Here is a 72,089-nt window from a genome sequence, read left to right on the forward strand (position 1 = left end):
TACCCACGGCTAAATTCTTACGGGTACGCCGTACCCACCCGTACCCGCCCACTTGCACCACTGGTTATTAGCCTTGTATGTAAGTAAAAGAATTTTATATTGAATAAGGTAAAATACCGGTAACCAATGGAGTGGATACACAGACTAAGGCATACTGGTAATAGCATCTGGACTATTTGCTTGTATTTGTCCCCAAGCCAATAGCTGCCTTACTGCTACTCATATCTATGGGGAATATTCAATTATGAGCTCAATTTTGAAAAACCCTGCAGCTGCAGGATTTTTACTATTAAACTGAAGGACAAAAATGAGCCAAGGAGTTAAGGCCCCCATTCACTAGTGAGACATATCTGAACTGAAAGTTGGATCGGATTTTCCCCCGACAGCTTCCCAGGTGTCCTGCAATTACGATTTGCAACTTTAGTGGTTTTTCTTACATCTGATGAATCACATCCGATTGTGTCATACTTGCCGACTTTTTGGCTGCTCTCTCCGGGAGAGAGCAGCCAGGTCAGCTCAGCAGGGGGGCGGGCTGAGACGTGCCATGCAGAGGGGGCGGGCCAGAGGTGGAACGAGGGCGTGGTGGAGGCAGAACAGGGTCGTGGCTCCGGGGATCGCGTCATGTAAGCCACGCCTACCGGCATTATACAGCAGGGGGCGTGGCTATGATGACGCAATTCAACAAGAATTGCGTCATCACCTGCCCGAACTGCCCACTTTACTCGCTAAGTGGGCGGTCGGGCACGGGGGGACCCCTGAAATCGGGAGACTTGCCTGCTCTTCTGGGGGGGCCAGGAGGGTCACCTGATTTTCGGGAGCCTCCCGGCCATTCCGGGAGAGTAGGCAAGTATGCATTCCGATGTGCACCTTCTCCTCCGATTGTGATAAATATTCATGGCAGCCATGCCGATCCGCGGCTCCAATCCGAGGAGCATGGGAACGCGCCTCGGATTGGAGTCAGAGGAAAATGACATGCGATGTGACACTTTTCATCTGATTCATCAAACAGAGAGCTCGAAATCAGATGAAAATTGGTCATATCGCACTATTGGATCGGGGCCTAAAGTCTGATTTTTCCTAAAATTATTTTTTAAGGACAAATCAGCGGGAATTCCTTTGGCACTGGAACATCTCCTCCATTCCCGGTCCCCAGTGATCCGCCATTACCTTCCTAACTCCATACATACATACATACAGCCTGCCAGCCTTCCTTCCCCGATCTACAAAGCTATGCAAGGGCACTGCGGTAGGTTTGTGCGGTCACGGTGATGCAAATTTCTGCTGGAAAAGATACAATCGGCCCCGGTGTGTGACGCTATCAGCAGAAAAAGGATGAATGATCTACGTGACTCGGCGATTGTTTGCTTGAGTCTGGCTGCGGCAGTCTGAACGGCGGATCTTGCTACCCACAGTGCATTGCGAGACAGCTATGGCCGGTGTACTGAAAAAGGTGAGAGAGTGGAGGTCATAGCGCTGGCTCCGGGTGCCGCTGTGTACCCGCAGTGTCTGCAGGCTGTGGGTGATAGGTCTCCGCTCACCTACAGCGCCTCCTAATGCCCCGACAACCTTGCGGCTCCTGTTCCGAGCTGAGACAGCATCATTATCATCACATACACACTCATGAGTTACACAGGATCTGTGGCTGACGTAATTCAAGCCTGCATTTCACTTTGTCTTAATCAGCCATAGAACCTGTGGCATTCATGAGTGTCCTGGCTTAATGGTATACTGTGGTAAGATAGATATATATATATATATATATATATATATATATATATATATATATAAAATCCTGCATATACATACATACATACATACATACATACACTTGGATTGCAGGTGCTCACCTACGACACTAAGGCGATAATACTGTAGCTATTGGGCTCTGAAATCTATAGACTTCATAAACTGAAACAAAAGGTACTTAATGCACATTATGATCAACTTGCCTGTTAAAATTAGTAATTGCATATCTATTCATGTGTGTCACACGTACCACGCATGGTGCATGCCTTGGCTCCCATTGTATATGCTTGCACGGTAGGTGTAATGTACGTGTGCCGCAGCAGCAATAACACCTCCAACCACATCTGATTTAGGCCCTTTCTGCTCTCTTTCTGTAGCTCATTGAATTGGTAACTGTGTCCTGTTTAAAATTTAGTCAAATTAAGTTTTGGGGGTAAATGTAATGGCCTACAAGCTGCAGGCATCGGCTGGTTCCATACAAGTCTGCCTGATGTTTTAAAGTAGCAATTATTAAAAAGACAAAACCAGGTTGGATGACAAGCTATTACATCTATCCCATGGTTGGTTAAATACTAAGGTTTTGGATAAACCTGAATGTTGGCAATACATTAATTGAACCAGTGCATCCTTATCCCTCCCCTTTAGAATGTTGGCTTTCATGAGCAGGGCCCTCTTCCTTCATGTGCTTTTAAATGTCTCTAACTCCCTTTGACGGCACCAAATCCCTCGGGTTTCTGCCACCCTGATACTTATGTCAGTGTTGTCTGCTGATGCAGCTGTGTTTATATACCCTGTACTTGTCCTATATTGTATTGAACTGTAAGTCACTGTTTTCATGTTTTGCTTATTTGTTTACTCTGTAATTGGGTGCTGCTGATCCCATGTGGCGCCATATAAATAAAGGTTAATAATATGCTACATTTCCCAGCTATACAAACTTACATATTTAGTGTAGTAGCTTCAAAGTCATTTCTGCAGTTTAAAGAACGTTATTTTTGTTTTGTTTTTTTCAGACCACTGGATTGGTTGGATTAGCTGTAGCTCAAAATCCCCATGAGGTATGTTAAAAATATTTCCTTTTTAGATACAAATCCACACTGCATATCAAATGAGTATTTCTTTGTGATCTATTTGTGTTTCCTGAAAAACTTCAATTGTACACTTTCTCACCTCTCTGTGTTTCAGCGTTTGAGGATATTATATACAAAAATTCTCGCTACACTGCAGACCATTCCAAATGATGCGGCATACCGGAAATACACCGAGCAGATTGTGAATGAGCGATTAAATGCTGTAAAGGCTGTAAGTAGTTTCTTAGAATGTTTTCAAATAATAATAATGATACATGATGAATAGCGCTTATACAGATGTTTTTATTATTTAATATTTATATGTTTACAAAATATAACTGTCCAATTTAGTACAATGCTATAATGGAGTTCTCTTCCTATGGCTCTTAGTTCACCTACTAGTTTTGTCCTCCTGCTATATTCAGTATATTGGAGATTCTTCCTGGTCAGTGACTTTATTATGTCATCCCTGTCAATCCAGAAATGTCTTTAGGTTGGTTGTCTTAGGGTTTATAGTTCTCCCTACCACAGCTTGCATAATACGCCCTCTATTTTGTAACAGCTGTTTATGTGCAGACACCAGGTCTGGGCAGCTTGGAATTATAATACTGATATAAAGTATGTGAAGGTTAACCCTTCCTTGTTGTCGAAATCAGTAGGATTTGTTATCGGTAGGAATTGTATAAGAAAAACCAAATATATCCAAGAACATTGCACAGTTTGTTTTGGCTCTAATTGTAGCTGACATATTAGCCCAATGAACAATCGTGGTATAAAATTAGAAATATAGAATCAGGTGTCACTAAAGGTCTAGTCTGGCCTACATGTGGTCCATCTAAGAAAATTAAATGTAAAATTCAAATCCGGATTTATAACTGATGATCAGCCTGATATAACTGTCAATAAGGTGCACACGTTGTCATTAATCTAATTACCCTTAATCCCCCCCCCCTAAAAAAAAAATCCCCCAAACCACGTCTTCATTCCCGCATGAGCCAATCTTTTCCCAAAATGTTTACAGATACGATTCCCTTACCAATACATGTCCTCAGACACACACCCCTGATAAAATGTACCCAATTGTATTGTCCCTTGCGATGCATGCTCCCGTCTAGTCCATATCTCAAGGCAAAATAGTATGTGCAGGCAGGTATTTTTGTACTACAGCACACACAGGCCCTCATTTAGAGTTGTTCGCTCAGCCATGCAAACGCTAAGCCGCTGCCCTCTGGGAGTGTATTTTAGCTTAGCAGAAGTGCGAACGAAAGGATCGCAGATCGACAACAAAATAATTTTGTGATGCTTCAGAGTAGCTCCAGACCTACTCTTAGCTTGCGATCACTTCAGACTATTCAGTTCCTGTTTTGACGTCACGAACACTCCCTGCCAGCCACACCTACGTTTCACCAGCCAAGTCTGCGTTTTTATCTGGCACGCCTGCGTTTTTCCACTCACTCCCTGAAAACGGTGAGTTGACACCAAGAAACACCCATTTCCTGTCATTCACTCTGCGGTCAGCAGTGCGACTGAAAAGCTTTGCTAGACCTTGTGTGAAACTACGTAGTTCGTTGTAAGAGTACGATGCGCATTGCGCCGCATGCGCAGAACTGCCGTTTTTTTGCCTGATCGCTGCGCTGCGAACGAAATCAGCTAGCGAACAACTCGGAGTGACCCCCATAGTACATTGTAGTGTATTCAAAATCGGATGTAGTTCAAATAGCATTCCCCACTTAGTCCAAATCGCATAGCACAGATTGTATAGGCTTAAATCGCACCTAGCACAAATAGCACAGTGTGTGGGCCCCATTAGGAGCCGATTGGCTGGTACTTTGGGGGTCATTCCGACCCGTTCGCACGCTGTGATTCATCGCAGCAGTGCGGACGGGTCGTAACTGCGCCTGCGCGGCGGCCGTTTTGCGCAGGCGCGCCGTTGCTCGGCGACGGCCGTCGCCGGGCAGCGATGATGCGTACGAAGAAATCGGTCGCAGCGGCGACCGCAAGAAGATTGACAGGAGGAAGGCGTTCTGGGGCGTCAACTCGACGTTTTCCGGGCTCGGAGGGCGGATGTCTGACGTCCATTCCGGGACCTTCATCGATGGTTCCATCGACCAGGGCTAGTCTTGTTTTCTCTATCGTCCTAGTGGATGCTGGGGTTCCTGAAAGGACCATGGGGAATAGCGGCTCCGCAGGAGACAGGGCACAAAAAGTAAAGCTTTAGGATCAGGTGGTGTGCACTGGCTCCTCCCCCTATGACCCCCCTCCAAGCCAGTTAGATTTTGTGCCCGGCCGAGAAGGGTGCAATCTAGGTGGCTCTCCTAAAGAGCTGCTTAGGAAAGTTTAGCTTAGGTTTTTTATTTTACAGTGAGTCCTGCTGGCAACAGGATCACTGCAACGAGGGACTTAGGGGAGAAGAAGTGAACTCACCTGCGTGCAGGATGGATTGGCTTCTTGGCTACTGGACATCAGCTCCAGAGGGACGATCACAGGTACAGCCTGGATGGTCACCGGAGCCTTGCCGCCGGCCCCCTTGCAGATGCTGAAGTAAGAAGAGGTCCAGAATCGTCGGCAGAAGACTCCTCAGTCTTCTAAAGGTAGCGCACAGCACTGCAGCTGTGCGCCATTTTCCTCTCAGCACACTTCACACGGCAGTCACTGAGGGTGCAGGGCGCTGGGAGGGGGGCGCCCTGGGAGGCAAATGAATACCTATTTTGGCTAAAAATACCTCACATATAGCCTCCGGAGGCTATATGGAGATATTTAACCCCTGCCAGAATCCGTTAAGAGCGGGAGACGAGGCCGCCGAAAAAGGGGCGGGGCCTATCTCCTCAGCACACAGCGCCATTTTCCCTCACAGAAAGGCTGGAGGGAAGGCTCCCAGGCTCTCCCCTGCACTGCACTACAGAAACAGGGTTAAAACAGAGAGGGGGGGCACTAATTTGGCGATATGCTTATATATATATTAAGATGCTATAAGGGAAAACACTTATATAAGGTTGTCCCTATATAATTATAGCGTTTTTAGTGTGTGCTGGCAAACTCTCCCTCTGTCTCTCCAAAGGGCTAGTGGGTCCTGTCCTCTATCAGAGCATTCCCTGTGTGTGTGCTGTGTGTCGGTACGTGTGTGTCGACAGGTAGGAGGACGATGTTGGTGAGGAGGCGGAGCAATTGCCTGTAATGGTGATGTCACTCTCTAGGGAGTCGACACCGGAATGGATGGCTTATTTAGGAAATTACGTGATAATGTCAACACGCTGCAAGGTCGGTTGACGACATGAGACGGCCGACAAACAATTAGTACGGTCCAGACGTCTCAAAAACACCGTCAAGGGTTTTAAAACGCCCGTTTACTTTAGTCGGTCGACACAGACACAGACAGGGACACTGAATCCAGTGTCGACGGTGAATAAACAAACGTATTCCTTATTAGGGCCACACGTTAAAGGCAATGAAGGAGGTGTTACGTATTTCTGATACTACAAGTACCACAAAAGAGGGTATTATGTGGGATGTGAAAAAACTACCATAGTTTTTCCTGAATCAGATAAATTAAATAAAGTGTGTGATGATGCGTGGGTTCCCCCCGATAGAAAATTATGGGCGGTATACCCTTTCCCGCCAGAAGTTAGGGCGCGTTGGGAAACACCCCTTAAGGTGGATAAGGCGCTCACACGCTTATCAAAACAAGTGGCGGTACCGTCTATAGATAGGGCCGTCCTCAAGGACCAGCTGACAAGGCTGGAAAATATAATAAAAAGTATATACACACATACTGGTGTTATACTGCGGCCAGCGATCGCCTCAGCCTGGATGTGCAGAGCTAGGGTGGCTTGGTCGGATTCCCTGACTAAAAATATTGATACCCTTGACAGGGACAGTATTTTATTGACTATAGAGCATTTCTATATATGCGAGATGCACAGAGGGATATTTGCACTCTGGCATCATGAATAAACGCGATGTCCATAACTGCCAGAAGATGTTATGGACACGACAGTGGTCAGGTGATGCAGATTCCAAACGGCACAGAATGGCCGTATAAAGGAACAGGACTTGTTTGGGGTCGGTCCATCGGACCTGGTGGTCACGGCAACTGCTGGAAAATCCACCGTTTTTTACCCTAAGTCACATCTCTGCAGAAAAAGACACCGTCTTTTCAGCCTCAGTCCTCTCGTCCCTATAAGATCATATCTGCCCAGGGATAGAGGAAAGGGAAGAAGACTGCAACAGGCAGCCTATTCCCAGGAACAGAAGCGTTCCACCGCGTCTGACAAGTTCTCAGCATGGCGCTGAGACCGTACAGGACCCCTGGATCCTACAAGTAGTATCCCGGGGGTACAGATGGGAATGTCGAGACGTTTCCCCTTCGCAGGCTCCTGAAGTCTGCTTTACCAAGTCTCCCTCCGACAAGGAGGTAGTATGGGAAAAAATTCACAAGCTGTGTTCCCAGCAGGTGACAATTAAATTACCCCTCCTACTACAGAAAAGGGGTATTATTCCACACTATATTGTGGTACTGAAGCCAGAAGGCTAGGTGAGACTTATTCTAAAAAAAAAAAAAAAAAAAAAATTTTTTTGAACACTTACAAAGGTTCAAATTAAGATGAAGTCACTCAGAGCAGTGATAACGAACCAGGAAGAAGGGGACTATATAGTGTCCCGGGACATCAGGGATGCTTACCTCTATGTCCCAAATTTGCCCTTCTCACTAAGGGTACCTCAGGTTCGTGGTGCAGAACTGTCACTATCAGTTTCAGACGCTGCCGTTTGGATTGTCCACGGCACCCCGGGGTCTTTACCAAGGTAATGGCCGAATTGATGATTCTTCTTCGAAGAAAAGGCGTCTTAATTATCCCTTACTTGGACGATCTCCTGATAGGGGCATAGTCCAGGGAACAGTTGGAGGTCGGAGTAGCACTATCTCGGATACTGCTACAATCAGCACGGGTGGATTCTAAATATTCCAAAATCGCAGCTGATCCCGACGACACGTCTGCTGTGCCTAGGGATGATTCTGGACACAGTCCAGAAAAAGGTGTTTCTCCCGGAAGAGAAAGCCAGGGAGTTATCCGAGCAAGTCAGGAACCTCCTAAAAACAGTGCATCATTGCACAAGGGTCCTGGTAAAAATGGTGGCTTCCTACGAAGCAATTCCATTCGGCAGATTTCACGTAAGAACTTTTCAGTGGGATCTGCTGGACAAATGGTCCGGATCGCATCTTCAGATGCATCAGCGGATAACCCAATATCCAAGGACAAGGGTGTCTCTCCTGTGGTGGTTATAGAGTGCTCATCTTCTAGAGGGCCGCAGATTCGGCATTCAGGATTGGATGCTGGTAACCACGGAGCCCAGCCTGAGAGGCTGGGGAGCAGTCACACAAGGGAAAAATTTCCAGGGAGTGTGATCAAGTATGGAGACTTTTCTCCACATAAATATACTGGAGCTAAGGGTAAATTTATAATGCTCTAAGCTTAGCAAGACCTCTGCTTCAAGGTCAGCCGGTATTGATCCAGTGGGAAAAACATCACGGCAGTCGCCCACGTAAACAGACAGGGCGACACAAGAAGCAGGAGGGCAATGGCAGAAACTGCAAGGACTTTTCGCTGGGCGGAAAATCATGTGATAACACTGTCAGCAGTTTTTCATCCCGGGAATGGAAACTGGGAAGCAGACTTCCTCAGCACGACCTCCACCCGGGAGAGTGGAAACTTCATTGAGAAGTTTTTTCCACATGATTGTAAACCGTTGGGAAATACCAAAGGTGGACATGATGGCGTCCCGTCTGAACAAAAAACGGGACAGGTATTGCGCCAGGTCAAGGGACCCTCAGGCAATAGATGTGGACGTTCTGGTAACACCGTGGGTGTACCAGTCGGTGTATGTGTTCCCTCCTCTGCTTCTCATACCTAAGGTGCTGAGAATTATAAGACGTAGAGGAGTAAGAACTATACTCATGGCTCCGGATTGGCCAAGAAGGACTTGGTACCCGGAACTTCAAGAGATGCTTACAGCGGTCTTATGGCCTCTGCCGCTAAGAAGGGACTTGCTTCAGCAAGTACCATGTCTGTTCCAAGACTTACCGCAGCTGCGTTTGTCGGCATGGCGATGGAAAGCCGGATCCTAAGGGAAAAAAGGCATTCCGGAAGAGGTCATTCCTACCCTGGTCAAAGCCAGAAAGGAGGTGACCGCACAACATTATCACCACGTGTGGCGAAAATTTGTTGCGTGGTGTGAGGCCAGGAAGGCCCCACAAAGAAATTTCAACTCGGTCGTTTCCTGCATTTCCTGCAAACAGGAGTGTCTATGGGCCTCAAATTGGGGTCCATTAAGGTTCAAATTCGGCCCTGTAAATTTTCTTCCAGAAAGAATTGGCTTCAGTTCCTGAAGTCCAGAAGTTTGTCAAGGGAGTATTGCATATACAAACCCCTTTTTTGTGCCTCCAGTGGCACTGTGGGATCTCAACGTAGTTCTGGGATTTCTCAAATCACATTGGTTTAAAACCAGTCAAATATGTGGATTTGCAGCATCTCACATAAAAAGTGACCATGCTCTTGGCCCTGGCCTGGACCAGGCGAGTGTCAAATTGGTGGTTTTTTCTCAATAAAGCCCATATCTGTTTGTCCATTCGGACAGGGCAGAGTTGCGGACTCGTCCCCAGTTCTCTCCCTAAGGTGGTGTCAGTGTTTCACCTGAACCAGCTTATTGTGGTGCCTTGCACCTACTAGGGACTTGGAGGACTCCAAGTTGCTAGAAGTTGTCAGGGCCCTGAAAATATATTCCAGGACAGCTGGAGTCAGAAAATCTGACTCGCTGTTTATACTGTATGCACCCAACAAGTTGGGTGCGCCTGCTTCTAAGCAGTCGATTGCTCGTTGGATTTGTAACACAATTCAACTTGCACATTCTGAGGCAGGCCTGCCACAGTCTAAATCGGTTAAGGCCCATTCCACAAGGAAGGTGGGCTCATCTTGGGCGGCTGCCCGAGAGGTCTCGGCATTACAACTCTGCCGAGCAGCTACGTGGTCAGGGGAGAACACGTTTGTAAAATTCTACAAATTTGATATCCTGGCAAAAGAGGACCTGGAGTTCTCTCATTCGGTGCTGCAGAGTCATCCGCACTCTCCCGCCCGTTTGGGAGCTTTGGTATAATCCCCATGGTCCTTTCAGGAACCCCAGCATCCACTAGGACGATAGAGAAAATAAGAATTTACTTACCGATAATTCTATTTCTCGGAGTCCGTAGTGGATGCTGGGCGCCCATCCCAAGTGCGGATTATCTGCAATACTTGTACATAGTTACAAAAATCGGGTTATTATTGTTGTGAGCCATCTTTTCAGAGGCTCCGCTGTTATCATACTGTTAACTGGGTTTAGATCACAAGTTGTACGGTGTGATTGGTGTGGCTGGTATGAGTCTTACCCGGGATTCAAAATTCCTCCCTTATTGTGTACGCTCGTCCGGGCACAGTACCTAACTGGCTTGGAGGGGGGTCATAGGGGGAGGAGCCAGTGCACACCACCTGATCCTAAAGCTTTACTTTTTGTGCCCTGTCTCCTGCGGAGCCGCTATTCCCCATGGTCCTTTCAGGAACCCCAGCATCCACTACGGACTCCGAGAAATAGAATTATCGGTAAGTAAATTCTTATTTTACACACAACTTTTTTAGCATAGCAGGGCTGCACAAGCGTTTGCAGCCCTGCTATGCTAAAATACACACCCCCATAGGCGGCGTCTAGTTGATCGCATGAGCAGCAAAAAGTTGCTACGTGCGATCAACTTGGAATGACCCCCTTTATCTCCAGCGACTTTATCTCCATCCAAGGCTTCGTAAATAGACCCTAATAAATGTTCTACATGACCTTGCATTGTATGGAGGAAGTTTTATAATGCAGAAGTTGTCTTCAGTTTGATTCTGTCCATAGCCTATATGTACTGAGTGCAAGGACTAACCACAGCAGACGTAAAGCAGAAAATAAATCATAGTGGGTGCATACAGCTTGAAGGACCTTGGAGTCATAGCAGTATGTATGTACATGTGTTTGTACATATGATATTAAGAAATGTTTATCACTCAAGTAGAGTATAGATGCGCGCTCAAATATTGCTCAATTTTATTTTGAACAATGCTTTAATTAACCAACCTAAACATATATGTAATTATACAATCTAATAATTAACCTGTAATATCAGTGGGTATCCATCATATTCATATGGATTCCTTAAATATGGAGAAAAAAAACAATTATTCAAAACAAACTAAAGCATATAAATGTACTCCCAAACATATCCTGAGAATAAAATCTGAAAACAGCATTAATCCGTGAATTCAATCGTAGAGATAAATTCTGTTCCCATGAGGGGTGTGGGGGTGAGATATCAGCAAACTTGTAAGATTATTTTTGTTATTTTTTATTCTTAATTTTGTTATTTTTGTTTCCTCATTCTAGGAACCTATTGTTGTGAATTTGGAGGAAAAGTTTAACTGTGGTCAAATAGAAGAAGTTATTTCACAGGTGAAAAACGAACAGTTGTTTTTTGAAAATGCTTTTTTATTTTTAAAACAAATACTTATGTATTTACAAAAGTTAACTTATTGAAAAAAAGTATGTAAAATGGACTCTATTATATGTGCTTTGCTCATCAGCGAGTTACACACCTATTTTACTGTAAAGTTAGGATGAAATACTGGGGAGGTTGGGGTAGAGGGGCAGGCAGAAGATGTTAAGAGTGTCTGAAAAATAGCAGGCCGTAGTTGTCTGTTAGGTGTCCCATGGCCTTTGGAGCCTTTTGGTGGATCTCTGCTCAAATAGCTTGTCATTTCTTATCCCACAGATGCTTGATTTAATATTTGATTTTTCAGGAGGCCATTTTCCTAGGTTTGTAGCAAAGATAGTTATTTTGTTGAAAAATCCCATTAGCAAGTGAATACACTGCTGAGGTCCTATTGTGACCCATAGGGTGTAGACTAATAAACTCTTCAGACAGCCTTCTCTTTGGACACATTGTACAACACCTCCTCGTGTCCTCTTTGTCCCTTGCACCTTTGTAGGCCAAGTATTACACCCCACCCTTCCAATATGCTTTTATTGTTCCTGACAGTCCTATTTCCTTCCAGCCATAGCAACTGTAATGGACACCCTTACTGCTGCATTAATATGTTTGTAGTTTATTAAAAATTCTCTTGTATGCTGCATGTTTACTTTTCTTGTTTTACTAAACTCTTTGATTTAAAATAAAAAAAAAAACATCCCCCAAAATTTAGTTTTTGGAACATATTAACAGATTGTACACCAGAACAAGATCAACAACTTCCACACAACCTTTGAGAATTTAGGAAGTGCAATGTTATGTTATATCAAACCAGAGGAGACCCATGTGTGTGTACAAACCCTGCCCAACTACTTTAGACCTATTAGATTCAATAGTTGGATTATTTAGTATTTATTTGTTTTGGGGTTTTTTCTCTGACGTCCTAGTGGATGCTGGGAACTCCGTAAGGACCATGGGGAATAGCGGGCTCCGAAGGAGGCTGGGCACTCTAGAAAGATCTTAGACTACCTGGTGTGCACTGGCTCCTCCCACTATGACCCTCCTCCAAGCCTCAGTTAGATTTCGTGCCTGGCCGAGGTTGGATGCACACTAGGGGCTCTCCTGAGCTCTTGGAAAGAAATAAACTTAGGTTTTTTTTATTTTCAGTGAGACCTGCTGGCAACAGGCTCACTGCAGCGAGGGACTAAGGGGAGAAGAAGCGAACTCGCCTGCTTGCAGCCGGATTGGGCTTCTTAGGCTACTGGACACCATTAGCTCCAGAGGGATCGACCGCAGGCCCAGTCCTTGGTGTTCGGTCCCGGAGCCGCGCCGCCGTCCCCCTTACAGAGCCAGAAGCAAGAAGATGGTCCGGAAAATCGGCGGCATGAAGACTCAGTCTTCACCAAGGTAGCGCACAGCACTGCAGCTGTGCGCCATTGCTCCTCTCACACACTTCACACTCCGGTCACTGAGGGTGCAGGGCGCTGGGGGGGGGCGCCCTGAGGCAGCAATAAAAACACCTTGGCTGGCAAAAATACCTCAATATATAGCCCCAGGGGCTATATATGAGGTAAATACCCCTGCCAGATTCCATAAAAAAGCGGGAGAATAGGCCGCGGAAAAGGGGCGGAGCTATCTCCCTCAAGCACACTGGCGCCATTTTCCCTCACAGCTCCGATGGAGGGAAGCTCCCTAGCTCTCCCCTGCAGTTTACAACACAGAAAAGGGTTAAAAAAGAGAGGGGGGGCATTTAATTTAGGCGCAGTATACATATATAAAAAAAGCAGCTATAGGGGACATAACTCAGTTAGTCCCTGCATTATATAGCGCTCTGGTGTGTGCTGGCATACTCTCACTCTGTCCCCCCAAAGGGCTTTTGTGGGTCCTGTCCTCGTTTAGAGCATTCCCTGTGTGTCTGCGGTGTGTCGGTACGGCTGTGTCGACATGTTGAATGAGGAGGCTTATATGGTGACGGAGCAGAGGCCGATATATGTGATGTAGCCCCCTGTGGGGCCGACACCAGAGTGGATGGATAGGTGAAAGGTATTAACCGACAGTGTCAACTCCTTACATAAAAGGGTGGATGACGTAACAGCTGTGGGACAGCCGGCTTCTCAGCCCGCGCCTGCCCAGGCGTCTCAAAGGCCATCAGGGGCTCAAAAACGCCCACTCTCTCAGATGGCAGACACAGATGTCGACACGGAGTCTGACTCCAGTGTCGACAAGGTTGAGACATATACACAATCCACTAGGAACATCCGTGACTTGATCCCGGCAATAAAAAATGTGTTACACATTTCTGACATTAACCCAAGCACCTCTAAAAATCGGTTCTTAGGTTTGGGGAGAAAAAACAGGCAGTGTTTTGTTCCCCCCATCAGATGAATAAATGAAGTGTGTGAAAAGCGTGGGTTCCCCCGTTTAGAAACTGGTAATTTCTAAAAAGTTACTGATGGCGTACCCTTTCCCGCCAGGAGGATAAGTTACGCTGGGAGATATACCCTAGGGTGGATAAGGCGCTCACACGGTTGTCAAAAAAAGGTGGCACTGCCGTTTTAGGAACGGCCACTTTGAAGGTACCTGTTGATAAAAGACAGGAGGATATCCTGAAGTCTGTATTTACACACTCAGGTACTAGACGGAGACCTGCAGATCGTGCTGCTGCAGCGTGGTCGGTGACCCTGTCAAACATGAGAACATATTAAAGACGTCGTCTTATATATGAGGGATGCACAGAGGGATATTTTGCCGGCTGGCATCCAAAATGAATGTAATGTCCATTCTGTCAGGAGGGTATTAGAGACCTGTCACGGGACAGGTGATGCTGACTTTAAAAAGATTCTGCCTTATAAGGGTGAGGAATTATTTGGGGATGGTCTCTGGGACCTCGTATCCACAGCCACAACTGGGAAGAAATATTTTTACCTCAGGTTTCCTCACAGACTAAGAAAGCACTGTATCGGGTACAGTCCTTTCGGCTTCAGAAAAGCAAGCGGGTCAAAGGTGTTTCCCTTCTGTACAGAGACAAGGGAAGAGGGAAAAAGCTGCACCAGTCAGCCTGCTCCCAGATTCAAAATTCTTCTCTCGCTTCCTCTGAGCCCACAGCATGACGCGGGGGCTCCACAGGTGTAGCCAGGTACGGTGGGGGGCCGTCTAAAAAAATTTTCAGCGATAAGTGGGCTCGCTCACAGGTGGATCCCTGTTTCTTTCAAGAAGTATGTCAGGGATACAAGCTGGAATTCGAGATATCTCCCCCCAGCCGTTTCCTAGATTATGGCTTGCCGACAACTCCCTCAGGCAGGGAGGCTGTACTAAAGGCAATTAATAAGCAGTATTCCCAACAGGTAATACTCAAGTGCCCCTACTTCAACAAGGACGGGGTTACTATTCTACACGGGTGGGGGTACCGAAACCGCATGGTTCGGTGTGACCCATTTATATTAAAATCCTTGAACACATACATTAAAAAAAAAAAAAAAAATCAAGTTCAAGATGGAATCGCTCGGGGCGGTTATTGCAAGCCTGGACGAGTGGGATTACATGGTATCCCAGGACATCAAGGATGCTTACCTGCATGTCCCCATTTACCATCCTCGCCAGAAGTACCTCAGATTTGTGGTACAGGATTACCATTACCAAGTCCAGACAGGACTGTACAAGGCACCGAGGGTGTTTACCGGGGTAATGGCCGAAATGATGATACTCCTTCGAAAAAAGGGAGTTTTTAATTATCCCGTACTTGGACAATCTCCTTATAAGGGCGAGGTCCAAGGAGCAGTTGCTAGTCGGGGTAGCACTATTTTGGAAAGTGCTACAACAGGAGAGTTGGATTCTAAACAGTCCAAAGTCACAGCTGGTTCCTATGACACGTCTACTGTTCCTGGGGGTGGTTCTGGACACAGACCAGAAATAAGTGTTTCTCCGGGAGGAGAAAGCCAAGGAGCTGTCATCTCTAGTCAGAGACCTCCTGAAGCCAAAACAGGTATCGGTGCATCATTGCACGCAAATCCTGGGCAAAAGGGTAGCTTCCTACGAAGCAATCCCATTCGGCAGGTTCCATGCAAGAACTTTTCAGTGGGACCTGTTGGACAAGTGGTCCGGATCGCATCTTCAAATGCATCGGCTGATAACCCTGTCTCCAAGGACCAGGGTATCTCTAAAATGGTGGCTGCAGAGTGCCCATCTTAAGGAGGGCCGCAGGTTCGACATACTGGACTAGGTCCTAGTGACCATGGAGGCCAGCCTTTGAGGCTGGGGGCAGTCACACAGGGAAGAAAATTCCAAGGACTTTGGTCAAGTCAGGTGACTTCTCTACACAGGCAAGGCCTCTGCTTCAAAACCAGCCGGTACTGATCCAATCAGACAACATCACGGCGGTCGCCCATGTAAACCGACAGGGCGACACAAGAAGCAGGATGGTGATGGCAAAAGCCACAAGGATTCTCCGATGGACGGAAAATCATGTGTTAGCACTGTCAACAGTGTTCATTCCCGGAGTGGACAACTGGGAAGCTGATCTTCTCAGCAGACACGACCTCCACCCGGGAGAGTGGGGACTTCATCCAGAAGTCTTCCAAAGGATTGTACACCTTTGGGAAAGGCCACAGGTGGACATGATGGCGTCCCGCCTCAACAAAAAGCTATAAAAGATATTGCGCCAGGTCAAGGGACCCTCAGGCGATAGTTGTGGACGCTCTGGTAACACCGTGGGTGTACCAGTCGTTTTATGTGTTCCCTCCTCTGCCCCTCATACCAAAGGTATTGAGAATAATAATAAGAAGGCGAGGAGTAAGAACGATACTCGTGGTTCCGGATTGGCCAAGAAGAGCTTGGTACCCAGAACTTCAAAAAAATTATATCAGAGGACCCATGGCCTCTGCCGCTCAGACAGGACCTGCGGCAGCAGGGGCCCTGTCTGTTCCAAAACTTACCGCGGCTGCGTTTGACGGCATGGCGGTTGAACGCCGGATCCTGAAGGAAGAGGGAATTCCGGAGGAAGTCATTCCTACGCTTATTAAAGCTAGGAAAGAGGTTACAGCAAATCATTATCACCGCATATGGCGGAAGTATGTTGCATGGTGTGAGGCCGAAAAGGCCCCAACAGAGGAATTTCAACTAGGTCGATTTCTGCATTTCCTGCAAGCAGGAGTGAATATGGGCCTAAAACTGGGCTCCATTAAGGTACAGATCTCGGCTCTGTCGATTTTCTTTCAAAAAGAACTAGCTTCAGTACCTGAAGTTCAGACTTTTGTAAAGGGAGTGCTGCATATTCAGCCCCCGTTTGTGCCCCCTGTGGCACCTTGGGATCTCAACGTGGTGTTGAGTTTCTTAAAATCACATTGGTTTGTACCACTAAAAACCGTGGATCTGAAATATCTCACGTGGAAGGTGGTCATGTTATTGGCCTTGGCTTCGGCCAGGCGAGTATCAAAATTGGCGGCTTTGTCCTGTAAAAGCCCTTATCTTATTTTCCATATGGATAGGGCAGAATTGAGGACTCGTCCCCAGTTTCTCCCTAAGGTGGTGTCAGCGTTTCACCTGAACCAGCCTATTGTGGTGCCTGCGGCTACTAGGGACTTGGAGGACTCCAAGTTGTTAGACGTGGTCAGGGCCCTGAAAATATATGTTTCCAGGACGGCTGGAGTCAGAAAATCTGACTCGCTGTTTATCCTATATGCACCCAACAAGCTGGGTGCTCCTGCTTCTAAGCAGACTATTGCTCGTTGGATTTGTAGTACAATTCAGCTTGCACATTCTGTGGCAGGCCTGCCACAGCCAAAATCTGTCAATGCCCATTCCACGAGGAAGGTGGGCTCATCTTGGGCGGCTGCCCGAGGGGTCTCGGCTTTACAGCTTTGCCGAGCTGCTACTTGGTCAGGGGCAAACACGTTTGCAAAATTCTATAAATTTGATACCCTGGCTGAGGAGGACCTGGAGTTCTCTCATTCGGTGTTGCAGAGTCATCCGCACTCTCCCACCCGTTTGGGAACTTTGGTATAATCCCCATGGTCCTTACGGAGTTCCCAGCATCCACTAGGACGTCAGAGAAAATAAGAATTTACTCACCGGTAATTCTATTTCTCGTAGTCCGTAGTGGATGCTGGGCGCCCGTCCCAAGTGCGGTGTATCTGCAATACTTGTACGTAGTTATTGTTAACTAAATCGGGTTATTGTTGAGCCATCTGTTGAGAGGCTCGGTTGTTTCATACTGTTAACTGGGTTTCATATCACGAGTTATACGGTGTGATTGGTGTGGCTGGTATGAGTCTCACCCGGGATTCAAAATCCTTCCTTATTGTGTACGCTCGTCCGGGCACGGTGTCCTAACTGAGGCTTGGAGGAGGGTCATAGTGGGAGGAGCCAGTGCACACCAGGTAGTCTAAGATCTTTCTAGAGTGCCCAGCCTCCTTCGGAGCCCGCTATTCCCCATGGTCCTTACGGAGTTCCCAGCATCCACTACGGACTACGAGAAATAGAATTACCAGTGAGTAAATTCTTATTTTTTGATAATGGGAAAACTGTAAGGAATTGTTTGGTGATGTGGATTTACTGGTTATAGAAATGGAGAATTTGTTTAAAAACATTGATAGCTTATCAAACAAAAAATGTCTATAGGAAAATGCTAAGGCAATAGTTTGCTTAAACGTGGCCTGAAAATCAGCCAGTGCAGGTATATGAAGTTCCCAGACCTCTAATATCTAATACACGTAGTTAAAAAAAAAAAAAAAAAATCCTGTTCCCTTCACAAAGCCTCTCGCAAAGAGTCTTCAGACATTTCTCAGATTCCGCATTTGTGCGCTATGGCATGTATTTTACACAAGAATTGAAATGATGGGGGGGGGACATTTCTAGGTCTCTCAGGATGGACTTGGACAAATCAGTAGCGATGTTCTGTATTGGCAATCACTGTCATGCTTCACATCCAGCAGAGGAAGGGGAAGAGACTGCAAAGAGTGTGCTCGCCCACCCTCACCTCACCTCACCCTCTGCTCCTTCCTAGCAGTCTTCCTGACTGATCACACAGGGGAGTGCTGTGCTTGACAGTTACTTACAGCCCCTGCTTGGAGACGTATGGGAGGGAATGTAATCGAGTGTGAGAACCAGGAAGTATGGGCCTTCAAGTGCTCACGTATTTTTAAAGCGGCAACCAGTTACATGGCAAACAAGGTTAGTTGTGCTGTATAAATTATTGCCGCTTTTAAAACACGTGAGAACTTGGACGAAGTCCTGCACTTTCTGGTTTTCACACCTTATCCCAGACTAGTGTGCTCTATGGGAAAATGATGGAGAGACATTTCACCAATGGATACAGCAGTCCCTCTGTCCTAGTAATACTGCAAGTGTTCTAAACTGCTGCATTATATATAGTCAGCGCCAGCTAGATAGCTATATACCTGCCACAGAAAAGACAGATTTCTAAGTCACCTTTAGCCCTAGCAAGTGCTGCACTCCTAATGCATTAATCATAACCAAAGGAATCGGCATACTGGTAAAAGTGATTTTAGTTCATCTGTATTTTATCCTCTTGGTGCACCTGAGAACATATAGAAATACAGTTAATAACATAACAGAACGATGTTCCAGAAGAGGGCAATATGGAATGGTCACTAAACATAACTCCTCTCTTTTACTATAGTTTCCATAAAATATGGAATAAAATATTTATTATAAGTTGACCTTCAGATACAGTATATCAGCATAGCGAAATATTAAAACCTTGCATGTACTTTACTTATTCTGTAGTTTAATTTTAAGATTATACTCTGTTTACATATTGAACTCTAAATATTTAAAATCAGATTGAATAAAAACCAAAATACACAGAAAACCTGGCGCCACTGTTGACCCAGTATGTCAGCAGCAAGTCCTAAGGGCTGGGTTTTTATGACCCTAAAAAAAAATCCACATAAAAACAAGAAAATACAGGACTGTGCTCTCATCCAGGTATGGACATTTATCGCACAATTTAGCATATATTAAGAACACTTAGACACCGGCCGGTATCACATAAAATAAAACATAACAAACACAATTATAATTAATTAACAACAGACCTGACTGTTAAGACTCGCATATATACCCAATAAAATACTCCTTAATCTTGATATTAACAAGCAACCTCCAGTATATATCGCATGCATATTAGTATGAAAGGCCAACCATATATATGAATGCAATGGTTAATCAATTTGTTAGTCTACGGGTAAGGCTTATAATACTCTCCTCCGGACTTCATGCATTGTCCGACTGCCAGCTTTTTAAAACATGCAGGCGTTCCTGCAATACACAGCAAGCTCTATACAAAAGGTCCTTCTGTTGTTAGTATATTAGAAACGGCACAATGGTAATGGAGCACACTCCTTATTCCCCCTTAGCACTGGGGTCCAGTGCTAACAGCCTTCTCTTTCCCCTTTCTAGGTGTTTGCAGTGGGGTAGTCAGGCAGATTATTTGGCTGGCCGGCTAATCACTCGCGTAACGGAGGCTATGCACTCCTCTTAATTCGACTTCCACAGACGCATTTCCCCGCTTGTATTAGTTGTCAGTGGCTTCCTTAGTGTGTATATGAGGAAGCTGACTACGACTAATACAAGCAGTGATTTCATCAGGGGCTTATCAGGATCCTTATTCAACTTCGTCGACAGCTACAGAAACTCTGCTGTGGATCTCCCAAGTTGATATTCCCTCTCCTGCAGTTCTGTCTGTTGCTGGATTGACATTCCTAATGGAGGCGGAGTGCAGACTACTCCTGGGGATTGACTAGTGTTCTCCATGTAAACCAGTCAGGGAGCTGGGAGTGGGTCAGAAGAAAACAGTGACCAACACCTTAAAGTACAATATTGTGGCCGGTCTGGTGCAGACCAGCCACTGGCAAATGTACATAGTAGAGCTGGCAACAGTTAACGAGGACTAGCAATTCTCTACAAAAACCCCAATCCTAACCCAAACCCTTCTCCATCTGGGCCCCTTAGCAGACCTCTCAGTTCCCGTTAAAACCCTGTCTTTATCTAGATTTTGGGCACTGATTCAACAATATAGATAGATCCATTATTTTTCTTTTCATTTGCCCAAAAGAACCCTTGGTTATTCTGTCTGATGTTTCCCTATCTATTCAGTATTGTAAGCTTTATATTCTGAGGTATTTGTTGATTGTAGCCTTAGGCCTAATTCCAAAACGGCAGAAATTGGTTTACTCCCTTCTCTGTAGCCGATTGTCTTTGGAGCATAATAGAAATAGAGGTGATGGTGCTGAGTCATAGCACCACCGAAATATCCGATAACTTTCCATTGGTGGGAAACACTTACTCCTTCTTCTTTTGAGCAGATTTTTATTTTTATTTATTTATTTTTTTTATAAAGAATTCTGCTAATTGTAGTAATGGATAAATGGGGTTCTTTTGTATAATTTCTCCTTTTTCATTCCCCATTATGACCTGGTTTGGGCTTTGATTGTAATTACCGTATATACTCGAGTATAAGCCGACTTTTTCAGCACTTTTTTTTGTGCTGAAAAAGCCACCTCGGCTTATACTCGAGTCAGTGACAGGCAGAGGCAGAGCAGTGTGAAGGAGGGACACGAAGCGCACAGCGCGCGGCTCTCCTGTGTCCCTCCTGCATCTCCGGCGGCAGCAGCGGCGGTTCTATTACAGGAAGTACCCGTTCGTGACCTCTGATCACGAACCGGCACTTCCTTTAATAGACCCGCCGCGGCCGCCGAAGATGCAGGAGGGACACAGGAGAGGCGCGTGCTGTGCGCTTCGTGTCCCTCCAGAAGACAGCGCGGGATCGACGGAGGGGTAAGTAACAACACTGTGGGGCATACCTGGCACTTGGGGAGGGAGCATATCTGGCAGCATGAGGGGGTATATGTGGCAGCATGAGGGGACGTATCTGGCAGCATGAGGGGACATATCTGGCAGCATGAGGGGGCATATGTGGCATCATGAGGGGACATATCTGGCAGCATGAGGGGACATATCTGGCAGCATGAGGGGACATATCTGGCAGCATGAGGGGGCTTATCTGGCAGCATGAGGGGGTATATCTGGCAGCATGAGGGGCCATATGTGGCAGCATGAGGGGCCATATGTGGCAGCATGAGGGGCCATATGTGGCAGCATGAGGGGCCATATGTGGCAGCATGAGGGGGCATATCTGGCAGCATGAGGGGGCATATCTGGCAGCATGAGGGGACGTATCTGGCAGCATGAGGGGACGTATCTGGCAGCATGAGGGGACGTATCTGGCAGCATGAGGGGGCATATGTGGCAGCATGAGGGGGCATATGTGGCAGCATGAGGGGGCATATGTGGCAGCATGAGGGGCATATGTGGCAGCATGAGGGACATATGTGGCAGCATGAGGGCATATCTGGCACATCAGGCACTGTGGGGCATATCAGGCACTGTGGGGGCATATCAGGCACTGTGGGGGCATATCTGGCACTGTGGGGGCATATCTGGCACTGTGGGGGCATATCTGGCAGTATGAGGGCATATCTGGCAGTATGAGGGCATATCTGGCACTGAGGGCTGTGTACGGCTAGAGCTGCATTTCCCACCCTAGGCTTATACTCGAGTCAATAAGTTTTCCCAGGTTTTTGTGGTAGAATTAGGTGCCTCGGCTTATATTCGGGTCGACTTATACTCGAGTATATACGGTATATTCTCATATTTTATCAATTTATATTTCTATACTCCTAATCAAAAACAAGTAACTATTGTATGTCTCCTGAGGTACAAAATGCTATTTTCCAGGCCCAAGCATGTTTTTAAAATTTGAAATATGTTTCATTGATATTGAACCTCTGGGATTTTATTTTAAAGTATAACTCGTATGTGAATGGACTCTTAGCGCGGTATTCAAATGATATATCACACCCAATCTCCTTTTCTAAAGTGATCCCCATTATCTCGCATATCACACCCATAGTAATCAGGTTTAGCTGCGTTATGGGTTGGGTGCCCTCGCTACCGCAGGGGTGTAGCGAGCTGAAATTATTATACCTAAAATACATGTCTCCGCCTGAGGTGACCCTTCATGTTTCACCTGAGCTTGGCTTGTCGGCAGTATATTTCTGTAGGTGCTGTTGCTGTCAAAGAGGTGAGGTGTCCAAATCCCTGAAAGAGATCTTGCTGTAGCCAGTCAGGGACTGCTCCCAACATCCATGTGGCAATATGCATTACCCAGATTTTAGCTTATGTAATTCAAACCCATTTGTCCTAATATTTTTGTATTTAGATAGGAATACAAATTATTAACGGTTATAATCTTCATTTTATAATATTTTTAACAGGCTGAAAATGAATTAAGTCTGGCAAGGAAAATGGTGCAATGGAAACCTTGGGAACCGCTAATTGAAGAACCACCTGCTAATCAATGGAAGTGGCCAATATAGACTTTGTTAGCTGTAAATAATTTATAAAGTCAAAAGGGCCATATATTCATGTATTGTCTTCCCAATTTAAATTAATAAAACCAATACTGCTTGTTTTTGCTTTTTTATTTATTTTGTTTATATTGTGAATGTATTAGTTAGCCTTTTCATTTTCCAAATATTTATTTTAACACTTTTAAGCCTATTCATTGCCAACATGAAAGAATCTGTAAAACATGTGGGAATTGTACTTTTCAAGTGTTTTTCACATTTTTAAGTAACAGGCCCATTCAGTAAAGTTGCAATGCAGGATCCTTTGCATCCTTCGGCCCTCACTGTGCTCGTGTGACCTAAGGTCACACATGCACAGTAACACTGCTCAGTAATGGCAAGCCTCTGCCGCTAGTAAATGGCAATTAAGGGAATTGTTTGGGTAGAATTGTAACTGCTATCACAGATCACAGCCAGTTAGATACTTAATTATGTGGGAACATTAGAAATATTAGTTTAAAAGCTGTTCCACTAGTTATTACTTTAGTCACGCAGCATTTAGCAATGTTCAGTGTCACTATAGATAAATGGACTCTAGTAACCTATTTGGCTATAAATGGCAAATGCAGTATACATAAAGAGGTTGTTTTCCTGAAAGTCATTGCTTGCTTATCTCCTAAATTTCTTTTTAGGACAGCGCTAGTGAGAAACAATGTTTTTCATTCATTGTGCAAAATTAGGATGCCTAGACAAATATTGTTTAAAATAGAAACAAATCTTGTGGTTTAAAATTGTTCTATTATCTAAATTCTTGCTAAACTATAGTGTTACTATGCCTTCTAGTGGCAATCGCATGCATCTACAGTGAAGTAAAATGTGAATTGCCTGTTTGAGTTGGAGATTTGTATTGTGCTTTGTAAAGAGACTTAAGTGGTCACAATGTAAAATAACAAATGATCCAATATGAAAAGGCATGTAACATTTATTCATTTATGTGGAAACATAGTGTGATTATAATCACAAAACAAGTGCACACTATTAGGAACAACCATGTAAATAGTAAAACAGACTGGGCGGTAAATTGCCATGGGTAATTGTCTTGCTGGGGGCTATCCTATTAGCCCCAATAAGCCGGCGCAAGCCGCGGCTTCTCTAGGATTTTCTTTCACTCGCCTCAAGTAAGCAAAACCAAATCTCTGGAAACAGACCCATTTTCATCCAGCGCACGGGACGTCAAATTATTAAGAGGTACCAACCAGGTAGTGTGCTTTTCATTTTTACTTTATCCACAACTGACCAATAAGGCTCTGTCCTTTGGATGAAAGCAATGGCTTTGTAATTCCCTTGTGCATCAGCAGAGGGTGAAATAAAATCATTGTACAAAACTGCACATGTGAAGACACATTGGCTCAAGGTGGTGGAGTTCATATTGAAATGGCTGAGCAAACACAGACTTCACTTCACAATTACTAATCCCAAACAAACATTTCACCCTTGCTCCCGTGATTCCTTCTTTCACCTTTGATCTGTATATTCCTAAAATTGTCATTATTTTCACTTGTGTTCATTGAACTGCAAATTCTTGTCACTCCTACAAAATGTCAGGAATGTTGTAAACCAGAGAAGCACAAAAAAGTTTGTACATAAGTGTAAAGCGCAGCGGAAAATGCTGGCGCTATATAAGTAATTGTTAATGTAAATAGAAGACTCGTACTTCATTTGGGGAAAGGCTGCAAACATGTTTTTATGCTTGCAGTGAACCTATAGCCAAGGCTTGACAAAATGTAGGACCAGCTGTAAAAGGAGTGTTGTGTGCTGTTCAAAAAAATAAGATTTTACTTACCGGTAAATCTATTTCTCGTAGTCCGTAGAGGATGCTGGGGACTCCGTAAGGACCATGGGGAGAGACTGGCTCCGCAGGAGACATGGGCACTTTAAGAAAGAATTTAGTTCCTGGTGTGCACTGGCTCCTCCCTCTATGCCCCTCCTCCAGACCTCAGTTAGAGAACTGTGCCCAGAGGAGATGGACAGTACGAGGAAAGGATTTTTGTTAATCCAAGAGCAAGATTCATACCAGCCACACCAATCACACCGTATAACTTGTGATAACAATCTAGTAAACAGTATGACAATAACATAGCATCAGTTCACGCCCGATGCAACAATAACGTAACCCTTATTGAAGCAATAACTATATACAAGTATTGCAGAAGAAGTCCGCACTTGGGACGGGCGCCCAGCATCCTCTACGGACTACGAGAAATAGATTTACCGGTAAGTAAAATCTTATTTCTCTGGCTGGGTCCACAGGATTATCCACAGGATAACATTGGGATATTGTCGAGCGACAGCGAAAATGGCACCAACACGGTCACGAGCTTTCTGGCCTCCCAGGATGCATTGGGGCCTCCACTATATAGTCCCGCCCACTGATTCAGTCAGATCAGTTTTTTGCTTGGTGCGGCAGGAAGCCGCATGGTCACAGGGCTGCTGTGAAAGCAGCCTCAAGTTTTCATTACTTTATTTTTATAGACTTACTGTTTTTGTTTGAGCGACTTCTCTTACAGCGTCTTAAACGTGTATTAGAAAGAGTCGTTCCAACAACTCCCCACCGGGTCGCAACAACGCTTACCTTCGCGGTACAGTGCTGTCTCGACGGGCGTCTGTGTCGGATGTTCTAGCAGGTCCAGCAGACGTTACCAGGCTGTGGCCGGAGCATGGGGAGACAGTGAGTATATGGACTTCCTCTTACTAGAGGGGTCAGGACACAGCTACGCTGATTTGGTGGAGACTACAAACAGCGTGTTGATGCGCCGAACATCTCGTGTGTGACAGCGCTATGCTCCGGGGATCATAGGCGCCAGGACTAGGTGAGGCCGCGATCCTGGGAGTTTAAGTCAACAGGGGGTTTCAGATTCTCTCCTGGCCGTCCCTACTCCGAGTTCATGGCCAGTTCCCGCGGGTCTCTCGTTTCATGAACTGAATAACCTCACTTCCGGCTCAGACGCTACCACGAGGGTACTCGGTCGCAGCTTAGACGCTGCGGTTGTGTACACTGGATATAAACCCGCCCAGACCGAGTCGCAGGCCTTTAGTGTCTGCATGCACGTGGAGTCGCTCAGCGTCCGTGTCCGTTGGTGAGCGTCCGTTATCAGTTACCAAGAGCGGCAGTGTACACCAGTAGCGTCTGAATCCACTCAGCGTCTTTCGAGCGTCTTTGCTTGGATATGGAAGTGTGGTGAGTCTCACTGTATCCCGCTCCCTGGAGGCAGGGTATACAGTACTAAAAATTCCTTCTACTTCTTAGTGTGCACTGTTAATTTTTAGTACCTATTGCATATGAGACCTGTATATTACTGTGTTTTCTGCATGTTATGTTGAAAAAGAACCAGTTAAACAGAAGTACAAATTTCCTACTTATGTATAAGTTATTATGGAGGTTGTATTCTCATATGACAATTTCTAATGCTTTAACATGTGACTGACTGCTAGTATGTGTGCTGACTTTTCTGTGTAATGTCAGTCCTGTTCTGACCCTCAAATCAGGTGCACTGTGGTCAGATTGATTTCACCTCTATATACTGATTATAGGGTGTGGTTCAGTCACAAAATTGTGTAGTCAATATCAGAAAAAATGTCTGTGAGCGGCAAAAGTGATGAGGAGAATTTGTCAAGCACTCCTACAGCCCTAACATGCTTATCTTGTAAGTCAGGGGTAATTGATATGATTCAATTGGTCACTTATGAGGGTTTGTGTGCAAACTGTTTCGCTTTTCAGCGAAGTAAAAAATAGGAGTTAGTTCAACCTCCAGTAGAGCTACCATGGAATATGTTCGCAAAGACTCTGTCTTCAATAGCGGACAGGTTAGCTCCAGTAGCACCACCTCAGGGGTTAGGTTACACTATGAACCCATACATGCAGCTCCCTTCCTATGGTTTGGTTCCAGTAGCCTCTACAAGCAACCAAGGGGTAGGTAAGACTAAGACAGATACGTCTGTATGGCAGACTACACAAGAGGATACATCGGATGATGATGCGGAAACAATAGATTCAACTCCGTATGATGATCAGTCGCAGAGCTTTAGTTCAGATGATGTAGCTGAACTCATTAATGCAGTAAAGGCTGTGCTTTCTCTGGAAGAACCAGCCAAGACAGCGTTAAAAGCAAAAGCACCTGTATTCAAACGAACAAAGTCAGTGAAAGCTGAATTTCCAGCGTCAGAGGAGTTGACGGAAATGATGGATGAGTCTTGGGCAGCGCCCGGTAAAAAGTATAAGATTCCTAGGAGATGGGATTCTTATTATCCATTTCCTGCTGGAGATTGTTCGAAGAGAGAAGTTCCTCCAAAAGTAGATGCACATGTTCTGCGACTCGTGCACAAATCTGCTTTGCCACTGTCATCTACCTCTTTGAATGATGTCACAGACAGGAGGGTAGAGAGCCTATTGAAAAATATTTTTTCTCTTGTGGGTGCAGTGGTAAGACCTGCTATGGCTTCGGCCTGGGTAGCAAAGGCAATGGGCGAATGGATAGAGGAACTAGAGAATGACATCCCCTCTCCTACTAGGGAGCAAGAGGATCGTCTTTGCCGTTTAAGACAATCTGCCCAGTATTTAGAAGAAGCAGCCATTGATGTAGGCACTGTTGCTTCTAAAGCTTCAGCCCTGGCAGTAGTCGCTCGCAGAGCAGTCTGGCTACGGACCTGGAAGGCAGATGCGGAGTCCAAGAAGGAATTGGAAGCATTGCCTTTCATGGGTAATATATTATTTGGAAAACCTTTATCGGATATCCTAGAGTCAGAGGCTGAATCGAAGAAGGTCAGATTTCCGGCTACCTACAACCCTAAGTCCAAGGGTTTAAAATTTCGCTCATTTCGCTGGCAAAGCAAAGCGAAAGGTAAAGAGGAGCCTAAACAACCCCAGTTTAAATCTAGGGGTAAGAAGCAGTGGGCTAGCAAAAAGCCAGCTTCCAAACCTGAACAAAAGCCCTCAGCCTGAAGAGACGGGCCTCCGCCTGGAGGATTCCAGGGTTGGGGGCCGACTCCTGCAATTTGCACACACATGGCAACAGTCAACAACAGATGCCTGGGTGCAGAAGGTAGTATCTCAGGGGTATGGGTTCCCATTCAGGAGGCAGCCTCCTCAAAGATTTTTTTGCACCAGCCCGTCTCGTATAGAGTCGAAGGCCAATGCCCTGCAAGAAGCAGTCCAAAAATTACTGCAGTCAGGTGTGATTGTCCCAGTACCTCCATCACAAAAGGGACAGGGGTATTACTCCAATCTGTTTCTAATCCAGAAACCAAATGGGTCATATCGACCAATTCTAAATCTGAAGATGTTGAACAATTACATATGGATCCCGAAGTTCCACATGGAGACGTTACGCTCCATAATGTTGGCTATGGAACCGGGAGACTATATGGTATCTCTGGATGTGCGGGATGCTTACCTACATGTGCCTATAGCACTATCACATCAGTGTTACCTCAGGTTTGCCATCCTCAAGGAACACTTCCAGTTCCAAGCTCTGCCCTTCGGGCTAGCTACAGCACCCAGGGTGTTTACCAAGATCATGGTGGTTATGGCAGCTTGTCTGCGCAAACAAGGGATAAGGATATTCCCATACCTAGACGACCTATTAATCTTAGCACAGTCGCAAAATTTACTGTTGAGCCATCTCCAACAGACGATAGTTTGTTTACAGAGACACGGGTGGCTCATAAATTGGGAGAAGTCGTCCCTGAATCCATCACAGTGGATGGTTCATTTGGGAGCCATATTGGATTCAGACCTACAGAGAGTTCTCTTACCAGAGAAGAAAATAGTCAAGGTGCAGGTCATGGCTCAGGAAGCGTTGCAAGCCCAGACAATGTCAGTCCATGCAGCAATGCGGCTGTTGGGTCTGATGGTATCAACGTTCGACATGGTGGAATATGTGCAATTCCACTCCAGACCATTGCAGCATCTCATTTTGACAAAATGGAACGGAAATCATCAAACAATAAAGAAGCAGATGATAAAGATTCCAGTAAATGTAAAAAGGTCTCTAGCATGGTGGCTACAGACAGACCATTTAAACAAGGGGAGACCCTTTTGGATAAAAGAGTGGCAAGTCCTGACGACAGATGCCAGCCTGCAAGGTTGGGGGGTGGTACTCGGAAGCCTATGGTTCCAGGGAAAATGGACCGCAAGGGAAAGTCGCCTGCCGATAAATCTGTTAGAAATAAGAGCCATTTACTTGGCCCTAGTTCAGGCAAAGGACAATCTACAAGGAAGACCAGTCCAGATCCGCTCAGACAATGCGACGGCAGTAGCATACCTAAATCATCAAGGAGGGACTCACAGCAAGAGTCTGATGGAGGAAGTAACTCCCATTCTAAAGTGGGCAGAACTCCATCTCCCAGCATTGTCAGCAGTATTTGTCCCGGGTGTACTAAATTGGGAAGCGGATTTTCTCAGTCGGCACACCATTCAGGAAACCGAATGGGCACTACACCCAGAAGTGTTTCAAACACTGGTGAACAGATGGGGTCTACCGGAGATAGACCTTATGGCGTCTCGTCTAAACAACAAAGTTCCGAGGTACGGATCAAGAACAAGGGACCCAGGAGCAGTCCTGGTAGACGCACTGTCAGTAGAATGGAGGTTTCAGCTGGCATATCTGTTCCCTCCAATATCTCTGTTACCCAGAGTAGTGAGAAAGATAAAACAGGCAAAAGGAGCAATCATTCTAATAGCTCCAGCTTGGCCAAGAAGGCATTGGTACACAGATCTGTGGAGAATGTCCATGGAAGCACCGATACTGCTCCCTCAACGTTCAGATCTGTTAATGCAGGGTCCTTGTTGTCACAGTCATCTGGATCGCCTGTCTTTAACGGCGTGGCTGTTGAAACCTCTATCTTAGAGGCTAAAGGATTTTCAAAGCAAGTAATCCAAACCATGCTTAGAGCAAGAAAGCCTTCTTCGGCCCGTGTATATCATAGAATATGGCAAGCCTATATTCATTGGTGTTCTGGAAAAAATTACAATCCAAGAGCCTTTAAAGTAGCTAGAATTTTGGATTTTCTGCAGGCAGGATTGGATAAGGGGTTGAAGGTTGCTTCCTTGAGGGTGCAAGTCTCAGCGTTGACTGTATGGTTTCAGCAGAAGATTGCTGACCTACAGGATGTACGTACTTTTTTCCAAGGAGTAGTACATATTCAACCTCCATTTGTTCCTCCTGCAGCTCCCTGGGATTTGAATTTAGTTCTTAAATTTCTCCAGGGTCCTTTGTTTGAACCACTTGAGAGAGCAGATCTTAAGTGGTTAACGGTTAAAGTTCTTTTTTTACTGGCAATGGCGTCAGCCAGAAGAGTGTCAGATTTAGGAGCATTATCATGTAAGTCTCCTTTCCTAAGTTTTTTTCCAGACAGAGCAGTTCTCAGAACGAGATCTAGTTATCTTCCAAAGGTGGTGTCAAAGTTTCACCTGAATGAAGAGATTGTAGTCCCATCTTTTCAGGTATCGGGACTATCTGCGGGAGAAGCGTCACTGGACGTGGTCCGGTCTTTAAAAATCTACATAGATCGTACTAGTGCCATCAGGAAAACAGATTCCCTCTTCATCCTCTACGGATTCCATAGGAGAGGTTGGCCTGCTAGTAAACAGACGCTGGCGAGATGGCTCCGAATGGTAATATCTGAAGCTTATTCTCATGCAGATCTCCCTATTCCGGCTAATGTCTCTGCACACTCTACACGTAAGGTAGGTCCTTCTTGGGCAGCACAACAGGGTGCATCAGCAGAACAGATATGTAAGGCAGCCACATGGTCTTCCATAAACACATTCATCAGACATTATGCCTTGGATACTTTTGCCTCTCATGACGCAGACTTTGGGCGAAAGGTCCTCCTGTGCAATCAGGAGCGTCCCCACCACTAAAATGGCTTTCGGAATCCCAATGTTATCCTGTGGATAATCCTATGGACCCAGCCAGAGAAATGAACGTTATGGTAAGAACTTACCGTTGATAACGTGATTTCTCTTATGTCCACAGGTATCCACGGGGATCCCACCCGGACGCATCTGATTTGAGGATCTAGACAAACGCTAAAAACCTCTTCCTTCTTGTATGGAAGGGTGTGCATGTGTGTTCTTATCGCCTGTACAGGTCTCTACCTAATGTTCCTGCCTATAATCGCTGTGGAAAGAACTGATCTGACTGAATCAGTGGGCGGGACTATATAGTGGAGGCCCCAATGCATCCTGGGAGGCCAGAAAGCTTGTGACCGTGTTGGTGCCATTTTCGCTGTCGCTCGACAATATCCCAATGTTATCCTGTGGATACCTGTGGACATAAGAGAAATCACGTTATCAACGGTAAGTTCTTACCATAACGTTCATTTCTCTGACGTCCTAGTGGATGCTGGGAACTCCGTAAGGACCATGGGGAATAGCGGCTCCGCAGGAGACTGGGCACAACTAAGAAAGATTTAGGACTACCTGGTGTGCACTGGCTCCTCCCTCTATGCCCCTCCTCCAGACCTCAGTTAGAATTTTGTGCCCGGCCGAGCTGGATGCACACTAGGGGCTCTCCTGAGCTTCTAGAAAAGAAAGTATAAATTAGGTTTTTTATTTTCAGTGAGATCTGCTGGCAACAGACTCACTGCTACGAGGGACCGAGGGGAGAGAAGCGAACCTACCTGCTTGCAGCTAGCTTGGGCTTCTAGGCTACTGGACACCATTAGCTCCAGAGGGATCGAACACAGGCCCAGCCTCGGTCGTCCGGAGCCGAGCCGCCGTCCCCCTTGCAGAGCCAGAAGCAAGAAGACGTTCCTGGAAATCGGCGGCAGAAGACTTTGGTCTTCATTAAGGTAGCGCACAGCACTGCAGCTGTGCGCCATTGCTCCCCATGCACACCACACACTCCGGTCACTGATGGGTGCAGGGCGCTGGGGGGGCGCCCTGGGCTGCAATAAGAGTACCTTACTTGGCAAATTACCACATAATATAGTCATTAAGACTATTTCTCTAACGTCCTAAGTGGATGCTGGGGACTCCGTAAGGACCATGGGGAATAGCGGCTCCGCAGGAGACTGGGCACATCTAAAGAAAGCTTTAGGACTAACTGGTGTGCACTGGCTCCTCCCCCTATGACCCTCCTCCAAGCCTCAGTTAGATTTCTGTGCCCGACGAGAAGGGTGCACACTAGGGGCTCTCCTGAGCTTCTTAGTGAAAGTTTTAGTTTAGGTTTGTTATTTTCAGTGAGACCTGCTGGCAACAGGCTCACTGCATCGAGGGACTAAGGGGAGAAGAAGCGAACTCACCTGCGTGCAGAGTGGATTGGGCTTCTTGGCTACTGGACATTAGCTCCAGAGGGACGATCACAGGCCCAGCCTGGATGGGTCCCGGAGCCGCGCCGCCGGCCCCCTTACAGAGCCAGAAGAGCGAAGAGGTCCGGAAAAATCGGCGGCAGAAGACGTTCCTGTCTTCAATAAGGTAGCGCACAGCACTGCAGCTGTGCGTCATTGCTCTCAGCACACTTCATACTCCGGTCACTGAGGGTGCAGGGCGCTGGGGGGGGCGCCCTGAGACGCAATAAAACATGATAAAAATACCTTACATGGCAAAAAAATACATCACATATAGCTCCTGGGCTATATGGATGCATTTAACCCCTGCCAGAATATACAGAAAAACGGGAGATAAGGCTGCCGAAAAGGGGGCGGAGCCTATCTCCTCAGCACACTGGCGCCATTTTCCCTCACAGCTCAGTTGGAGGGAAGTTTCCTGGCTCTTCCCTGCAGTCACTACACTACAGAAAGGATTAAAAAAAGAGAGGGGGGCACTAATTAGGCGCAATATTAAAACATACAGCAGCTATAAGGGGAAAAACACTTATATAAGGTTATCCCTGTATATATATATATATATAGCGCTCTGGTGTGTGCTGGCATACTCTCCCTCTGTCTCCCCAAAGGGCTAGTGGGGTCCTGTCCTCTATCAGAGCATTCCCTGTGTGTGTGCTGTGTGTCGGTACGTTTGTGTCGACATGTATGAGGAGAAAAATGATGTGGAGATGGAGCAGAGTGTCTGTAACAGTGATGTCACCACCTAGGGGGTCGACACCTGAGTGGATGTACTGTTGAAAATTACGTGACAGTGTCAGCTCTGTATAAAAAAAACAGTGGTTGACATGAGACAGCCGGCTACTCAGCTTGTGCCTGTCCAGACGTCTCATAGGCCGTCAGGGGCTCTAAAGCGCCCGTTACCTCAGATGGCAGATACAGACGCCGACACGGATACTGACTCCTGTGTCGACCGTGAAGAGACAACCGTGATTTCCAGTAGGGCCACACGTTACATGATTGAGACAATGGAAAATGTTTTATACATTTCTGATAATACGAGTACCACCAAAAAGGGGTATTATGTTCGGTGAGGGAAAAACTACCTGTAGTTTTCCTGAATCTGAGAAATAAAATGAGGTGTGTGATGATGCGTGGGTTTCCCCCCGATAACAATTGATAATTTCTTAAAAAGTATTGGTGTATACCCTTTCCCGCCAGAGGTTAGGGTGCGTTGGGAAACACCCCCTAGGGGGGATAAGGCGCTCACACGCTTGTAAGAACAAGGGCTCTACCCTCTCATGAGATGGCCGCCCTTAAGGATCCTGCTGATAGAAAGCAGGAGGGTATCCAAAAATGTATTCACACACATACTGGTGTTATACTGCGACCAGCAATCGCCTCAGCCTGGAGGTGCAGTGCTGGGTTGGCATGGTCGGATTCCCTGACTGGAAATATTGATATCCTAGATAAGGATAGTATATTATTGCCTATAGAGCATTTAAAAGATGCATTTCTATATATGCATGATGCACAGCGGAATATTTGCCGACTGGCATCAAGTATAAGTGTGTTGTCCAATTCTACCAGTAAAATGGTCAGGTGATGCGGATTCCAAACGGCATTTGGAAGTATTGCCCTTGGAAAGGGACATTTGGGGTCGGTCTTTTAGACCTGGTGGCCACGGCAACAACTGGGAAATCCACGTTTGTACCCCAGGTCGCCTCTCAAAATAAGACGCCGTATTATCAGGCGCAGTCCTTTGTTGGCAAGCGGACAAAAGGTTCCTCTTTTCTGCTCGTGACAGAGGGAGAGGAAAAAGGCTGAAGAGATTAGCCAGTTCCCAGGAACAGAAACCCTTTCCCGCCTCTGCCAAGCCCTCAGTATGACGCTAGGGCCTTACAAGCTCAGGCACGGTGGGGGCCCGTTCTCAATGAATTTCAGTGCGCAGTGGGCTCACTCGCAAGTAGACCCCTGGATCCTTCAGGTAATATCTCAAGGGTACATATTGGAATTCGAGACGTCTCCCCCTCGCCGTTTCCAAAAGTCGGCTTTACCGACGTCTCCCTCTGACAGGGAGGCAGTTTTGGAAGCCATTCACAAGCTGTATTCCCAGCAGGTGATAATCAAGGTACCCCTCCTGCAACAGGGAACGGGGTATTATTCCACACTATTGTGGTACCGAAGCCAGACGGCTCGGTGAGACCGATTCTAAATCTAAATCTAAAATCTTTGAACACTTACATACAGAGGTTCAAATTCAAGATTGAGTCACTCAGAGCAGTGATTGCGAACCTGGAAGAAGGGGACTACATGATGTCTCGGGACATCAAGGATGCTTACCTTCATGTCAACATTTACCCTTCTCACCAAGGGTACCTCAGGTTATGGTACAGAACTGTCACTATCAGTTCAGACGCTGCCGAAGGGATGGTCCACGGCACCCCGGGTCTTTACCAAGGTAATGGCCGAAATGATATCCCTTCGAAGGAAGGAAATTTTAGTTATCCCTTACTTGGACGATTCCCTGATAAGGGTAAGATCCAAGGAACAGTTGGAAGTCGGGGTAGCACTATCTCAGGTAGTGTTGCGGCAGCACGATTGGATAATCAATATTCCAAAATCGCAGCTGGTTCCGACGACTTGTCTTCTGTTTCCTAGGGATGTTCCTGGACACAGTCCAGAAAAAAGGTGTTTCTCCCGGAAGAGAAAGCCAGGGAGTTATCCGAGCTAGTCAGGAACCTCCTAAAACCGAACCAAGTCTCAGTGCATCAATGCACAAGGGTTCTGGTTAAAAATGGTGGCTTCCTACGAAGCAATCCCATTCGTTAGATTCCACGCAAGAACTTTCCAGTGGAACCTACTGGACAAATGGTCCGGGTCGCATTTTCAGATGCATCAGCGGATAACCCTGTCACCAAGGACAAGGGTATCCATCCTGTGGTGGTTGCAGAGTGCTCATCTTCTAGAGGGCCGCAGATTCGGCATTCAGGACTGGGTCCTGGTGACCACGGATGCCAGCCTGCGAGGCTGGGGAGCAGTCACACAGGGAAGGAATATCCAGGGCTTAGGGTCAAGCCTGGATACATCACTTCACATAAATATCCTGAAGCTAGGGGCCATTTACAATGCTCTAAGCTTAGCAAGACCTCTGCTTCAAGGTCAGCCGGTGTTGATCCAGTCGGACAACATCATGGCAGTCACCCACGTAAACAGACAGGGTGGCACAAGAAGCAGGAGGGCAATGGCAGAAGCTGCAGGGATTCTTCGCTGGGCGGAAAATCATGTGATAGCACTGTCAACAGTATTCATTCCGGGAGTGGACAACTGGGAAGCAGACTTCCTCAGCACGACCTCCACCCGGGAGAGTGGGGACTTCACCCAGAAGTCGTCCACATGATTAAAAAACTCGACAGGTATTGCGCCAGGTCAAGAGACCCTCAGGCAATAGTTGTAGACGCTCTGGTAACACCGTGGGTGTACCAGTCAGTGTATGTGTTCCCTCCTCTGCCTCTCATACCCAAGGTACTGAGATTGATAAGATGGAGAGGAGAAAGCACTATATTCGTGGCTCCGGATTGGCCAAGAAGGACTTGGTAACCGGAACTTCAAGAGATGCTCACGGAGGATCCGTGGCCTCTACCTCTAAGAAGGGACCTGCTCCAGCAAGGACCCTGTCTGTTCCAAGACTTACCGCGGCTGCGTTTGACGGCATGCCGGTTGAACACCGGATCCTGAAGGAAAAAGGCATTCCGGATGAAGTCATCCATATCCCGATCTAAAGCCAGGAAGGATGTAACCGCAAAAACATTATCACCGCAATTGGCGAAAATATGTTGCGTAGTGCGAGGCCAGTAAGGCCCGACGGAGGAAATTCAACTGGGTCGATTCCTACATTTCCTGCAAACAGGAGTGTCTATGGGCCTGAAATTGGGGTCCATTAAGGTTCAGATTTCGGCCCTGTCAATTTTCTTCCAAAAAAGAACTAGCTTCAGTCCCTGAAGTTTAGACGTTTGTAAAAGGGGTACTGCATATACAGCCTCCTTTTGTGCCTCCAGTGGCAATTTGGGATCTCAATGTAGTTTGGGTTCCAAAAGTCACATTGGTTTGAACCACTTAAATCTGTGGAGTTAAAATATCTCACATGGAAAGTGGTCATGCTGTTGGCCCTAGCCTGGGCCAGGCGCTTGTCAGAATTGGCGGCTTTATCCTGTAAAAGCCCTTATCTGATTTTCCATTCGGACAGGGCGGAATTGAGGACTCGTCCTCAGTTTCTCCCTAAGGTGGTTCCAGCGTTTTCACCTGAACCAACCTATTGTGGTGCCTGCGGCTACTAAGGACTTGGAGGAATCCAAGTTGCTGGATGTTGTCAGGGCCCTGAAAATATTTCCAGGACGGCTGGAGTCAGGAAATCTGACTCGCTGTTTATCCTGTATGCACCCAACAAGCTGGGTGCTCCTGCTTCTAAGCAGACTATTGCTCGTTGGATTTGTAGTACAATTCAGCTTGCACATTCTGTGGCAGGCCTGCCACAGCTAAAATCTGTAAAAGCCCGTTCCACAAGGAAAGTGGGCTCATCTTGGGCGGCTGCCCGAGGGGTCTCGGCTTTACAACTTTGCCGAGCAGCTACTTGGTCAGGGGCAAACACGTTTGCTAAATTCTACAAATTTGATACCCTGGCTGAGGAGGACCTGGAGTTCTCTCATTCGGTGCTGCAGAGTCATCCGCACTCTCCCGCCCGTTTGGGAGCTTTGGTATAATCCCCATGGTCCTTACGGAGTCCCCAGCATCCACTTAGGACGTTAGAGAAAATAAGAATTTACTTACCGATAATTCTATTTCTCATAGTCCGTAGTGGATGCTGGGCGCCCATCCCAAGTGCGGATTGTCTGCAATACTTGTACATAGTTATTGTTACAAAAATCGGGTTATTATTGTTGGGAGCCATCTTTTCAGAGGCTCCTCTGTTATCATACTGTTAACTGGGTTCAGATCACAAGTTATACGGTGTGATTGGTGTGGCTGGTATGAGTCTTACCCGGGATTCAAAATCCTTCCTTATTGTGTACGCTCGTCCGGGCACAGTATCCTAACTGAGGCTTGGAGGAGGGTCATAGGGGGAGGAGCCAGTGCACACCAGTTAGTCCTAAAGCTTTCTTTAGATGTGCCCAGTCTCCTGCGGAGCCGCTATTCCCCATGGTCCTTACGGAGTCCCCAGCATCCACTACGGACTATGAGAAATAGAATTATCGGTAAGTAAATTCTTATTATATGTGTAAAATCCCCTGCCATAACTTTCCATAAAAAAGCGGGAGAAGTCAGCCGAAAAAGGGGCGGAGCTATCTCCCTCAGCACACTGGCGCCATTTTCCCTCGACGCTCCCCAGGCTCTCCCCTGCAGTTTCCAGACTCCATAGGGTAAAAAAGAGAGGGGGGGCACTAAATTTAGGAGCAATCTGTGTAATATTAGCAGCTATAGGGGAAAAATCACTGTGTGTAGTGTGAATCCCTGCATTATATAGCGCTCTGGTGTGTGCTGGCATACTCTCTCTCTCTCTCTCCCCAAAGGACTTTGTGGGGTCCTGTCCTCAGTCAGAGTATTCCCTGTGTGTGTGCGGTGTGTTGGTACGGCTGTGTCGACATGTTTGATGAGGAGGCTTATGTGGAGGCGGAGCAAGGGCCGATAAATGTGATGTCACCCCCTGCGGGGTCGACACCTGAATGGATGGACATGTGGAAGGAATTACGTGACAGTGTCAACTCCTTACATAAAAGGTTTGACGACATACCAGATGTGGGACAGCCGGCTTCTCAGCTCGTGCCTGCCCAGGCGTCTCAAAAGCCATCAGGGGCTCTAAAACGCCCGCTACCTCAGATGGCAGACACAGATGTCGACACGGATACTGACTCCAGTGTCGACGATGATGAGACTAGTGTACATTCCAATAGAGCCACCCGTTACATGATTACTGCAATGAAAAATGTGTTGCACATTTCTGATATTACCCCAGATACCACAAAAAAGGGTATTATGTTTGGGGAGAAAAAACTACCAGTGGTTTTTCCCCCTTCTGATGAATTAAATGAAGTATGTGAAGAAGCGTGGGCTTCCCCCGATAAGAAACTGGTAATTTCTAAAAAGTTACTAATGGCGTACCCTTTCCCGCCAGAGGATAGGTCACGTTTGGAGACATCCCCTAGGGTGGATAAAGCGCTCACACGCCTGTCAAAGAAGGTGGCATTACCGTCTCCAGACACGGCCGCCCTAAAGGAACCTGCTGATAGGAAGCAGGAGGCTATCCTGAAGTCTGTTTATACACACTCAGGTATTATACTGAGACCAGCTATTGCTTCAGCATGGATGTGCAGTGCTGCAGCTGCGTGGTCAGATTCCCTGTCAGAAAATATTGATACCTTAGACAGGGACACTATATTGCTAACCGTAGAGCATATTAAAGACGCAGTCTTATACATGAGAGATGCACAGAGGGATATTTGCCGGCTGGCATCTAAAATAAACGCAATGTCCATTTCTGCCAGGAGAGGATTGTGGACTCGGCAGTGGACAGGAGATGCAGATTCTAAAAGGCACATGGAAGTTTTGCCTTACAAGGGTGAGGAGTTGTTTGGGGATGGTCTCTCGGACCTCGTTTCCACAGCGACAGCTGGGAAGTCAGCATTTTTACCCCATGTTCCCTCACAGCCTAAGAAAGCACCGTATTATCAGGTACAGTCCTTTTGGCCCCAGAAAGGCAAGCGGGTTAGAGGCGCGTCCTTTCTGCCCAGAGGTAGAGGGAAAAAGCTGCAACATACAGCCAGTTCCCAGGAACAAAAGTCCTCCCCCGCTTCCTCTAAGTCCACCGCATGACGCCGGGGCTCCACAGGCGGAGCCAGGTACGGTGGGGGCCCGTCTCAAGAACTTCAGCAACCAGTGGGCTCGTTCACGGGTGGATCCCTGGATTCTACAGGTAGTATCTCAGGGGTACAAGCTGGAATTCGAGACGTCTCCCCCTCGCCGTTTCCTCAAATCTGCCTTGCCGACAGCTCCCCCGGACAGGGAGGCAGTGCTGGAGGCGATTCACAAGCTGTATTCTCAGCAGGTGATAATCAAGGTACCCCTCCTTCAACAAGGACGGGGTTACTATTCCACAATGTTTGTGGTACCGAAACCGGATGGTTCGGTGAGACCCATTTTAAATTTAAAATCTTTGAACACTTATATAAGAAGGTTCAAGTTCAAGATGGAATCGCTCAGAGCGGTGATTGCAAGCCTGGACGAGGGGGATTACATGGTATCACTGGACATCAAGGATGCTTACCTGCATGTCCCAATTTACCCTCCTCACCAGGAGTACCTCAGATTTGTGGTACAGGACTGTCATTACCAATTCCAGACGTTGCCGTTTGGTCTGTCCACGGCACCGAGGGTATTTACCAAGGTAATGGCCGAAATGATGATACTCCTTCGGAAAAAGGGAGTTTTAATTATCCCGTACTTGGACGATCTCCTTATAAAGGCGAGGTCCAGGGAGCAGTTGTTGATCGGAGTAGCACTAGCTCGGGAAGTGCTACAACAGCACGGCTGGATCCTGAATATTCCAAAGTCGCAGCTGGTTCCTACAACGCATCTACTGTTCCTGGGGATGGTTCTGGACACAGAACAGAAAAAAAGTGTTTCTCCCGGAGGAGAAGGCCAAGGAGTTGTCGTCTCTAGTCAGAGACCTCCTAAAACCAAAACAGGTGTCGGTGCACCACTGCACGCGAGTCCTGGGAAAGATGGTGGCTTCTTACGAAGCAATTCCATTCGGAAGGTTCCATGCAAGGATCTTTCAGTGGGATCTGTTGGACAAGTGGTCCGGGTCGCATCTTCAGATGCATCGGCTGATAACCCTGTCTCCAAGGGCCAGGGTGTCGCTGCTGTGGTGGCTGCAGAGTGCTCATCTTCTAGAGGGCCGCAGATTCGGCATACAGGACTGGATCCTGGTGACCACGGATGCCAGCCTTCGAGGTTGGGGGGCAGTCACACAGGGAAGAAACTTCCAAGGACTATGGACAAGTCAGGAGACTTCCCTACACATAAATATTCTGGAACTAAGGGCCATTTACAATGCCCTAAGTCAGGCAAGACCCCTGCTTCAACACCAGCCAGTGCTGATCCAGTCAGACAACATCACGGCGGTCGCCCATGTAAACCGTCAGGGCGGCACAAGAAGCAGGATGGCGATGGCAGAAGCCACAAGGATTCTCCGATGGGCGGAAAATCATGTGGTAGCACTGTCAGCAGTGTTCATTCCGGGAGTGGACAACTGGGAAGCAGACTTCCTCAGCAGGCACGACCTCCACCCGGGAGAGTGGGGACTTCATCCAGAAGTCTTCCAAATGATTGTACACCGTTGGGAAAGGCCACAGGTGGACATGATGGCGTCCCGCCTCAACAAAAAGCTAAAAAGATATTGCGCCAGGTCAAGGGCCCCTCAGGCGATAGCTGTGGACACTCTAGTGACACCGTGGGTGTACCAGTTGGTTTATGTGTTCCCTCCTCTGCCTCTCATACCCAAGGTACTGAGAATAATAAGAAGGAGAGGAGTAAGAACTATACTTGTGGTTCCGGATTGGCCAAGAAGAGCTTGGTACCCAGAACTTCAAGAAATGATCTCAGAGGACCCATGGCCTCTGCCGCTCAGACAGGACCTGCTGCTGCAGGGACCCTGTCTATTCCAAGACTTACCGCGGCTGCGTTTGACGGCATGGCGGTTGAACGCCAGATCCTGAAGGAAAAGGGCATCCCGGAGGAAGTCATCCCTACGCTGATTAAAGCTAGGAAGGAGGTGACCGCAAACCATTATCACCGCATATGGCGAAAATATGTTGCGTGGTGTGAGGCCAGAAGGGCCCCAATGGAGGAATTTCAGCTGGGTCGATTTCTGCACTTCCTACAGTCAGGGGTGTCTATGGGCCTAAAATTGGGTTCCATTAAGGTCCAGATTTCAGCTCTGTCGATTTTCTTCCAAAAAGAACTGGCTTCACTGCCTGAAGTTCAGACGTTTGTTAAAGGAGTGCTGCATATTCAGCCCCCTTTTGTGCCTCCAGTGGCACCTTGGGATCTCAACGTGGTGTTGAATTTTCTAAAGTCACATTGGTTTGAGCCACTTAAAACCGTGGAACTAAAATATCTCACGTGGAAAGTGGTCATGCTGTTGGCCTTGGCTTCGGCCAGGCGTGTGTCAGAATTGGCGGCTTTGTCATGTAAAAGCCCTTATCTGATTTTCCATATGGATAGGGCGGAATTGAGGACTCGTCCCCAATTTCTTCCTAAGGTGGTATCAGCTTTTCATTTGAACCAACCTATTGTGGTGCCTGCGGCTACTAAGGACTTGGAGGATTCCAAGTTACTGGACGTAGTCAGCAGTGGCGTAACTTCATTCCAGGTGCCCGGAGGCAAGATTAATCTTCGTGCCCCCCCCTCCCCAAGTACCATGATACATTTAAAGAACAAGACAGTGTAATCATGTTTTTAGGATTCCTTAAATACACCTTCAGTGCTACCAAATACACTGGAGATGTATCTAATCAATTTTAAAGACATTAATACACTGTGTGGCCAGGAATATGGATTGACCCCATGTTGGTGGTCAGAAGACTGGTGTCAGAATCCCAAGACTGCTCAGAATCCTGACGCCGGAGTTCCGACAGTCAGTATCCTGAACGTAAGTATGCCCGAGAGGATTAGGCTGCGTGGGGTGTGTGTTTGTGGAGGGTGTTAGGGTTAGGCACTAAGGAGGGCAAGAGTTGGGCTCTGGGAGGAAAGTGTTAGGCTGGGGGGGAGATACGGTTAGGAACTGGGGTGGGTTTAGGCTGCATGAGCGGAGGGTTAGTGTTAGACTGCGGGACTGGAGGGTTAGGGTCAGGCAATAGGTGGAGGGTTAGGGTCAGGCACTAAGAGGAGGGTTAGGGTTACTCTGCGGGATGGGAGTGTTAGGTTTAAGCACAAGTGGGAGGCTTAGGGTCGACAAGCACTAAGGGGGGGGAGGTTAGGGTTAGCCTGCGGGACAGTAGGGTTAGGGTTAGGCACTAGGGGGTGGGTTAGGCTGCAGGATGGAAGGGTTAGTTTTATGTTTCTATATATAAGAATGGAGTCCTTGCAGCGTGCCTTCTCAGTGTAGGCACCAGAGGGATGTATGCATATGAGCGGATTCACTGTCTGCTTACCTCAGCTCACCGACGGTAAAGATCTTGTCTGTGGGCTGCTGCAGGACCCCATCTTTATATGCGTGGAGGTCCCTGCGATTAGTGTAGTTCCGTGGTGCTCCCTAATTACAGCGAACCTGTATCTGATTGTATTACATTCATGGACACGTAGAAACCTGCCAGATTGGTCCTGTGTCACACCCCATATGGCCGCTCCACTTAAAAGGCCATCAAGCTGTAACTAACTGGTGGGAACATGGTGACATAAATAATAATATTGGGGCCAAGGAAAGAGGGAGGGGGGAGTTTGGGGAAATGGTCACCATTCATCCACACTGTGGTCTAGGGGGGGGAGGGGGGGGGGGGACATGGTGCCATATACACTAGGGCCAGAGCGGGACATGGTGACACACATATCGGGGCTTGGGTAGGGATATGGTAACACATACTGGGGACTGGGTGCCTGGTGACACACTGGGGCCTGGAGGGTAGAGGATCACACACAAAGCTTGGGGAGGGGGGGAAATGGTGACACACTGGTGGGGCCTGGAGGGTACAGGGCCACACACACACACACACACACACACACACACACACACACCTTGGGGAGGGGGGGGGGGTGGTGACACACTGGTGGGGCCTGGGGGGTACAGGGTCACACACACACACACACACACACACACACACACACACACACAGCTTGGGGAGGGGGGGGGGGAATGGTGACACACTGTTGGGGCCTGGGGGGTACAGGGTCACACACACACACACACACACACACACACACACACACAGCTTGGTAAGGGGGGGGAATGGTGACACACACAGTGTGGGGAGAGTGAGGGGGTATAGTGACATATATCATGGGTAAAGAAGAGACAGCTGTACAGTGACGTACCATATAGGAGCAGAGGGTACAGCAGCGTCTCAGCCTCTATAGAGCAACCAGCAAGGAGTTTAGAACAGAGAACAGCATCTTGTCCTCCGAGTCCTGACTTCTGAATGGGGGGGGTGCTATCTTTGGCTCCACCCATCCTTGTCTGTCTACAATGGACTGCAGTGCCAGCATCCCAGACCCAGTCAGTGAGTGTGCAGCAGCGCTGAGGGGAGAGAAGGTGCGGGCAGCAGTGTAATCCATCACTGCTGGAGCCCGCCCACACTCTCCATCAGCACTCATGGCTCCCGATCCTCTCACCCACCATGCATCCGATCCACCCCACATGATCACCGTCGTGATCGGATGCACTGCAACCCTGCCGATGACGCGTGCTATTTAGCAGCCGGCAGCGGCGCGCGGGTGCCAGTACTGGATCCCCGCGCTGGCTCGGTAATAAATAAAGGGGTCCGCAACGCTGTCCACTGTCAGCAATGAAGAATAGCTTCAAGGTGCAACGTCTGCACCAACACATTAATGCCTACACAAGCATCCCATTCATTACAGGAGGGGGATGCTACATGTTGGAAGTTAGGGCGTGGAACGGGACAACGGAGGAGGTGCCCCCTTCAGGACTAAGAGCCCGGCGGCAACCGACTCCGCTGCCTCCGGGAGTTCCGCCCCTGGTAGTCAGGGCCCTGAAAATCTATGTTTCCAGGACGGCTGGAGTCAGGAAAACTTACTCGCTATTTATCCTGTATGCGCCCAACAAGCTGGGTGCTCCTGCTTCAAAGCAGTCTATTGCTCGCTGGATCTGTAGTACGATTCAACTTGTACATTCTGCGGCTGGACTGCCGCATCCTAAATCTGTAAAAGCCCATTCCACGAGGAAAGTGGGCTCTTCTTGGGCGGCTGCCCGAGGGGTCTCTGCTTTACAACTTTGCCGAGCTGCTACTTGGTCGGGTTCAAACACGTTTGCTAAATTCTACAAGTTTGATACCCTGGCTGAGGAGGACCTTGAGTTTGCTCATTCGGTGCTGCAGAGTCATCCGCACTCTCCCGCCCGTTTGGGAGCTTTGGTATAATCCCCATGGTCCTTACGGAGTTCCCAGCATCCACTAGGACGTCAGAGAAAATAAGATTTTACTCACCGGTAAATCTATTTCTCGTAGTCTGTAGTGGATGCTGGGCGCCCATCCCAAGTGCGGATTGTCTGCAATACTTGTATATAGTTATTGCCTAACTAAAGGGTTATTGTTATGAGCCATCTGTGAGGCTCAGTTGTTATTCATACTGTTAACTGGGTATAGTATCACGAGTTGTACGGTGTGATTGGTGTGGCTGGTATGAGTCTTACCCGGGATTCCAAAATCCTTTCCTTATTGTGTCAGCTCTTCCGGGCACAGTTACCTAACTGAGGTCTGGAGGAGGGGCATAGAGGGAGGAGCCAGTGCACACCAGGTAGTCCTAAATCTTTCTTAGTTGTGCCCAGTCTCCTGCGGAGCCGCTATTCCCCATGGTCCTTACGGAGTTCCCAGCATCCGCTACGGACTACGAGAAATAGGTTTACCGGTGAGTAAAAATCTTATTTTTCTCTAACGTCCTAGAGGATGCTGGGGACTCCGTAAGGACCATGGGGATTATACTAAAGCTCCCAAACGGGCGGGAGAGTGCGGATGACTCTGCAGCACCGAATGAGCAAACATGAGGTCCTCCTCAGCCAGGGTATCAAACTTATAGAATTTTGCAAAGGTGTTTGTACCCGACCAAGTAGCAGCTCGACACAGCTGTAGTGCCGAGACCCCTCAGGCAGCCGCCCAAGAAGAGCCCACTTTCCTAGTGGAATGGACCTTGATCGATTTAGGTAACGGCAATCCTGCCGTAGAATGCGCCTGCTGAATCGTGTTACAGATCCAGCGAGCAAGAGTCTGCTTTGAAGCAGGGCCGTCAAGCTTGTTGGCTGCATACAGAACAAACAGTGCTTCTGTTTTTCGGACTCTAGCCGTCCTGGCTACATAAATTTTCAAAGCCCTGACCACATCAGGGACTCGGAATCCTCTAAGTCCCGTGTAGCCACAGGCACCACAATAGGTTGGTTCATATGAAAGGATGAAACCACTTTTGGCAGGAACTGAGGACGTGTCCGCAATTCCGCTCTAACCATATGGAAAACCAGATAGGGGCTTTTATGTGATAAAGCCGCTAATTCTGACACTCGCCTAGCCGAAGCCAGGGCTAATAACATGACCACCTTCCAAGTGATATATTTAAACTCCACCGTTTTCAGTGGTTCAAACTAGTGTGACTTTAGGAAGCCCAAGACCACATTAAGGTCCCAAGGCGCCACCGGAGGCACAAACGGAGGCTGAATATGCAGTACTCCCTTAACAAAAGTCTGAACTTCTGGGAGAGAAGCCAATTCTTTTTGAAAGAAAATGGATAGGGCCGAAATCTGGACCTTAATGGAGCCTAATTTAAGGCCCAAATCCACTCCAGTTTGTAGGAAGTGAAGGAAACGGCCCAGATGGAATTCTTCCGTAGGAGCATTCCTGGCCTCACACCAAGAAACATATCTTCGCCATATACGGTGATAATGTTTTGCTGTTACTTCCTTCCTAGCCTTTACCAGCGTAGGGATACCTCAACCGGAATACCTTTTTCCGCTAGGATCCGGCGTTCAACCGCCATGCCGCCAAACGCAGCCATGGTAAGTCTTGGAACAGACAGGGTCCCTGTTGCAACAGGTCCTGCCTTAGAGGAAGAGGCCACGGATCTTCCGTGAGCATTTCCTGCAGATCTGGATACCAGGTCCGTCGTGGCCAATCTGGAACAACGAGGATTGTTCTCACTCCTTTTCTTCTTACTATTCTCAACACCTTGGGTATGAGAGGAAGAGGAGGAAATACATAGACGGACCGGAACACCCACGGTGTCACGAGGGCGTCTACCGCTACTGCCTGAGGGTCTCTGGACCTGGCGCAATACCTCTGTAGCTTTTTGTTGAGATGGGACGCCATCATGTCTATCTGTGGCAGTTCCCACCGACTCATAATCTGTGCGAAGACTTCTGGATGAAGTTCCCACTCTCCCGGGTGTAGGTCGTGTCTACTGAGGAAGTCTGTTTCCCAGTTGTCCACTCCCGGAATGAACACTGCTGACAGTGCACTTACATGATTTTCCGCCCAGCGAAGAATCCTGGTGGCTTCCGCCATTGCCGCTCTGCTCCTTGTGCCGCCTTGGCGGTTTACATGAGCCACTGCGGTGATGTTGTCTGACTGGATCAGAACTGGTTGGTCGCGAAGTAAGGCCTCCACTTGACGTAGGGCGTTGTATATGGCCCTTAGTTCCAGGATGTTGATGTGCAGACAAGTCTCTTGACTTGACCAAAGACCCTGGAAATTTCTTCCCTGTGTGACTGCTCCCCAACCTCGGAGGCTTGCGTCCGTGGTCACCAGGATCCAAACCTGAATGCCGAATCTGCGGCCCTCGAGAAGGTGAGCACTCTGCAGCCACCACAGGAGTGACACCCTGGCCCTGGGGGACATGGTGATCAACCGATGCATCTGTAGATGTGATCCGGACCACTTGTCCAACAGATCCCATTGGAAAGTCCTAGCATGGAACCTGCCAAAGGGAATGGCCTCGTATGAGGCCACCATCTTTCCCACGACTCGAGTGCAATGAAGCACGGACACCTGTCTTGATTTCAAAAGGTTCCTGACCAGAGTCCTAAGTTCCTTGGCTTTTTCTATCGGAAGATAAACCCTTTTCTGGGTCGTGTCCAGAATCATGCCCAAGAAAGGCAGACAAGTCGTAGGAACCAACTGCGACTTTGGGATATTGAGAATCCAGCCGTGTTGTTGTAACACTTTCAGTGAAAGAGATACGCTGTTCAGCAACTGCTCTCTTGATCTCGCTTTTATGAGGAGATCGTCCAAGTACGGGATAATTGTGACACCCTGCTTGCGCAGGAGCACCATCATTTCCGCCATTACCTTGGTGAAAATCCTTGGAGCCGTTGAGAGACCAAACGGCAACGTCTGAAATTGGTAATGACAGTCCTGTACCGCAAATCTTAGGTATGCCTGATGAGGTGGATAAATGGGGACATGAAGGTACGCATCCTTTATGTCCAGTGACACCATAAAATCCCCCCCTTCCAGGCTGGCGATGACCGCTCTTAGCGATTCCATCTTGAACTTGAACCTCTTCAAGTATAGGTTCAGAGATTTTAAATTCAATATGGGTCTGACCGAACCATCCGGTTTCGGAACCACAAACATGGTCAAATAATACCCCCTTCCCTGTTGAAGGAGGGGAACCTCGACCACCACCTGCTGAAGATGCAATTTTTGTATAGCATTTAACACTATCTCCCTCTCTAGGGGGGAAGACGGTAGGGCCGATTTGAAAAACCGGCGAGGAGGCACCTCTTCGAATTCCAGCTTGTAACCCTGAGACACAATTTCTATTGCCCAGGGATCCACCTGGGAATGAACCCACATGTGGCTGAAATTCCGAAGACGCGCCCCCACTGGCCCCGACTCCGCCAGTGGAGCCCCAGCGTCATGCGGTGGATTTTGCAGAGGCCGGGGAGGACTTCTGTTCCTGGGAACTAGCTGTATTGTTGCAGCTTCTTTCCTCTGCCCCTCCCTCTGGCAAGAAAGGACGCACCTCGGACTTTCTTGTTTCTTTGTGAACGAAAGGACTGCATTTGATAATGCGGTGCTCTCTTAGGCTGTGAGGGAACATAAGGCAAAAAATTTGACTTTCCAGCCGTAGCTGTGGAGACCAGGTCCGATAGACCTTCACCGAACAATTCCTCACCCCTGTAAGGTAAAACCTCCATGTGCCTCTTTGAGTCGGCATCACCTGTCCATTGCCGAGTCCACAGGACCCTTCTGGCAGAAATCGACATAGCGTTTATTCTAGAACCCAGCAGACTAATGTCTCTTTGAGCATCTCTCATATAAAGGACAGCGTCTTTAATATGCCCCAGGGTCAATAAAACAGTATCCCTATCTAGGGTATCAAACTCCTCTGATAAGGTATCAGTCCATGCCGCTACTGCACTACAGACCCAGGCCGACGCGACTGCCGGTCTGAGCAAGGTACCTGAATGTGTATAAATGGACTTCAGGGTACCCTCCTGTTTGCGATCAGCAGCATCCTTGAGGGTAGCCGTATCCTGGGACGGCAGGGCTACCTTTTTGGATAAGTGAGTTAAAGCTTTGTCCACCCTAGGGGAGGATTCCCATCGTAACCTGTCTGTTGGCGGGAAAGGATACGCCATAAGAATCCGTTTGGAAATCTGCAGTTTTTTATCTGGAGATTCCCAAGCTTTTTCACATAACTCATTCAGTTCGTGTGAGGGGGGAAAAGTTACCTCAGGTTTCTTTCCCTTATACATATAAACCCTTGTTTCAGGGACAGGGGTTTCCTCCTTAATTGCTATAATCATATATCGGAGTGATTTAGCCAACTTTGGCTGTAACTTTGCATCATCGTAATCGACACTGGAGTCAGAATTCATGTCGGTATCTGTGTCAACAATTTGGGATAGTGGGCGCTTATGAGACCCCGACGGTCCCTGCGACATAGGATCAGGCACGGGTTGAGACCCTGACTGTCCCAATGCATCAGCCTTGTCTAATCTTTTATGCAAATAATTAACATTATCATTTAAAACCTTCCACATATCCATCCAATCAGGTGTCGGCGCCGTCGGCGGAGACACCACATTCATTTGCTCCCGCTCCTCTCCCACATAGCCTTCCACATCAGACATGTCGACACAAGCGTACCGACACACCACACACACAGGGAATGTCCTTTCTGAAGACAGTTCCCCCACGAGGCCCTTTGGAGAGACAGAGAGAGAGAGTATGCCAGCACACACCCCAGCGCTATATAACCCAGGAATAACACAGTAACTTAATGTTAACCCAGTAGCTGCTGTTTATACACTTTTTTGTGCCTAATTATGTGCCCCCCCCTCTCTTTTCAACCCTCTTCTACCTTGTATCAGCAGGGGAGAGCCTGGGGAGCTTCCTCAGCGTGCTGTGGAGAAAAAATGGCGCTGGTGAGTGCTGAGGGAGAAACCCCGCCCCCTCGGCGGCGGGCTTCTGTCCCGCTTAAATTTTATTTCTTTGGCGGGGGCTCCTACATATATACAGTGCCCAGCTGTATATATGTGTTTATTTGCCAGAATGAGGTCCCAAATGCTGCCCTGGGCACCCCCCCCCCCCCCCTGCGCCCTGCACCCTAACAGTGACCGGAGTATGTGTAGGTGTGTGGAGCAATGGCGCACAGCTGCAGTGCTGTGCGTTACCTCCAGTGAAGATCACAAAGTCTTCTGCCGCCTGTGAAGTCTTCTTGCTTCTCATACTCACCCAGCTTCAGTCTTCCGGCTCTGCGAGGGGGACGGCGGCGCGGCTCTGGGACGGACAGCGAGGGTGAGATCCTGCGTACCGACCCCTCTGGAGCTAATGGTGTCCAGTAGCCTAAGAAGCAGGATCTAGCTTCAGAGAGTAGGGCTGCTTCTCTCCCCTCAGTCCCACGAGGCAGGGAGTCTGTTGCCAGCAGAGCTCCCTGAAAATAAAAAACCTAACAAAAAAACTTTCTATCAGCAAACTCAGGAGAGCTCACTGAACAGCACCCAGCTCCTCTGGGCACAGAATCAAACTGAGGTCTGGAGGAGGGGCAGAGAGGGAGGAGCCAGTGCACACCAGGAACTAAATTCTTTCTTAAAGTGCCCATGTCTCCTGCGGAGCCTGTCTCTCCCATGGTCCTTACGGAGTCCCCAGCATCCTCTAGGACGTTAGAGAAATTTTATTATAGTTCTTGTAAAAAACATTGTTTATGCAAGTGCAGATTTGCTGTTCAATATCACATTAGTAGCAAACACTGGAAATGGTAAGGGAACGTGCTGTTCTAGGGTCTGGTTCACTGTCAGCAGGTCAACTTCCTGGGTAGAATAAATTGGGAGGGAATCCTGTGTGTGTGTAGTTACTCGTGGTCTTTCACAAGATTGCTACCTTCTCACTCCCTTTACACTGGCTGCTGCTCATTTCCTCTGATCACTACCAAACCCACCGGTCTGCCAATCAGATCTGTTTACTGTAACTTTAACAGCTCACTGCAGAGATTTCCTTCATTGTAACCTTAGGAGTGATTGTTAGAAGGACAGCAACATAACCTGTGCAGGCAGCGCAGGTTCTGGGGGCCTCATTTTGGGCACCCTTACTATGATGAATATGTGACTTCTCTGATAACTTTTTGCATACTTTTTAATTTATTTCTTTGTATGATGAAAATAAAAATGCTGACTTTGGACAGTGTCAGATGAACAAGGCAGTGGATAGTGCTAACTAGTAGCTTAATTTGCTGTCAATCATTGCTACCCATGTGACACAAAGGTTTTAGCAGAAATAGCAAAAGTTCCTGTAAGAAGATAAGCTGTGAACATTCCCAAAGAGCCAATGCTTTTGCTGTTAATGATCTGTCGCTGGTCGCTGCCAAAAACAAAATGATGAGAGAGAATTACCTCAAAGATGCTGGGACTGGAACAGCCTACGGATCTCTCCCAATATGGAAAGCAAGAAACATACACATAAATATTTACTTCTAAAAGGGTTTATAATAAATCAGAACTATGGCTGTACATATTAATGTCAATAGATTTCCAGTAGAGGTGCAGCTAGTACATTATGGTCACTGTGTTTGTTATCCAGTAAGTATAAAGTTTTTTTTATTATTTATAAGCATATCCATCTATGCAGTGCCTTGCTAAAGTATTCACCCCCCTTGGCTTTTTACCTGTTTTGTTACATTGCAACCTGTAATTTAATTTATTTTTTTATCTGAATTTTATGTGATGGATCTGCACAAATTAGCCTAAGTTGGTGAAGTGAAATGAGAAAAATGTATATAAAAAATTATTTTTATAAATACAAATTTGAGACTTGGCATGTGCATATGTATTCACCCCCCTTGCTATGAAGCCCCTCAAAAGTTCCGGTGCAGCCAATTACCTACAGAAGTCACATAATTAGTGAAATGAAGTCCACCTGGGTGCAATCTAAGTGTCACATGATCTGTCAGTATAAACACATTTTTCTGAAAGGCCCCAGAGGCTGCAACACCACTAAGCAAGAGGCATCACACCATGAAGACCAAGGAGCTCTCCAAACAAGTCAGGGTTGGGTTCTAAAAAATATCCAAATCTTTGATGATCCCCCAGAGCACCATCAAATCCATCATCTTCAAATGGAAAGAACATGGTATTACAACAAACCTGCCAAGAGAGGGCCGGCCACCAAAACTCACAGACCGGGCAAGGAGGGCATTAATCAGAGAGGCAGCACAGAGACCAAAGGTAAATCTAAAGAAGCTGCAGAGTTCCACAACAGAGACTGGTGTATCTGCGCATGTGACCACAATAAGCCGTACACTCCATAGAGCTGGGCTTTATGGAAGAGTGGCCAGAAAAAAAGCGATTACTTAGTGTTAAAAATAAGAAGGCACGTTTTGAGTTTGCCAAAAGGCAAATGGACAACTCCCCAAATGTATGGAAAAGTACTCTGGTCAGATGAGACTATAATTGAACTTTTCGGCCACCAAGGAAAACTCTATGGCGCAAACCCGACACATCCCTTCACCCCAAGAACACCATCCCCACAGTGAAACATGGGGGTGGAAGCATCATGCTGTGGGGATGTTTTTCAGCTGCAGGGACTAGGAAACTTTCGAGTCTAGGGAAAGATGGATGGTGATAAGTACAGGGATATTCTTGAACAAAACCTGTTTCAGTCTGCCTGTGATTTGAGACTAGGACGGAGGTTCACCTTCCAGCAGGACAATGACCCGAAGCATACTGCTAAAGCAACACTCGAGTGGTTTAAGGGGAAACATTTAAATGTTTTGGAATGGCCTAGTCAAAGCCCAGATCTCAATCCAATTGAGAATTTGTGGTCAGACTTGAAGATTGCTGTTATCATTTCATTCACAGAACATGCCTACAACTTTTAAGATGTTTTTTTTATTGCGAAGCAAACAACAAATAGGACAAAATAACAGAAAACTTCAGCGTGCATAACTATTCACCTCCCTAAAGTCAGTACTTTGTAGAGCCACCTTTTGCAGCAGTTAGAGCTGCAAATCGCTTTGCATAAATCTCTATGAACTTGCCACATCTTGCCACTGGGATTTTTGCCCATTCCTCAAGGCAAAACTGCTCCAGCTCCTTCATATTGGATGGTTTCCACTTGTGAACAGCAATCTTCAAGTCTGACCACAGATTCTCAATTGTATTGAGATCTGGGCTTTGACTAGGCCATTCCAACACATTTAAATGTTTCCCCTTAAACCACTGGAGTGCTGCTTTAGCAGTATGCTTCGGGTCATTGTCCTGCTGGAAGGTGAACCTCTGTCCCAGTCTCAAATCACAGGCAGACAAACACGTTTTGCTCAAGATGATCTCTGTATTTAGCACCATCCATCTTTCCCTCAACTTGAAACAGTTTCTCAGTCCCTGCTGCTGAAAAACATCCCCACAGCATAATGCTGCCACCACCATGTTTCACTGTGGGGATGGTGTTCTTTTTCCTTGGTGGCCGAAAAGTAAAATTTTAGTCTCCTCTGACTAGAGCACCTTCCTCCATACATTTGGGGAGTCGTCCACATGCCTTTTGGCAAACTCAAAACGTGCCTTCTTATTTTTAACACTAAGTAATTGCTTTTTTCTGGCCACTCTTCCATAAAGCCCAGCTCTATGGAATGTACGTTTTTTTGTGGTCCCATTCGTAGCTACACCAGTCTCTGCTGTGGAACTCTGCAGCTCCTTCAGGGTTACCTTTGCCCTCTGTGCTGCCTCTCTGATTAATGCCCTCCTTGCCCGGTCTGTGAGTTTTGGTGGCTGGGCCTCTCTTGGCAGGTTTGTTGTGGTACCATGTTCTTTCCATTTGAAGATGATGGATTTGATGGTGCTCCGGGGGATCATCAACGACTTGGATATTTTTAGAACCCAACCCTGACTTGTACTTCTCAACAACTTTGTCCCTGACTTGTTTGGCGAGCTCCTTGGTCTTAATGGTATGATGCCTCTTGCTTAGTGGCGTTGCAGCCTCTGGGGCCTTTCAGAAAAGATGTGTTTATACTGACAGATCATGTGACACTTAGATTGCACCCAGGTGGACTTCATTTCACTAATTATGTGACTTCTGAAGGTAATTGGTTGCACCAGAACTTTTGAGGGGCTTCATAGCAAAGGGGGTGAATACGTATGCACATGCCAATTTTCCAATTTTTATGTATAAAAATATTTTTTTTATATACATTTTTTCTCATTTTACTTTACCAACTTAAGGGGGGTACACATGGAGCGATGTTCAGCTAATTTTTAAGCAATCTGACTAGGTCGCTTAGAAATTAGCTGAACATCGCTCCGCGTTTAGGGGGGTGGCGACAGCGATGCGCGGCACCGCGCATTGCTATCGCCGGTGCTAGATTGGCCTGCATGCAGGCACAATCTAGCAGGTTGCTCATTTCACCACTGGATGAAATGAGCGCCCCCCCCCCCGTGTCCATCCCCCCCTCGCTCAGCACATCGCGCTGTGCTGAGCAGGCGGGAAAGATGTGTGCTGAGCGGTCTGTGCTAGACCGCTCAGCACACATCTCTGGGGAAATCTCCCAGTCAGTACGGCCCTTTAGACTATTTTGTGCATATCCATCACATAAAATTCAGATAAAAAAATAAATAAATTACAGGTTGTAATGTAACAAAATAGGTAAAAAAAAGCCAAAGGGGGGTGAATACTTTAGCAAGGCACTGTATATATATGACAGTAAGCAGACATTAGGTACTTGTAGTCATCATGTTAAATGCAGGAGATATGGAAAAGTGTAAACCCCATGACCCGAGTGACTTTTTTAAAACCTAAATCATGGACAGATGCCTGGTTCTGAGCATTTCTGAAATGGGCTTTTGTGGTGCTCAAGGTCAGTAGTGTGGTGACAATATAGTGGTCTGAGGTGAGAAAAACCATGAACCACTGGTGCTTAGTGGCCAAGATTCATCAATGTGAGAGGTTACAAAAGTATATCCTGTCTGGTACAATCCAACAGAATGACAAATGTGGCACAAATCACAGAAAATGTTAATGATGGTGATGCGAGTAATGTGATACAACACACTGCTGCGGGCATGCTTTATTCTGGCACTTACTGTACGCTGCTATAGCTCTTCCTGCTTTTCCTCTTAGGAATAATGCTTGGATGTATTAATATTTACACTGCCAGACTAATGGACAGAAAACTCCCCCCTCTGGCGATCTTTGTAAGTTCTGTAGTGCATCACCCTAGTGCTGATGTGCTGTGTCCTGTCTCCTGGCCATCCGAATGTGCATATGTGAGATCTTATGAACACTTTGTGTCAATGTACGTGGCCGCTGGTTAGTAGACAGAATAGCAGCTACCCGTGCTGTTGGCAAAAAAGTATAAACCACAAAAGTGAGCCATCTACAATGCTTACATGAGTCGGAAATGGTCCTTGGATGAGTGGAAGGAGTCGCCTAGACCAATAAATCATGTTGTCTGTTACTGTTGCATCATGTACTTTGTTTACCTAGGGAGATGTCACCAAGATACATTGTGGGAAGAAATAGATATTTGCTTTGATGGGATTATTTACCCACATAACAACACTGCAGCTATGGGGCTATAGCTTGGACGGGTGTGCATCGGGACCCCGGCGGTCAGCATCCTGACTCTGGGATCCCGGCCGCAAAATGCTGCTGCGCTGCGGGCTCGGTGGCGACCTGCAGTCACCACAGGTTCTATTCCCACTCTCTGGGTGTCGTGGACACCCATGACTGGGAATAGTCTCTGCTGGTCGGCATGCTGCCTGTCGGGATTCTCAGCGGGTGGGATGTAGGGAGAGGTAATGTGACTAGTGGTCTCCTGACTGCCGGTCACATAACTACATCCCACTGGGACATACAGTAAGTCTGATATATGTGCAAAGTAGTACTTGGCAGTCACAAGGGGCATGCTTCTTTGCTTTGGTGCAAAGTAAATAACTGGGTACCACCACAATATTGTGGCACCGTTTAGTACTTATGTTTGTTATGAAAGAAAGCATTGTTTCATTATAAAATAATTAAATTTAGTCCTGAGAATCTCATCATTGTTAGTGATAATGACATTGTTGAATTGATAATTATTTATTTTTCTGCAGTGAAAGCGCTATGTTGCAGATAACTTTTAAAATAGCAGAACAGTAATTTGCAGAACTCCAATGTTACTTTAGGTGGGTTTATTGCATGGTGAATATAGTTGATTTGATTGTTGTGAAATGTGTTTTGTACACTAAATTTCTCATTTTACTTGCATGAAATTCAATGAAACACTCTTATAAGTTTCTTTAATTTGTTATTCATTTTATTAACCTCTTTAGATTGGTCTTTTTATTCTTGACATCTATCAGATGAAGCAACCTTTAAAAAAAACATTGTATGAGATCTTATCAAAAAGCAACAAGTGTTACATTCATCCTGTCTTGCATGACATTTATAAGATGCATTACAAATTTCTACATAACCTTTTAGGTGTTAAGATACAATTCTATATTAAACAGAAAATGGAAGCTTTATTTATGCAATAAAGAGCTACTAAATTGCAAACTGAAAATGGCACAGTTTCAAAGGTTCCCATACCCTGACAGGGGAACAGGTAACATCTCCTGGGGTAGATGGCAGTGCACTGCAGCCAAGAGATCACACAAGTCCAAGGTTTCTAGTGCAAATGGTCTCAACCAGTTTTATCAAGCAGCAAAACAAAATGAAACAAAAAAATAAATACCTTACCATCTGGCACTAAACTAAACACAAGTGATTCCTAACTCACCACAAAACATAAAACATTTTACCAAGCTTAGGTTACTTATTTTCAGTAGCAGGTTTTTCTCAAAGAGACTCTGCAGTCTTTTTTATCCCCAGGAAGTGTGACAGATGCTAGTGATCATACTGACATATGATGACTTATGAGTCATGCAACTGACATAACTAGCTAGTTTCCGTGAGGCCAACAGGTCCTAAGACCCAAATGGGCCTAATGGTTGGAGCCCATCCTTCTTTCCCACATCCATACCCCAGGACCCCTTAACCAGCTTTTACCTTAAAACACATAGGTTAGAAACCATGGGAAACACACCTGCCTTCCAACACTATTCTAGTGTCCTTGTCACACATTTCCCCCCACTGTTTTGATCTGGGGGGTGGAACACTTGTAGCCCCTAAACAGAAGATGTGGGAACAATGCATCTGAATTGGCTATTTGTGTACCTGGCCTATGCATGCTCCACAGTAAAGGTAATGTCTTGCAATTCCAAAGAAAATCTTGTTACTCGCCTTTATTTACGCACATGCATTTTAATGGAGCATGATCTGTCACCAGTTTAAACAGTCTGCCCAAGAGGTAATATCTCAAAGTGTCTAATGGCCATTTAATAGCCAACACTTCTTTTCCCACAATAGCATACCTCTTTTCATGTTTATTGAATTCTGCAGCGCGGTACACTGTGTTCCACAGGGAATACATCGGGGTGTAGAGCGGGATCTTGGATCCAGAGGTACCATCAGGCAAAGCTTTGACTGTCCCAGGATGCATTGGGGCCGCCAGGCACTAAGAGATCAGTTTCGAGTGGTTTCTGCAGGACAGCAGGTCACCTAACGGGGGATGCACTGGGCAGCCCTGAAAAAGCTGAAGACTTCAAGGGACGCAGCACTGTTATGTCAGGATGACATTCAGCGCTGCGTCTCCGTCACCTCCCAAGCGGCGTCGCATAATCCTGTGGCTCAGATCCCAGCAGAGACACTCCGGCTTAGGCACACGTCGCAGACGCTCTCCTGGTTCGCGTGTCTGCTACGAAGGGTGGAGGAAAGAGGGTCCCCCAGGCAGAACTCGCCACTAAATTGCGTTCCTGTCACAGTCTAGGGAGACGGACTGTGACGCTGGCGTGGACACTGTTACCGAGCAGGGACCCCATTATATCTGCCAGGGCGTAGGAGTACAGGTCGGGTGTACCAACGCTCCTATTGATAAGGCTCCGTAGCACAGGCGGTGAGGCCCAGCATAGGGGAGTCGGCGCTTGACCTGTAGCCCCTCCCCCAGCCCAGGGCGCCATCTCCTCACAGATTTCCTGCACTGGAGCTGCCTCACACTCTCGCACAGTTCCCGACAGAGATGCTGGGTGCCATGTTCTGAGCATAGCTACTACTGGTCTCTGGGATTCCAGGGCAAGGTCTCCCATGTAAAGCCGCCTGTCCACAGCACTGAGACTTTACAGACACTTGAGTATTCTACATGTCTTATTACAGACAGCGTAAGTTAAGAAAGAGAGTACCTATTACAGAATATATTGTATGAGTATTCTGATATATACCTCCGGTCTAGGGGCCTAATTCAGAGATGATCACAGCAGCAAATTTATTTGCAGTTGGGCAAAACCATATGCACTGCAGGGGGGGGGGGGGAGATATAACATGTGCAGAGAGAATTAGATTTGGGTGCGGTGTGTTCAAACTGAAATCTAAATTGCAGTGTAAAAATAAAGCAGCCAGTATTTACCCTGCACAGAAACAAAATAACCCACCCAAATCTAACTCTCTATGCAAATGTTATATCTGCCGCACCTGCAGTGCACATGGTTTTGCCCAACTGCTAACAGGACCGCAGGTAAGAAATTCCGGCTCCCCAAACGGGCCTTGGCTCACTATCCTCTCCCTGCAGAGTTATATAGTAAATGGGAAAACCCACTGCCGGAGGATTCTCACGTCACCCGTCTCGTGGTGTCGTCTACTCTGCCTGTCACCACTGTCACCTTCCTGAAGGAACTGACAGATAAACGTGTGGAGGGATACCTGAAGTCTATATATTCCCTCGCAGGGGCCATCCACAGGCCCACCATAGCTGACTCTTGGGCCACAAAGGGTATTGAGGCGTGGGTTCAGGCGTTAGAGGATGAGCTGCCTGATGATATTTCTGACAAAGCTAGTCAATACCTGTCTCACACCGCTGCCTAATACATTCAGGAGGTTTCCTCTGAGGTGGGGGTACTGGCGGCCAAAGCGTCTTCCACTTCTGTCCTGGCTCGCTGCATACTGTGGTTAAGATCGTGGAAAGAGGATTTGGACTCCAAGAAGACCTTGGAGGTACTCTCCTTCACTGGGGACATTTTATTTGGGGAGAACCTGAATAAAATAGTGTCTGAATTAGCAGCTGCTAAGACTGCTTTTCTTCCTCCTACTAATTCTTCTACTCAGAAGGTGAAGACTACCACTTTTTGTTCTTTTCAACCTCAAGAGAAAGCCAAGGGTCAGTCTTACTCCAGACAATCTCATGCTCCCAAGACCACCAAGCCCAAAGACGAAGCAGTCCTGGGCAGCCCGTCAGCCTGCTCCAAAACAAGACAAGCCTGCCGCATGATGGGGGACCCCAGGATGGAAGGCTGACTTCTACAGTTTGCCCCGGTCTGGTTAAAGACCACTTCAGACGCGTGGGTACTGGAAGTTGTCTCTTACGGGTATGCTGTCTCCTTCAAGAGACATCCCCCTCACCAGTTCTGCACTACGGTACTCCCTTCAGATCCGTTGAAGGCACAGGCTCTGCAAACGGTGGTAGGTACCCTCCTGAGTACAGGAATGGTTGTGCCGGTACCTCAGTCCCAGCGTGGCAGAGGCTATTATTCAACCCTGTTTCTTGTGCAGAAACCCAATGGGTCTTTTCGGCCTATTCTCAGCCTCAAGTCACTGAACAAGTTTGCAAGGTTATGCCAAGTTTCGTATGGAAACATTGCACTCTATTGTGCTGGCGATGGAACCCGGAGATTACATGGTATCTATGGATATACAAGATGCTTATCTGCATATTCCTATTGCCATATTGTATCAGCAGTTACTGCGGTTTGCTATTGGTGACAGTGACTATCAATTCCAGGCTCTGCCATTTGGAATCGCCACGGCTCCTCGGATCTTCACCAAGGTTATGGCCATAATGACGGCGCACCTCCGTCACCAGGGAGTCAGAATCCTGCAGTACTTGGACGACCTGCTGATTCTGGTGAGTTCCCATGATGTCCTCCTCAGTCATCTACAATTGATGATGAGTTGCTTACAAGCCCACGGATGGCTGATCAACTGGAAGAAGTCCTCGCTGGTCCCAGCTGAGAGCATGGTGCACCTAGGGGCGCTACTGGACACACACAGTCAGACTGTTCCTGTCTCCAGACAAGATCCTGAAAATTCAGGACAGGATAAGACACTTCATCCATCACTCCAGAGCGATGCAGGTACTTGGCCTGATGGTGTTGACGTTCGACAAGGTGGAGTACGCTCAATTTCATTCCCGGCCTCTGCAACGATTAATTCTTGCCAAGTGGGAAGGCCTGCCTCATCGGATAAGATCCCAAAGGATCTCATTGACTCCTGAGGTTCATTTGTCACTGACCTGGTGGCTCCAGGACCAGCAATTGATCCTTTAGGAATCCCCGACTGGGTCCTCCTGACGACGAATGCCAGTCTAAGGGGATGGGGAGCGGTGTTGGAGCAACATTCTTTTCAGGGTCGGTGGTCCAAGGAAGACTCACTCCTCCCGATAAACATCCTAGAGCTGAGGGCAGTGTTCAGTGCATTATCACTTGCTCTGCCTCTGGTACGGAACAGTTCGGTTCAAGTATGGTCAGATAACGCCGCGACAGTAGCATACATAAACCATCAAGGTGGCACTCAAAGCCACATGGCTATGATGGAAGTGTCAAAAATCCTTTCTTGGGCAGAACGCCATCTGCCAATCGGCAATGTTCATTCTGGGTGTCCTGAACTGGGAAGAGGACTACCTTAGACATCAGGATGTACATGCCAGAGAGTGGAGTCTTCATCCAGAAGTCTTTCAACTCCTAGTAGACAGGTGGGGTCTACCGGACGTAGACCTAATGGCGTCTCCACACAATCACAAGGTTCCGGTCTTCGGATCAAGAACAAGGGATCCTCAAGCAGCGTTAATGGATGCACTAGCAATTCCATGGACCTTTCGGCTCCCTTACATGTTCCCTTCGGTGTCACTCCTGCCCAGGGTTCTACGGAAATTCAAACAGAAAGGCGGAATGCTGCTTCTAGTTGCTCCAGCGTGGCCATGACGGCATTGGTTCTCAGACATGCAGGGTCTATCGATGGGGCATCCCCTTCTACTTCCTCAACGACCAGACCTCCTCGTACAGGGCCCTTGTCTCTACCCAGACCTGGCCAGACTGGCCTTGATGGCATGGCTCATGAAGCATCACTCCTGAGAGCCAAAGGATTTTCTGGAATTCTTACTTCACCTGGTGTGCTGAGAAGAATTACGACGTCCATAGATTCAGAACTTCCAGGATACTGGCTTTTCTGCAAAGAGGCTTGGACTTAGGTCTTCGTCTGGCCTCCCTCATGGTTCGTATATCTGTCTTGTCTGTTTGGTTCCAGAGAAAAATTGCCTCTATCCCTGATGTTCAGACATTCATTCAGGGCATTATTCAGATTCAGCCTCCCTATGTTCCTCCTGTGGCTTCATGGAATTTGTCTATTGTGCTGAGTGCTCTGCAAGAGTCTCCATTTGAACCTCTTGAATTGGTGGACCTTAAATGCCTCACAGCCAAGGTCCTGTTCTTGCTGGCCATTGCCTCTGCAAGACAGGTGTCTGACTTAGGCACTTTGTCCTGTCATCCACCCTTTCTCATATTCCACTGGGACCGGGTAGTTCTACGAATTTGCCCAGGTTAACTGCCTAAGGTGGTGTGGTTCTGGCCTTTGTCTCTTCAGATTTGTCCCCCAAAGAACGTTTTTTGGATGTGGTTAGGGCTCTCCGTATCTATGTGGAGAGGACTGCCTCACTCAGGAGGTCACTCCCTGAAACGCGTTGAAGCCGTCCTGTGTCTGTGTTTAGAAGGTCCTGGAAGTCGGTGATTCGGACTCCGTACTGTGCGGATACCTGTCTGCAGCCGGTGCGGTCTTCTACGGGGTTTTCCATCAGCTGCCGATACCCAGTTCCTGTTGATGTATATAGACTTTTTTTAGGAATTTTGTATTTTAATAAAACCCTTTTGGAAACAAGCTTGTCCGACTGGAAATCAGCACACAGAGAGGAGAAAGATACCCTTATGAGCACGCGGGACAGAAGTGCAATGTAAGTTGTAATACTGTCAGTTATCAGTGAAAGAATACTGTGGTGCCAGTGGGTTGAAATCCATGTGCTGATAAAAGATACCTTTATGGACACACGTGAAAGAAACAACCTGTAAGTGTTTTTCCAGGGGAGAGACCGTACAGGGGATTTCTACGTGGCAATATCCATATCAGTTTTACTGTTATCCAACTATAGCGCTAGTTCTTGGTATTCTTTTTTGTATAAAGTCTTTCAAGTGTCCATAAAAAGTCTTTAAAGTCTCTAAATGTCTCTCAGAGTCTGTAGAAATGTCCATCAAAGGTCTGTAGTCTTCTTCCTCAAAGTCTGTAGTCCTCTTCCGAATGGATGTCTTTTTGCTTGGGAGAAAAACAAAGGAGAAACGGGTGAAAGAAACAGACCGTGGAATCACGTCTTATCACAGCATTGTCTCAATTGATGGATCATAAATTAAACCAGTTGTTGTAACAATGCCCTCGCTCCTCAAACTCATCACTTTGGTACTGCGCTTGCACCGCATTAAAATCCGAACACATCTAAATATCAAACCAATCATTATGACAACTCCCAGGATACAAAGGGGAAACTTTCCTACATTCACGATAACATTTTGAGCCCATTCTCCTAAACCTAAGAACCAATTGCGTGGGTTCAACCATGAAACCCAGCCGGTCAGTTCATTACTCACAGCAGTCAGGGTAAGGTTGTGTCTCCTTCGGAACTCCCACTTCAACTGCAACCTATCGTCCATCTTTTGATCTATGACCTCGGTTGGGTCATCAGTGCTGTTTGTAATATACGTACAGCACTTCACACCATACTGAGTTGCTAGGGTGACACAATTCCCACCTGTCACCGCTGTGATGTAATTGAGAACCATCCTGTGCTGGATCCGTTCCGTTTTGTAAGCTTGCAATTCCCTCCCAGTATACCTGAAGGTGTCATCATACATCTCGGTGATATTGTCTATCAGGTTCGCTAGCGCATGAATATACCTAAAATTTATAATTCCTCTGGCGGTATGGGTGATATCTAACGCGAGTAGGAATTGGTGGATTCGTGGATCAAATCAGAGGCTGCTTGCTCTGTCCTATCTATAAGGTGTCTCTTAACAATGTGTTCGTAGTGAGTGTGAGTGTAAGGAGCTTGAGCATTGCGGTGAACGTCTTTCATCTTATTATGGGTAATGGTCATTACTTCTGGCAACACTCTTCCAATGTAACACAATCCCTCTGAGTTTGGGGCAAGCCACTTATACGCCTTCTTCCCGCATATGAAATATGCATCATCGGGGAGAACATATGGGACAGAATATGACATCACCATATTGCAAACCTTCCAGGTGAAAAATCCTATCCCTAACTCTCTCATTTGTTCAGTACACGTATCAGGCTGTATGATATGCGCAAAGTACCCTGGAGATACTTCTCCAACCCGCATGGTCCTACTTCCTAGAGTGTACCTATACCGAAAATATCTCCCACCGTCGGCTATTTGGCGTATAAGTTCTGGGTCTACGGGCGTTCTATCGGCTCTGTGTGAAAATGCCATGGTTTGGTTGTTCCATGTCACTTCCCAATTTTCCGGCTTTCGGGGATTGGAAATGTTGAAACATATTAAGGACCTATCCACATGATATTGGTGGAGCTTCAAACTAGGAGGCCTAGAAATATTAAATTTCTTGTCCACCGGTCTCCCACCCCTTAATTCAAGTACCTCATCTAGTGTTAAAGGGTACGGTACTAATCCTGACTTGCTCTGACCTTGAGGTACTTGTGAGCACACCCAGCATTCCGTTTGGTTTAAAACCTTACCCACTAATGAGTGATAGTCACTCAATGGATGACAGTCCATGTTGATATTAAGGCTGGACTGACATCTCTGGATGCACCCGTCCTCAACTATGTTTTCACAATTCCTACAGATACAATTCTCCTCAGCTAACAATCCTTCACAGTGTCTCCTAGTGTCATGACTACCAGATCGTTTTCTGATACTCGCCTTTGCACGGTGACTGTGTTGCTCTTGGAATTCTACTAATCCGTCCTTGTCATCAGAACCCATTCCAGATCCTTTCTCGACCTCTCTGGTACTCTCACCGAAATAGACTGCTCTGGTCAACAACAGGGTCAACAGGAAAACCCGGAACACAGTCTCTTGGGGAAAGTCCATCTTGCAGGAGGAGAAAGAAAGAGTGGTAATGGGAGGTAAAGAAAATAATAGAAGGGAAAGAAAACTGGTACGACAACCGCCTCTAGTCTTTTTGTTCTCCTTGCTCAGATGCCGTCTCAACAGTACTGCCTCTCAGTCTTCCCGAAACGGACACTCCAGTGACACTTTCCGAGTTAGCGACTTTTCTGTAGGGAGCATAAATCTTGCATTACCATGTGTTTAACTGTTGTGTGAAATACCATCCGTAGAACATGAAAAAACAAAAAGAGAGAGAATAAAGAAAAAAAATTTGTTAGGTTTCCGTTCACCTTCAGGCTGTCACACCAACATGTCTATCGGTATCTCTGCACAGTCTTCCCCCACCAGTATTTCCACTCTCCACCCTCTGTGCATGGCCAGGCACAATGATGCTGGTGAGATATACCGAGGTTGGGCAGACCTCTGAAAAGACCGAGTAGACATGTGACGTTTGAGCTGTAGTTCTGTCGGTGAACGTCAGAGATGAAGAGGAAACGTTTAAAGATAAATCACAGAGTTTACCTGGCCACCCCTGTAACCACAAGGAATGACCTACCAATTACATCAACTTGGGACCTCAGGTTTACTTCCAAGGTTCGCAATTAATTTCACTGGCTGTAGACTACAGGTGCGGCCCAAAATTTTTCCTATATGATCCCTGATTCCAATTACGTTCGTCATAACTTTGCTCGTTTTCTTGTCTAGGGGGTCGATATACCTTATGTGGGTCTCTAAATCTGCAACTCCGTGCAATATATCCTTCCTTATGGCAGTTATAACATTTTACAACATACGACTTACCATCAGGGGTCTGGGGTTTAGGCTGATGTGGCTTTGTTGTAAGGGCCTGTATACTTACTGTCATCAGCTTATCCCCCTGTGACTCCCTGTGTTTAATGATGTTCTGATCATGCTCAATAGCGGACTCTCTTAACGCAGCCACCGAGATACCTCTCCAGCTAGGTTGAGTGGTTTGTACCCTGGTTCTCAACACTTCCTTTAACCCGTCCATTAATACGGACACCGCTACCTCCCTATGATGTACATTATCCTTAATGTCTTCGATCCCAGTAAATCTAGCCATTTCCTGCAGTGCTCGATGGAAATAGTCAGAGGCAGTTTCACCTTCCTTTTGTCTAATGGAGAAAATTTTATTCCACTTGACAACAGTTGGGAAATATACTCCTAACTGCAGATTGATCTGTTTTACGTTCTCCTGATTGTACTCATCAGTAAGAGGTACTTCTGCATCTAATTTACAGTCCGCAATTAATTTCACGGGGTCAATATTGGAGGGCAAACATGCCCGTAGCACTGTCCGCCAATCTTTGTTATTGGGTTTGGTGGCGTTACCTAGTTCTCTAATAAACCTCTGACATGCGGCTAGATATTTCCTGGGATCAGGAAATTCAGACATAATTGTCCTCAATTCTGTCCGGGACCTGGGGCAATGCATAGCAATGTTCCTGACGGGAGTGATTCCCAGAGCGTCGGTCTTCCCATTGGGGACTGCGATCACCCTGACAGGATTCAGTTCAATTACATCACTCTGTGTTGACTCTACAATGTGAGGTGCAATGGTTTCTGCATAATGTACAGTACCGTACTTACCTGTGGACACGACCTCACCTGTCCCTCCACTAGGGGCCTTTGCTACTGCTCTTACTGGTTGGGCCATGCCCACTTGAGTATCTTGTATGGTGGCTGCTAGAGAGAGTGCCGATATCGTGCCGGGCTCATCCTCTTGGTCGCAGTCCTGAGGGAAGTTTAAGATGGGATACAACTTGCATGGGTTAGCATTAGCATTAATACATTTATCTACTTTACTCTTATCGTCATTAATACATTTATTAAGTGCACTCTTATCGTATACCAGTATGCCATTCTCTGTAGCCATTTTCTCCCCTGTAATGTACGGTGGGGGTAGTGCAGTTGCTATCAGTTTCCTGCTAGGGTTGGAACCAGCTGCTTGAGCTAATCCCCGTTGTATCTCACCCTCCTGTTGCCATAACTGTAAACAATCATAATGTCTAATCCTTTGTTTCCTGGATTTTATCAGACATATCCTTCTCCTTAAATTTTGCAATACCTCAGGATTAAAACTGCCTACCTTAGGGAACGGTTCCCTATCTTCCACAGTCATACGTTCCCATTCATAGCATAAAACCTCTGTGTGAGATCCATATTTCTCACACATTATGTACCTCGCCGACCCTTTAGGCCGCCAAATATCAACCTGAACCCTGGTTGATCGTCCCTTACTTGAGCAACTGGCCCCCATTCTTTTGCAGGTATTGCCTTCTCAGCTACTTCCTACAAAAACCAAATTACTCAATATAAGGCAACTGTGAAAGTTCTCCGAGCGCTCTCACTCACTCTCGCCCACGTTGGCCAATAGACCCACACACTGTTCCTAGTGCTGGTCGTACCCAACCTAGGGCCCTGCGTAACCGCTATTTACTGAGAGCGTGTGGGAGTGTGCTACCCCTCCCAGTAAATATCAGTTGTTGGAGATTTCCTGAGTGAACAGTGAAACTCCCTTAAAATAAAAAAAAACCTGTTACACAAATCACGTCTGTATGTATAATTAGCGTCTATGATGCCGCGATTTTACGCAAATGGCGTAATGGGTATCAAGTTGAACCAACTATTGCACACACTGACGTGTGGTACAGTCGCATTGCGCATAAGTAACTATTACTTATCCGCCGGACGACCAACGGAATCGGTTGTTTAGGCTGCGAAACCTCAGCCGGAGCGTATTCTCTAAACGGGCCTATATGGGTACTACGCAAACCCCCGGGGCTGCGCTCTCACCGCTGACCTTCTCAGGCCACGGTTTTCAGAGCTTCGCTTGACTTAGTCAGCGGATTTCTGACTTCGCTGACCTCTTGGTCTGCTGTTAAACTTGCTACCTTGCTCCTTTGTACCTTATACAATGTTAAACGTGAGCAAGCCAATCTCACGCCACCAAGTGTTCACTCCACTGGTGTACTCCTACAGGATCCCGACTTCTGGGTTCACAAAACCTTTATTTGCACACTCACGCACGTTCACTCATATACACTTTGATTTTTCTGTACAGAAAATCAACTTTCATTCAGGTAAAACAGCCTAGTCCCAGAGGTGATGCAATAAGAGAAGGTTCTTTTAAACTAAATTTTGGACACTGATCAATTTGTGCTATTATCGCGTGGCTACCGTATCGCCTAAACTAAAACAATGCTATCGCGCTATTTGTATTAAGTGGGCGTATCTGTACGCACGTTGCGTAAAATACGCCACGTGTGTAGGCCTTTGCGTTGCGTACGCAGTCTCGCACGCTGTCCGAGACACGTGTACAATGGCCGTATACGTCCGCAGTGATACAAATACCACACTTCTATAAATGTAAACGATATTTAACTATAATCGCTTACCAACACCACACAGTGTCTCCTGTAGAAACCTTTATAACTAGGTCAGGCTGCGTGTGTGTTTTACACGTACTCCCTTAAATATTACTCTATATTTTTAACTAAATAGCAACAAATTTCTCAGCACGTAATCAATGCTAATGGCAACAAGCGAGTAGATATGCAAAATACACAAATAAAATACAGGTGTGTGCGTGTGTTACGTGTGTTGCGTGCGCAGTTGGCACCAAACATAAATTTAACAGATTTAAAAAAACAATAGCTTTACGTTCTTACCTTTCAGATCCCACCAGCATCCCTACAAACCATGCGGAGCAGACGCTTATCTAATCAGCACCAGTGTATCCCCGACCAAGAAAAGGCTAACAGGGGATACTACCTTCCCGCCCTTTGCAGATAGATAAAATCTGCCTTGTCCTGCTAGGCTGCGGATATGAGGAGGACCGGACGATGCCCTCAATTGATAATGTCAAATATTACCTTAAAACATAAAGCTATAAACTATTACCGTGGAGCCGCTATGGCCGCTATACTTCTATACTTATTACACACACTAGGGACTAAGTACGCTATTTGCGTACTGAGTACCGTATGGATACGCACTTAGCGTATCAGACGCTGTGCCGTGGGCACGACGCACACGCGGCACGTACACACACAGAATAATATATTGTAAACCTTATTAATGAAAACAGTGTAAGGATGTGCTTATACTTTAAACCTTAAATAGCACTGGCGATACAAAGTATCCGCAGTGCATACACCTTAACAATGCAGGTTAATCTAAAACAGGTTAAACAGGTTAATCTACTTTAAAAGCCCAGGCAGGAAAGTGAAAACACAACACTGTTTGTGGTAAACCACTGGGCTCTAACACCACAGTGGATTATTCAGAGAAAAGGGGTAAACAGATACAAGTTATACACTACAGGCTAACAAGGAAATCTAAACAGAATAATAGAGAATAATGGCTACAGAGAATATACATACGTGGGGAATCATTCGCAAGCGCATCCTGGACCAGTCCTCAGCTATCAGGGAGAAAGCCTTCAGAGTCTTGTGTGCTGGCCAGGCAACAGTGGTCTTTTTATACACAACATACATTCACAATACAATGGTCACTGTAATCTCATTGTTCATTGGACACAGGGACACGTCTCTACATTACAGCAAAGGTCATAGGTGGATTTGAACAGGTAGGCGATGTCCTTTCCCAACTGCTCTGGTGGGAGGTATCCTCAGGATTCCCGCCGCATGTGTAATTTACAGCAAATACAGTTAATGTTCATAATCTACTTTTGCACATAACTATACGCAGGAGCAAGCGATCTTTTCCTAACTAACACCAGAATGTTACCCTAAAAATACCCTACAGCTGGATACCAGACATCACCTACCAACCTTTGTCTGACCCTTCCTATCATGCAAAGACGAATCTCTCTGTCCAGGAACTGTTTAAACTAACATTACTCGATGACATTATCTAAGGGAACTATATCTACAATATGCACTATTTGGGTTAAATATGCTACGTTCGAGTCGCGCGCTACATGCTCACAAACTCCGCCGTAAATACACATATCATGCGCACGAGTCGCTGGAGCGTCTCTTATGCAACTTGCGGGTATGTGTACGCACGGGGGACCGGGTGCACGAGCAGCGTGCATGTGCATGAGGGGTTAGTACAATGGATATGTATAACAATATTTTTCGACTTTGACACCTGGGTCTCTATGAGGCAGGATCGTGGCTTTGGGAGGAATAAGTTAATAAAATAGATAAATGGGATATTGATAACTTTGAAAGTATCTTGTTTGGTTTAAGGAAAATTGGGAAACTGGTTCACTCATGGCCATTTTATTGTACTTAAACTAGTACTATGCTTAATGATAGTCTTTTGTGTTTTTTAGATCATCTGGCAAAGAGATTTGCAGAGTGTCGGGTGACCGGCAAAGAGATCTGCAAAGTGTCAGTTGAAGTTGACGGGAGGGGTTGCAGAGGTAGCAACGACTGGAGTATAACATGCAGGAGGAAAGTTACCATACTCTCTCTGCACATGTTACATCTGCCCAACCTGCAGTGCACATGGTTTTGACCATTAGAGAACAAATTTGCTGCTGCAATCAGGTCTGAATTAGGCCCAGTGTATGATACTAACATGGTCCTAGCACTAGAGAAGACCTGGAGCAGATAGCTTGGGTCTCTATGAGAAAGGATCTTGGGTTTTGGATAAAAAGTCAATAAAATAGATAAATTGCAAATGAATTAAAATGAAAGTACGTAACAAAATGTAGTAGTATAATTATACATTACACATAGTATGTCTGACCAGGAAATTCTGGTTATTTAGATCATCATTTGGCAAAGTTCTGGCAAAGAGATTTGCAGAGTGTCGGGTGACCGGCAAAGAGATCTGCAAAGTGTCAGTTGAAGACGACGGGAGGGGTCGCAGAGGAATTAGTGACTGGAGAATAGCATGCAGGAGGTAAGTTACCATACTTGTGTAATTGTGTGTGTGGTGGGGGGTATTGAGAGCACAGTACAAAACATAGAGACTGTGGTGGGGAGAGCGGGCAATACAAAACATGCAGAAGGGGGCAACTTGGTATAGCACATACAGATGGTGTGGGGGCACAATACAAAAACATAGAAATTGTGGCGTACTCTATAGGACATATAGAGGAAGGACATAGACTTTTGGGGGATGTGAGATGTAGAACATACTGTAATACAGAAAAACAGGAAGGGTGTGGAGAGCATGACACGGAACATACAGATCGGGGGAAGAACAATACAGATCATGGGAGATAGTGAAATGGCTGACATTTACAGTATATCAATGAACTGGGGGCAGGTGTACAAAGCCTGGGAGAGTGATAAAGTGGAGAGAGAGATAAACTAAGAACCAATCAGCTCCTAGTTGTCATTTTTCAAACACAGCCTGTAACATGGCAGTTAGGAGCTGATTGGCTGGTACTTTACCTCTCTCCACTTAACACTCTGCAGGGGGGCTTAATACATCTCCCCCATAGAATAACCAAATGATGAAATGGTACAGAATGGTATAAATGATGTGAATTGGTGCTGTAACAAGTGACTGTTTCCCTATCTTTACATATAATAAAGGTGACATTGGGGGTCATTCCGACCCGTTCGCACGCAGCGATTTATCGCTGCGGTGCAAAAGTGTGCGGAAAGCGCATGCGCGGCGGCAGCAGTGCGCGTGCGCGATGTTGCCCGGCGACAGGGGTTGCCGGGCAAAGTCGCGACTTACAAAGTGAGCAGTCGCAGAGCCGACCGCAAAGAAGATTGACAGGAAGAAGGCGTGCCAGGGTGAATCCCGACCTTTTGGAGCCTGTCAAAGTCGAAAAATATTGTAATGCATGCCCCACGTGCTCACCCCAGGCACATGCCCGCTGCATGTGCACTCAGTCTGCCGTGCGTGCGCATATCCGCAATTTGCGCAACGGAGCTTTTCACGGCCATGCGCCTTAGCACGTGGTATGCGCATTTATGGTAGAGTTTGTGAACGCATAGAGGGTTATTAGAACATTACATATTTAACCCAAATAGTGCATTTTGTACCCATAGTTCCCTTGCACCATGTCAGCGAGTATTAATAGTTTAAACAGTTCCTGGACAAGGGGATTCGCCTTTGCATGATAGGAAGGGTCAGATAAAGGTTGGAAGGTGATGTCTAGTATCCAGCTGTAGGGTATTTTGAGGGGAACATTCCGGTGTTGGTTAGAGAAAGATCGCTTGTTCCTGCGTATAGTTATGTGCAAAAGTAGAATATGAACATTAACTGTATTTACAGTATATTATGTATGCGGCGGGAATCCAGAGGACACCACCCACAAGAGCAGTTGGGGAAAGACATCGCCCACCTATTCAAATCCACCTATGACCTCTTCTGTAATGTAGGGACACATCCCTGTGTCCAATGGACAATGAGATTACAGTGACCATTGTATTGTGTATGCATGTTGTGTATAAAAAGCCCATTGTTGCCTGGCCGGTCAGAAGACTCTGAACGCTTTCTGTATGACCAACGGAGGACCGGCTCGGGTTGCGCTTGCCTACATTCTCACGTATGTACATTCTCTGTAGCCATTATTCTGTTTAGATTTACTTGTTAGCCTGTAGTGTATGATTTGTACTGTTTTACCTTTTGGAATTAATCCACTGTGGCCTTAGAACCCTGTGGTTGCAACTACAAATCAGTGTTGTGTTTTCACTTTCCTGCATGGGCTTTAGAGTGTATTTATCTGTATAAGGTGTATAAGTATCGATAAGGTGTACGCACTGCGGTTACTTTATACCGTCAGTGCTACTTAAGGTTTAAGGTATAACATCCTTGCAGTACTTTGCTATTAAGGGTTTGAAGTGTAAGCAAATCATTACATTGTATCATTAACAAGGTTTAAAGGTTATCAATTGTGTGTGCGCTCGCTGTGTGTACTCTGTACACTCAGCGCGGCGTGTGTACGCCAAGTGCGTACCTCGTGCAGGAGTCTGTACGCAAATAGCGTACAAAGTGCGTAGCACGTGTATTCAGTCTAGCGGCCATAGCGGCTCCACGGTAAAAGTGTAATTAGAGGTATAGCTTTACGGTCTAAGATAATATCGACATTATCAAGCCGTTTTCTGGGAGTGGTGAGTAAAACGCAGGCGTGTCCAGAAGAACAGAGGGCGGATATCTGACGTCAAAGCCGGCTCCAGCATCACAGGGATCGTTGCACAGGGTAAGTAGGTATAGGGCTAGTCATCTTTTGCTTGAATTTTTTTTAGCTTAGCAGGGCTGCACAAGCGATCGCAGCCCTGCTAAGCTAAAATACACTCCCCCATAGGCGTGTACTAGTTGATCGCAGCAGCAGCAGCAGCAGCAAAAAATTGCTGGCTGCAATCAACTCGGAATGACCACCATTGTCCTTTCCCTAGAGTCCTTCTCCTTACCGCTCAGGGGGCCTGATTCAGATGCGGATGCAGAGCTGCTGTTGCACCAAGTGGCTCAATGCTTTTTTTACTGTGCATGCGTGTAAGCTGTACTGCGCACAAAATGAAATCATGCTCACATAGAGGATCCCATCGCAAAGTGATTGACAGGAAGTAAGCGTTTGAGGTGGCAACGGGGGTGGCTAACTGTATACAGGCGTGTCAGGTCCATTCAGACGCT

At 46.8% G+C, this 72,089-nt stretch overlaps 1 protein-coding gene across 1 annotated transcript; it reads left to right on the plus strand.

The window, feature by feature from the left end:
* The first annotated feature begins 790 nt into the window (after positions 1 to 790).
* On the plus strand, positions 791 to 22,834 carry NDUFA5 (NADH:ubiquinone oxidoreductase subunit A5). Its single transcript, XM_063927176.1, has 5 exons — positions 791 to 1,450; positions 2,760 to 2,804; positions 2,932 to 3,048; positions 11,262 to 11,327; positions 22,638 to 22,834. The coding sequence occupies exons 1-5, from the start codon at positions 1,430 to 1,432 to the stop codon at positions 22,737 to 22,739; spliced, it is 351 nt and encodes a 116-aa protein (XP_063783246.1). The 5' UTR covers positions 791 to 1,429; the 3' UTR covers positions 22,740 to 22,834.
* The last annotated feature ends 49,255 nt before the right edge of the window (positions 22,835 to 72,089 follow it).

Source organism: Pseudophryne corroboree, chromosome 6 (genome assembly GCF_028390025.1).
Source record: "Pseudophryne corroboree isolate aPseCor3 chromosome 6, aPseCor3.hap2, whole genome shotgun sequence".
NCBI classification, from domain to species: domain Eukaryota; kingdom Metazoa; phylum Chordata; class Amphibia; order Anura; family Myobatrachidae; genus Pseudophryne; species Pseudophryne corroboree.

Excerpts from the sequence above, each read along its gene's own strand:
- NDUFA5 (XM_063927176.1), top strand. The coding sequence starts at position 1,430 with ATGGCCGGTGTACTGAAAAAG. Across the intron at positions 3,049-11,261 it reads GATTAAATGCTGTAAAGGCT|GAACCTATTGTTGTGAATTT; the intron begins GTAAGTAGTTTC and ends TCCTCATTCTAG. Across the intron at positions 11,328-22,637 it reads TAGAAGAAGTTATTTCACAG|GCTGAAAATGAATTAAGTCT; the intron begins GTGAAAAACGAA and ends TATTTTTAACAG.